The 72,089-nt window shown below is 40.1% G+C and overlaps 2 protein-coding genes across 4 annotated transcripts in view; one reads left to right on the top strand and one right to left on the bottom strand.

Annotated features, from left to right (window-relative positions):
- LOC128688384 (DNA-directed RNA polymerase II subunit RPB1) overlaps positions 1-769 on the top strand; it is a 12,029-nt gene extending 11,260 nt beyond the window's left edge. The window contains exon 3 of the mRNA XM_053776224.2: positions 1-769. This exon is cut by the window's left edge and continues 665 nt beyond it. Coding sequence (XP_053632199.2) covers positions 1-501 — 501 coding nt within the window. The 3' untranslated portion in view covers positions 502-769.
- A 23,722-nt stretch (positions 770-24,491) lies between these two features.
- Positions 24,492-68,055, bottom strand: LOC128688385 (branched-chain alpha-ketoacid dehydrogenase kinase-like; the record flags this gene model as incomplete). 3 transcript variants are annotated; one of them, XM_070086802.1, is given in 8 exon segments in its annotated part: positions 24,492-29,445; positions 33,361-33,546; positions 33,674-33,844; positions 46,985-47,123; positions 54,837-54,993; positions 55,334-55,486; positions 60,327-60,440; positions 67,945-68,055. In XM_070086802.1, coding segments are annotated over 7 exon segments (990 nt in total), but the record flags the coding sequence as incomplete, so codon positions are not given.
- Between the last annotated feature and the right edge of the window lie 4,034 nt (positions 68,056-72,089).

Raw genomic sequence — 72,089 nt, 5'->3', positions numbered from 1 at the left:
GTGTCTCCAGCATTAGATTCAGATTCAGATTCAGATATAGAAATCTATTCACCAAAAAATGCATCCCCACAATTTGTACTATCTTCCACCAGTAGTCTCTGCTCATCAGACTCTGAAGAATCATCCTTGACTTATACACCTCACCAGCCACATTATAGACCCACTTCACCTTTCATACAAATGTCACCAACTTATTCTCTAAATTCATCTTCCATACAAACTTATCATTCTTATGTTCCATCTGAATTATATTCCCCAGCAGGTATTGCTGATTCTCCTGTCACCAACCCCAACTTGACACCCTCTTACTCTCCAGGAAGCTCAATAGATGCTACCACATCTTTACCTTATTTTCCTACATGTGTGTCATATACACCCATTACTACAAGTAGCAATTCAAATTATGTTTCATCTGATTTTTCTTTACCTATTTCAATGTCACCATCCCAGTACTCTGTATCATCAGCATCTTATTCCCCATCATCTCCTGGTTATTCTTAGCTAATCTGCAGAGTAGCTTATTCCTTTAATCTTCCAAAATACTTTTTTTTTTTTTTAATTTTACATAACTGTGCTTAGCAGGTACAGTGTTTTCCAGCTTCAGGTCCTCCAGAATTAATCTGTTAAATATTCTTATGGCTCCAGATTGTACTTTCATTACTTATGTTATTGTTCAGAATAGAAGGAAAGTGCAGTGATTCTTTAATTAACTGTGTTTTAATAACACTGATTTTTTTATTTCTGTTATAAATATTCACAAAGGGAGCTAGACATTGTAGTCATTTTTTTTCCTATAATACAGTATCCATGAAAACTTAAGGTATAGTCTTGGTGTGTTTTCTGGTGAAGCATAATGTCTTGAAAAACTATGAAAAAGTTAAATTAATTTTCTTATTGAGGGATTCAATGTTGATGAAAACTAACTAAATATATGACTGAGCCAATGAGTCATAACATTTTAGTGTTTGAATAAGGTATATTTCAGGTCATTTTTATTACTCATATTTAAAAGTTTATTTTTCCATAATGAGTGCTTTATTTCTTGAATGAAAAGCATCATCACATTCTGTATGCTCAAGGAGGAATGTTTTATAAAATATGTTGAACTTTCCCCTGCCAATATAAGTTGTAAATCTTGCTGCCATGTAAATATATTTTTTCAATTTACAGGTTGACCATCACTAATCTGGCATCACCGGGACCTGTAGGGTGCCGGATTAGTGAGTTTTCCGGATTACAGTGGTTAGGTTAGAAGACATTTAACCCAGTGGCAATATTTACACATCAGTGATTTCGCCCTATTTTTGGCCCATTCCATTGTTCTAGTTGAATAAACTCGTAGCTATTTCGCTAATAATTCTTTTATTCTGTCGATTGAGTATAAGAAACCGCCTATTTACTCTTGAACATTCGGCAGAAATCGAAAATTTCAGCTACTTCGAGCTCAGTTTCAAGATACTTTCTGTCTTGAAACTCATCAAAATCATCTCTAATTCTGTAATATATTTTCCATTTTATGTAACGAGGCCAAAAAACTGAGAATACAACCATAAAAACTTTACGAAAATAAACTGCAAAGACGCTGTTTTACACCAGAAGCATTGTTGCAGTTTTTTCTCATGCACTGCATGCTGTAGGATTTTTTATATAGTGCACACAGACCTATTCACTCATATGTAGACCCAAATTTACTGGTCACAGCTTACCTGAGTGAGCTGAGCTCAGGCATCATACTAGGGGACCAACAGTGGCTTCAAAGCCACCTTATCCGTAATAGACAGTGTATGGTGTTTGTACTTTAAACAACGAAAAGCATTTCCTTTATTCATTGGAACCATGGCTAAGGCTAAAAGTGAGCAAGTTACAATAATAAATGGAAAACAATTGCAGCAAGTAGCACCACCAAACAGTAGCAGCAGGTTGATGCAGCGACCTCGGATATTTGAAATTAGCCAAAATTAGTGCTGGATTACTGATGGAACCGAATTAGTGATTGCTGGATTACTGATGGCCGACCTGTACCTTATTACTAACATCCACAAAGTAATTAAAAATATGATGTTTAAATGTAAATTTCTTCAGGAAATGGTTAGTACTGTTGTTTTCAAACCTGTAAAAAATTATCTAAAAGTATAGTTGATAATTAAAATATTTGAAAAAATATTTTATACATAATAGTCATTAAAATTGTATGACAGCAATATTTCATTACAGATTTATAATAGTTAATAATTGCAAAGGTAAAACTGGATGTTTACAAAATTCTAATGCCTTAAAAGTACAGTAGGACCCCGATATCTGCAGGGGTTACATTCCAAAGACCTTCCATAAATACTGAAACCACGGATAGTAGGAAACCCTTTACAGCCTCTCCTCACTTAACAACTGAATTCTGTTCCTTAGATCACGTCGATAAATGAATTCGTCTCTAAGTGAGGAGTACAATGGAGTGGGTTTGTGTCAACCATCTTATTGCTTCAATGTCACCCTTGCACCATTTATAACATTTCTGGTATATATTTAAATGTTTATACAGTAGTTTACTGTATATTGTAATAAACAGAATAGAGGAAATCAGCTCTAATATACATTATTTAGGTAAACGATTACATCACTGAGTGAGGAGAGGCTGTATATGTAAGTCCTTTACATACCTATTATAAGGTTTACTTGATAAATTATGCACAAAATGGATAATTATCACTTTTTCACTGATGGGAAGCACTTACAGCTTCTCTTAGGCTTTGAAGAACTGCCAGCTTCTGTACTTTTGCACTCTGAGGCCATTATTATGGAAAATTAAGAGGTATTTTTGGGCCAAAGTAAACCATGGATAACTGAAACTGCAGATACTGAATTAGTGGATATGGAGGTTCTACTGTATGACTTATTGCTACCCTAATGTCTTTATTATGCAAATACAGTGCATTATCTCTTATTTAAAATAATGCATAAGTGCATGCCAGAATTATTTTATGGAAAATAACAAACCCATTTAGATGCACCTCTTGGCTTTCTCTAGTACAGTGGACCCTCGACCAACGATATTAATCCGTTCCTGAGAGCTCATCGTTAATCAAAATTATCATTAGTAGAGTTAATTTTCCCCATAAGAAATAATGGAAATCAAATTAATCCGTGCAAGACACCCAAAAGTATTGAAAAAAAAAATTTTGCCACATGAAATATTAATTTTAATACACACAAACTGAAGAAGACATGTACAATTACATGACACTTACCTTTATTGAAGATCTGGTGATGATTGATGGGATGGGAGGAGGGAAGACTGGATGGTGATAGTGTTTAGAAGGAGAATCCCCTTCCATTAGGACTTGAGGTGTCAAGTCCTTTTCCGGGGTTATTTCCCTTCTTCTTTTAATGCCACTAGGACCAGGTTGAGAGTCACTGGACCTCTGTCGCACAACATATCTGTCCATAGAGGCCTGTACCTCCCGTTCCTTTATGACATTCCTAAAGTGTTTCACAACATTGTCAGTGTCACAATTAAACACTTGTTCAGGTTTCAATTCTTCACTGTATGTACTCCTTGAATTCCTGCACATATTTTTCTCTGAAGGAGGGGTGTTAATGTTGCAGTTTAAAAACTGTAGTGTAAAGCACCCTTCTGGCAAGACAGTGATGGAGTGAATGATGGTGAAAGTTTTTCTTTTTCGGGCCACCCTGCCTTGGTGGGAATTGGCCAGTGTGATAATAAAAATAAATAAAAAAAATTTTCAGCTGCTTTTTGGTCCAAACTGGCAGCCTCACCATGCCTTATCACACTATGTATGCCACTACGATTCTTAAATCTCTCAAACCAACCTTTGCTGGCCTTAAATTCACTCACATCACCACTAGTTGCAGGCATTTTTCTAATTAAATCCTCATGCAACTTCCTAGCCTTTTCACATATGATCGCTTGAGAGATGTTATTTCCTGCTATCTGTTTTTCGTTTATCGACACCAATAGCAGTCTCTCAACATCTTCTATCACTTGCGATCTCAGTTTCGAAAACATAGTTGCACCTTTGGCAAGAACAGCTTCCTTGATTGCCGTTTTCTTGGCCACAATAGTAGCGATGGTTGGTTGGGGTTTTCTGTACAACCTGGCCAGCTCGGAGACACACACTCCACTTTCATACTTAGCAATGATCTCTTTCTTCATATCCATAGTAATTCTCACCCTTTTTGCTGTAGGGTTGGCACTAGAAGCTTTCTTGGGGCCCATGGTGACTTATTTTGCAGGTGCAATCACTAAAAACGCTGTGATAATATGAAATGTTCCAATTGTATGTTTGGATGGGACCGTGGTGGCTGGCTGGCTTGTAAACACTGGCCACAAGGGGAAGTGTCTCAGACGGAATGAATCGTGTTGTTCGAGTTTTTTAGCGCTAGCCGAGGCAAAATTTTTGCGTTAAAATGTATCGCTAGTCGGATTTAACATTAGACGATGCCATCGTTGGTCGAGGGTTCACTGTATTATTAGTTGTCTTAGAGGAGGATTCCATACAGGTGCTGCATACTCAAGAATGGGTCACCCAAGTGAGTGCCTCATTTTTTTTATAATAGCCCATGCTGCTGATATTTTGTTTTTGTGCTTTAGGGAACAAAGTTGGGCTTATGGCTATTCCTAGGTCTTGTTCAGTTTATGAGTTAGTTATCCCATGACAGTACTATCTTCAGTAATTTTTTTTCGTCTCCTAGCTTTTTAATTGCGTTTATTGGTTTGATTTCCTGCAACAATTTGATTATTTATGAAGACTGTTAAGATTTTTGTCCTATTTTTTAGTATCTTCTTCCATTTATATTCTTAATGCATTGGCATTTACTGTTGACAGGGATATTATCTTTATTTTATTTTATTATCACACTGGCCGATTCCCACCAAGGCAGGGTGACCCGAAAAAGAAAAACTTTCACCATCATTCACTCCATCACTGTCTTGCCAGAAGGGTGCTTTACACTACAGTTTTTAAACTGCAACATTAACACCCCTCCTTCAGAGTGCAGGCACTGTACTTCCCATCTCCAGGACTCAAGTCCGGCCTGCCGGTTTCCCTGAACCCCTTCATAAATGTTACTTTGCTCACACTCCAACAGCACGTCAAGTATTAAAAACCATTCATCTCCATTCACTCCTATCAAACACGCTCACGCACGCCTGCTGGAAGTCCAAGCCCCTTGCACACAAAACCTCCTTTACCCCCTCCCTCCAACCTTTCCTAGGCCGACCCCTACCCCACCTTCCTTCCACTACAGACTGATACACTCTTGAAGTCATTCTGTTTCGCTCCATTCTCTCTACATGTCCGAATCACCTCAACAACCCTTCCTCAGCCCTCTGCACAACAGTTTTGGTAATCCCGCACCTCCTCCTAACTTCCAAACTACGAATAGAGGTAAATTAATCTGAATTGTGATGTCAGCACACTACTGGCAAGACAGTGATTGAATGAGTGATGGTGAATATGTTTCCTCTTCTAGATCACCCTGCCTTAAGAGATGGCTGTTGAGGTAAAACAGTTTTGTTTTCTTTTTACTTTAGCAGTTGTCTTTCACCATGGCAAGTAACACAAAGAAGAAACACTACCACTATTATGCATTCAATCACTGTTGCCAGAAGTGTTCTGACTTCACAATTCAAATTACCTTTCTTCTGCAACATCCTGCCCTTCCCACTCCCAGGACTCCAGTCTAGGTAACCAGTTTTCCTGAATCCCTTCATAAATATTACCTTGCTCACCCTCCAACAACACGTCCACTAAAAGCCACTTATCTCCGCATTTATCTAACACTCGCAAGTCCCCTACAATTCTGAGCCTCCTTTACTCCCTCCCTTCAACTGTTCATGAGACGATTTCAACCTCTCCTATTTTCCACCCCAGATTTATACATTCTCTTAATCATTGTATCCCTCTCCATCTACATGCCCAAACACCTCAGCAACTTCTGCTCAGTCCTCTGAATTGTACCCTTAGTGACCTCTCATTGCCTTTTCATTTCTATCCTCCAAATACTCTGCATGATATTCACACCACACAGTGTCATGATTAATGCAGGGTCAGCTTTCTTAAAAAGCTCCTCCATATAGTGTTTTTTTTTTTTTTTTTTTTTTGTAAATGAAATTGAAAAAGTACATCCAAAATTGAATAGCTCATAGAAAAGAATCCATAATACATTCTATTCAGTTGTGGATGAACTTCTTCAGTCACATTTACAAAAGAAACTGCACTATATATAGATAATCTTTATAGGAGTGGTTATTGCTCACTAAAAGCAATAAGGGGCTAAATACTGATTTTTTTTTTAACATCAGTTTTACAATCAAAGAGCTGTTACCTCAACTCATTTCAAAGCCAGCCCTTTCTAAGGTATACTGCCATTCCCTGGGATGCAACCTCCAACAGTTTACTTAACACCCGGGTACCTACTTAATGGTGGTTGAAGAGAGGCAGCAGTAGGTGAGGAAACATCCCCAAGGTTTCCACCCATGCTGGGGATTGAACCATGGACTGCCTCCCATATACAACTTGTTTTTTGTTTCAGCACTTCATTGTTTTACTAAGTAGCCTTCTGTAGCACCATATAAGTTATTTTTATCATTAACTTCAGATATACTGCCAATTTGATAAGACGCAAATGCAACACCTGGGTATCTTTATCGGTGAGATGTTTTACCTGCACATCAGGCTTGATCTATTTAAAGCAGAGGCATGAGGATGGAGACTTGAATAGTGGAACAAGAGGAGAGATGGAACAGTTGAAGATGGTGTCACAGGTGGGTGGGACCCACTAGTGGACCAGCAGTTGGCATTAGTTACAGAAGTCTTCTGTACCAAGAGTGTATGGTCTTGCTGTGTCAGACAAGTATCATTAAATTATGGTATGCACTACCAACAAGTTAATATCTTGTGTACAGTGCTCATTGTACTGGCAAAATGTCTTATCAGTTAAGATATCCAGGTGTTGCATATGTGTATTATTTATAAACTTGTTGATATTGATTATCATAATTTAATGATAGTTGTCTGACATGGCAGCACCATACAATCTTGGTATAGGACTAACACTTCAACTCTATTGCCAAATGCTGGCCCAACATATGGACCCCACCCACCTAAGATGCCATCTTCATCTGTTACACCTCTCCTCTGGCTATATGGTATATCCTTCCTCATGCCTCTGCTTAAGATGGATAAGGGCTAAAGGACTAAACACCTTAAAATAACCTCTCCATGTTTTCCACTGTCTCCAGAATAATAGGCACTTTTGTATTAAACAAAAAAATGCTACACAGGTGAAATGTCAGTATGTGTTGCACATACATTATTATTATTATTGAATGTCTTCTTTTTTGAATATTCGTACCACATTCGTCTCTTTCTCAGGCTGACTTTTTTTTTCAACAAGTTGGCCATCTCCCACCGAGGCAGAGTGACCCAAAAAGAAAGAAAATCCCCAAAAAGAAAATACTTTCATCATTCAACACTTTCACGTCACTCATATACAATCACTGTCTTTGCAGAGGTACTCAGATATGACAGTTTAGAAGTCCCTCCCTTTAAGTGCAGGCATTGTACTTCCCATTTCCAGGACTCGAGTCCAGCAAAATCTATAATAACCGGTTTCCCTGAATCCCTTCACTAAATATTACCCTGCTCACACTCCAACAGCTCATCAAGTCCCAAAAACCATTTGTCTCCATTTACTATCTAACACGCTCACACACGCTTACTGGAAGTCCAAGCCCCTTGCCCATTAAACCTCCTTTACCCCCTCCCTCCAACCTTTTTGAGGACGACCCCTACCCCCTCCTTCCTTCCCCTACAGATTTATATGCTCTCCAAGTCATTCTACTTTGATCCATTCTCTCTAAATGACCAAACCACCTCAACAACCCCTCTTCAGCCCACTGACTAATGCTTTTAGTAACTCCACACCTCCTCCTAATTTCCACACTCCGAATTCTCTGCATAATATTAACACCACACATTGCCCTTAGACAGGACATCTCCTTTGCCTCCAGCTGCCTCCTCGCTGCATGTTATCAGTCATTAATGATTTATTAAAGACAAAAACATCACAGTACAATAACTGGAGCAATTCACAAAGAACCTGCAATTAGAAGAGGAACATTATAACATTTTGGTCCGTCATGGATCATCGTCAAGACCCAAATGGGGTAAGAAAGGTAAAGAAGGCAGGGGAAGAAGGAAGTACATAGTAGGAATAGTAGTAGTGGCAGCGGGGGGTAGTATTGGAGGTAGAGGTAGTAGTGGTGGTGAACATAGAATTAGTAGCAGTAATGAGAAAGTAGTGGTAAAGTAATAGTGTGTGGTAGTAAAGGCAGCAGAAGTAGTAGTAGCAATGATGAAGTAGTAGTAGTAGTATTTACATTATTAGCACATCTGCCATCTCCGACCAAGGCAGGGTGGCCAAAAAAGAAAAACTCTCATCATTCGCTGCATCACTGTCTTGCCAGAGGCATGCTTATACTACAGTTATAAAACTGCAACATTAACACCCCTCCTTCAGAGTGCAGACACTGTACTTCCCATCTCCAGGACAAGTCCAGCCTGCTGGTTTCCCTGAATCCCTTCATAAATGCTACCTTGCTCACACTCCAACAGCATGTCAAGTCATAAAAACCATTTGACTCCATTCGCTCCTATCTAGCATGCTCACGCATGCTTGCTGGAAGTCCAAGCCCCTCACACACACACAACCCCTCCCTCCAACCTCTCCTAGGCCGATCCCTACCCCGCCTTCCCTCCACTACAGATTTATACACACTCAAAGTCATTCTATTTCTTTCCATCCTCTCTACATGTCTGAACCACCTCAACAACCCCTTCTCAGCCCTCTGGATAATAGTTTTGGTAATCCCGCACCTCCTCCTAATTTCTAAACTACAAATTCTCTGCATTATATTCACACCACACATTGCCCTCAGGCATGACATCTTCACTGCCTCCAGCCTTCTCCTTGTTGCAACATTCACCACCCATGTTTCACACCCATATAAGAGCATTGATATAATTATACTCTCATACATTCCCCTCTTTGCTTCCATGGACAAAGTTCTTTGTCTCCACTGACTCCTAAGTGCACCACCCACCTTCTTCCCCCTCAACAATTCTGTGATTCACCTCATCTTTCATGGACCCATCTGCTGATACATCCACTCCTAAATATCTGAACACATTCACCTCCTCCATACTTTCTCCCTCCAATCTGATATCCAATCTTTCGTCACCTAATTTTTTGTTATCCTCATCACCTTACTCTTTCCTATATTCACTTTTAATTTTCTTCTTTTACATACCCAAACTCATCCACCAACCTCTGCAACTTCTCTTCAGAATCTCCCAAAAGCACAGTGTCATCAGCAAAGAGCAACTGTGACAGTATCAAGAGCTAAGGAACGAAGCACTGTAGGATAGGAGATCCAATGGCCCACCTTGGGAAAGATTAGGGATGGGGTAATGAGAGAGTATTACATTTCAAGGAAGTGGAGATTGAAGTATCTTGACACTAGCAACTGTGCTCTTGGTGACAGGTGTTAATTTGTTGATATATTTTATCTCCATTGCTCTGAAATGTAATTCACTCTTTACCCTATCACCAGTCCTGCCTGCCGTGGGCCAGTTGATCTGCATTGTTCCTCTCATCTTTTGCTCTTTTCTTCTGCTACACTAATTATTTTACTGGCACTATTACTTTTGTCACTACTACTAAAGCTACTACTGCTACTTCATTACCACTAGGTGTGCTGCTGCCACCACCACCCTCTGCTGTATTGTCTTCAGCTCTTCTACACTTTTCTTGCTACATTTCTGACCTGACAAGTTTTTTTTTTTTTACACATCAATTTTACAGGTTAAGAGCTGTTATCCTACCTCATCTCATTTCAAAGACAAGCCCAATCTAAGATACTCTACCACCCCCCAGGATGTGACTCTCAACAGTCAGCTAACACCCAGGTACCTACTTACTGCTAGGTGAATGGGTTTCTCTCGTGACTGGGTTTGAACCATAATCAGAAGTCCTTGACACTGGGTCACCTTAACATGGTGGTGGGGTTTGTGCCTAGGAGGAGTGCCACACACTCCACAGGCTGCTTGCCTGACTATGAACTCAGCATCTTTCTTCAGAAACAGAGATATTTTCTCTTATGCTTATACTCCTGGCTGATGGCATGAAATGCTTTATGAACGTGGATTGTGGAATATGAAAATAGATTTATGTCGCCACAGTTGCAAGTTGGTACTGAAAGTGTCATTTTGTTATATACATAATGCTAGGATATGTTTATTAGTTTATTACGTTTTTTAGTTGATTCACTGATTAATATTTCCATATTGTTTCCACATTTTTTTTTTTTAGGTCACTGCCTTGGTGGAGATGGCTGGTGCGTTGAAAAAAAATTTGTGCATGTATAGAGAACTCACATTTATTTGGTAGAAATTGGGCAAGAACTATGTTTTTAATAATCACAATTTCCATAAAGCTCAGTAGTAAATAATGTGCAGGTATATATTTTTATGTTTTTAACTAGCTGCATTCATACTAAGTGTATGATTTTATTTATTTGTAGAAAGTTCATGTTTTTTAGTAGTGATTGATTAAGAACTGTAAATTGTGTTCAGGTGGCTACCATTACTGCTGCCCACATACTGGATATAAGCAGTGGGTGAGGTGAAGGGTAGCAGCTGACACAGACCGGGCCATGGGGGCGTTGACCCCCGGAACTCTCTCCAGGTATACACCCTCACGGTTATCCATGCCACTACTTTCCCTACATTATGTACTGTACCTAGGCACATTAATCCTCACCATAAGAATGAGTGGTGAGCACTTGTTAAGTCTTTGGGATAGACATGGTTTGAGAGGATAGGAGTGAGTAGGAGAGCAAGAAAGAGATGCATTCCAGCTGATGCTTAGCCATACAAAGCTGTCACTGTCCTTCTCACATGAACTACTCAACCACAGTACCTCTTCAAGGGGGGCTCCTTGGCATGGTGAAGAGGCTCTTGGTCTGAGGAATTAGCCCTGTCGGTCTTCTTCCTCAGACCGAACCTAATTACCCTCCATTCTCCCCTCCCCTTTTTCCTTTCCTCCTCCTCCTCCTCACCCCTCCCTTTTGCCCTTCCTCTTTTTGGCCTTTGGGATTTCTCCCACCGGCGCGCTAGTTCCTAGGTAGGGGAAAGGACACCGGGGTCCATCCCATTCCGTTGAGGTTCTTGGCGGTGGCGTAGTTTGCCGTGGAATCTGGATTGCCTGGGGATGTCCCGATCCCTCTCCGGTATCCCGGAGTAGCTTTGGGTGTCTTTCGGGCGACGGGTGTATCTCTGGAAGCCACCTTTCGGATTCCGGGGGTGGTGGCCGAAGGAGGTATGCTTTGTGGCGGATATCCGGCCGCCCTCTCTTTTGTCCACCAAGGTAGCTCGGCAGATGTGAGGTTGCTATCCCGGATTGCTGGTTTACTGGCATGAAGGGTAGGGTATGGCATGGGTTCCATGCTGCATCTACGCTACTTGCGGTGTTGAGGTCCTCTTGGGCGCGGAGGGAGATTTCCGGCCCTTTCATTCCTCCTGGGAACTATTCCTCCCTGCTCCCCCCTTTTTTTATTCTTTTTTTTTTTATTTTTATTTTCTTCTTTCTTTTTTTTTCTTAAAAACAAAAAGCAAAGGAGTAACCTAACCATGGCAGCCCTAGTCCATGAACCCACTACCCCCGGGCCCCTTCTTGATACCGCACCCCATTCTGACCCTGCCTTGTGTTTAGACCACTCTTCGGACACTCCTGATGCCCCTGTACCTCTTGCTGGTGCTGTTTCCTCACCCGCTTCAGGTACCGGGGCTTCGAATGACTCCTTCGATTTGTCTGAACTCCGCTCTCCTTTGACTATGCTTCCGGCTTCTCCCTCTACGGTACTGCAATTTTCGAATCGCCCGCCCATTTCACGCCGGACCAACTCTGGTCCTACTCCTAAACGCCAACGTCAATCTCCTGATGATGCTCCTTCGTTACCTTCCCATTCTACTCGGAAAAGACTGACACGTCAAGCACTCCCTCTCCACGCTCAGTTTCGGACCACACAATGGACTAAATTCTTTACTTTAAGACCGACTTCTTCTTCTGCCTACCTTTCTGACCATAGTACAGTGGACCCCCGCATAACGATGGCATCGCATAGCGATTTTTCCGCATAACGATTACTTTTATCGCAAAATTTTTGCCCCGCATACCGATTAAAAACCCGCATACCGATTTTCGTCCGAGACGCGTCCAATGTGCCCTCAGCCAGCCTCACATGTGCCGCTCCGTCCCATTGTTTACCAGCCAGCCTCCGCGGTAACATCCAAGCATACACTCGGAATATTTCGTATTATTACAGTATTTTCGGTGCTGTTTCTGGAAAATAAGTGACCATGGGCCCCAAGAAAGCTTCTAGTGCCAACCCTACACCTCAAAGGGTAAGAATTACTATAGAGATGAAGAAAGAGATAATTGATAAGTATGAAAGTGGAGTGCGTATAGCCGACCTAGTCAAGCTGTACAAGAAACCCCAATCAACCATCGCTACTATTGTGGGCACCAGAAAGACAATCAAGGAAGCTGTTCTTGCCAAAGGTTCAACTGTGTTTTCGAAACAAAGATCGCAATTGATGGAAGATGTTGAGAGACTCTTATTGGTGTGGATAAATGAAAAACAGATAGCAGGAGATAGCGTCTCTCAAGCGATCATATGTGAAAAGGCTAGGAAGTTGCATGACGATTTAATTAAAAAAATGCCTGCAACTAGTGATGATGTGAGTGAATTTAAGGCCAGCAAAGGTTGGTTTGAGAGATTTAAGAAGCGTAGTGGCATCCATAGTGTGATAAGGCATGGTGAGGCTGCCAGTTCGGACCACAAAGCGGCTGAAAAATATGTGCAGGAATTCAAGGAGTACATAGAAACTGAAGGACTGAAACCTGAACAAGTGTTTAATTGTGATGAAACAGGCCTGTTCTGGAAGAAAATGCCAAGCAGGACCTACATTACTCAGGAGGAAAAGGCACTCCCAGGACATAAGCCTATGAAAGACAGGCTTACTTTGTTGATGTGTGCCAATGCTACTGGTGATTGCAAAGTGAAGCCTTTATTAGTGTATCACTCTGAAACTCCCAGAGCGTTCAGGCAAAAGAATGTCCTCAAGGATAATTTGTGTGTGCTGTGGAGGGCAAACAGTAAGGCATGGGTCACTAGGGAATTTTTCTATAACTGGTTACACCATGCATTTGCCCCCAATGTGAAAAATTACCTAACTGAAAAGAAATTAGAACTTAAGTGCCTCCTGGTGTTAGACAATGCCCCAGGTCATCCTACAGACGTGGCAGAGCGACTTTATGGGGACATGAGCTTCATTAAGGTGAAGTTTTTGCCTCCTAATACCACTCCTCTCCTGCAGCCCATGGACCAGCAGGTTATTTCCAACTTCAAGAAACTGTACACAAAAGCTCTGTTTGAAAGGTGCTTTGTAATGACCTCAGAAACTCAACTGACTCTAAGAGAGTTTTGGAGAGATCACTTTAATATCCTCAATTGTGTAAACCTTATAGGTAAGGCTTGGGAGGAAGTGACAAAGAGGACCTTGAACTCTGCTTGGAAGAAACTGTGGCCAGAATGTGTAGACAAAAGGGATTTTGAAGGGTTTGAGGCTAACCCTGAGAATCCTGTGCCAGTTGAGGAATCCATTGTGGCATTGGGAAAGTCCTTGGGGTTGGAGGTTAGTGGGGAGGATGTGGAAGAGTTGGTGGAGGAGGACAATGAAGAACTAACCACTGATGAGCTGCTAGATCAACTTCAACAGCAAGAGGCCACACCTGAGGAAATTGCTTCGGAGGAGGGGAGAGAGAAATTGAAGAAGTTGCCTACTTCAAAGATTAAGGAAATCTGTGCAAAGTGGCTTGAAGTGCAAACCTTCATGGATGAAAATCACCCTCACACAGCTATTGCAAGCCGTGCTGGTGATTATTACACTGACAATGTTGTGAAACACTTTAGGCAAGTCATAAAGGAACGAGAGGTACAGGCCACTATGGACAGATATCTTGTGCGAAAGAAGTCCAGTGACTCTGAAGCTGGCCCTAGTGGCATTAAAAGAAGAAGGGAAGTAACCCCAGAAAAGGACTTACTACCTCAAGTCCTAATGGAAGGGGATTCCCCTTCTAAACAATAACACACACTCTCCCCTCCTCCCATCCCATCAATCATCACCAGATCTTCAATAAAAGTAAGTGTCATTTAATTGTGCATGCCTTTTTCAGTTTGTGTGTATTAAAATTAACATTTCATGTGGTAAAAAAATTTTTTTTTCATACTTTTGGGCGTCTTGCACGGATTAATTTTATTTCCATTATTTCTTATGGGGAAAATTCATTCGCATAACGATTATTTCGCATAACGATGAGCCCTCTTGCACGGATTAAAATCGTTAACCGGGGGTCCACTGTATTGGCAAAGCGCTCCTGCGTCATGTTGGTAGAGATATTTCATTTCATGCTCTCAAGAGCGGTATGCGCATCGTCACTGTCCAGAATGCTACCCAAGCTCATGATCTTTCTCTCCTTTCGAATATCGATACTACTCCTATCACTATTGAAAAACATCTTTCTCTCAATTCTTGTAGTGGTACTGTCATTCTGCCCCATTCCATAGTCCAACAGAATTTCCAGTCATGTGGCAATGACATTTTTGAACAGCTGGAACTCCAGGATCTCCCAATCCTCAAAGTAGACACTTATGTCCTTCCTGCCCGGGGGCGGAGACGTTACCCTTGCAATGTGGCTCGTTTAACTTTTGACAGCCGAGAACTCCCGTCCTCTGTATATGTCGCGGGACATCGGTTACAAGTTCGAAAGGTGATACCTACACCGCAACAATGTAGAAATTGCTGGCGTTTTGGTCACCCAGCGAAATATTGCAGATCTATGGCCGAATGCCCAGTCTGTGGTGCCGACGACCATTCTAATACATCTTGCAGTCAACCTCCATCTTGCCTTAATTGTAATGAAGCTCACCCTTCGTACTCCCGCCGTTGCCAGGTCTACTTAAATGAACGTGAAATCCGTTGCCTCAAAGAGGCAGAAGGTCTCCCTTATGCTATGGCAGTTACTCATCTCCGCCTCCAAGGGATACTAGCCCATGTTTCTTATTCTCGTGTTTCCAAACATCCCCCCACTTCTGGGGTACCATCTTCTGCAGCCTCCTCTGTTGTTACCCCTCCCATAGCCACTACGGCATCTAATCCTTTTGATGTAGTTGGCTCTGACGTCCCGACTACAACTCAGTCTGTTCTCACATCTTCGCATCCTTCCTCACAAGCCCCAGTATCGACAAGACCTCGTACGACACCTAATACCAATCGCCCCTCTACTCAGAAGTCCAAAAAATCCACATTGCTCAAATCTTCTTTGCCCCTTCCTTCCCTTCTTCCACCTCCACACTTTACCTTTCCAGTCTCTGTACCTAGTTCTTCCCCTCTCTCTGGCTCTATTACAAGTGTGGAGATTGACCCTCCTCCTCGTACTATGCCTTCCACCCCCGTCCCCTCCCAAGTTTCTCCCTCTTCTGCCACCTCCCAGGTTTCTGCCTCTTCTGTCCCCCCCCACACTTCATCTCCAGTCCCTTACACTCTTCCCTCCCCCTCTACTTTGGTACAGTCCATTACTGTCCCAATCTTTACTCACCCTCCTCCTTCTATCTCCAATATGGTCTCCCATACATCTTTGAATTCAGAAACACTTGAAGCCATTTCAGAATATATTGCAGAGACTAAACCTTCAATGGACACTGATTCACTTCCTGTTCCTTCTCTTCCCTCTCCTCCATCTTCACAACCCCATTCTTCGCAACGCTCCGTTCCTTCGCTACTTGAACGTCTTCCAGTGCCACCACACGTTGACTTTTCTAACCCCTCTAGTCCGTAGGTGCCTTTACCTACAGATTCCTGATATTTTCTTCATCGCCAATCATGGCCTATTTACAGTGGAATATCCGCGGCCTCAGGGGTAATCGGGGTGAGCTTCAGATGTTGCTTTCCAGGTTTTCCCCTGTTGGTGCTTGCTTACAAGAACCAAAATTACACTCGGCTGTTTTCCAACCTATCTCAGGCTATAATTTATTGTATTCTTCGGATCCTTTCTCAGATGGGACCTTTAATGAAAGTGCCCTTCTTCTACGCAATGATATTCCGTACTGTCGACTATTTGTCCATACCTCGCTGCATTACACTGCAGCCCGTATCCACTTGAATAAGTGGTTTACAATATGTTCTTTATATCTCTCTCCTTCTCGAGCATTTTCTATCCCAGACTTTGCCTTTCTTGTTTCATCCTTACCACCACCACTTCTGTTACTTGGTGATTTTAATGCCCACCATTTCCTCTGGGGGGGGTCTCATTGTGACTCACATGGCATTCAGTTGGAGGCTTTTCTCGCCTCTCACCCCCTCCATGTTTTAAATACGAGTACTCCCACCCATTTTGATCCTCGTACTCATACTCTCTCTTGCATCGATCTATCAGTCTGCTCTTCCTCCACTGCACTAGACTTCACCTGATCTGTTCTACCAGACTTACATGACAGCGATCATTTTCCGATCATTCTTACTTCTCCTTCCTATTCACCACCTTTCCGTAGCCCTCGCTGGCAATTTGATCGGGCAAATTGGGATCTTTACTCACACCTCACTGCTTTTAGTGAGGTTCCTTCTTCATCCTCCATTGATGAGCTCCTACACATCTTCTCGACGTCAGTTTATACCGCAGCTTCTCATTCTATACCCCAAACCTCAGGCAGGTATTCTCAGAAGTGAGTGCCTTGGTGGTCTCCTGCTTGTGCTCGTGCAGTACGTTTGAAACGTGCTGCATGGGGCAGGTACCGGTACAATAGAACCGCTGAGAGACTTCTTGATTTTAAGCAGAAGCGTGCGATCGCTTGCCGTGTCATCCGTGAAGCTAAACGCACTTGTTGGCAAGACTATGTTTCCACCATCACCTCTGCTTCTTCTATGAGTGCAGTCTGGAAAAAAGTGAGGAAATTGAGTGGTAAATACTCTCCTGACCCAGCTCCTGTTCTACGGGTCGCTGGTGTTGATGTAGCAAACCCTCTCGACGTTGCCATTGAACTTGGCACACATCTGGTCCGTATTTCCCGAGGGCTCCATCTATGCCCCTCATTTCTTTCCTCAAAGTCTGCCAGAGAGTTAGTACCCTTGGACTTTTCTTCTCTCAGAGAAGAACAGTATAATGTGCCTTTTATGCTTCAAGAACTGGAGGCAACGCTCTCAGCTTGCCGATCATCGGCAGCTGGGCCTGACGACATTCATATTCGTATGTTACAACATTTACATCGGTCAGCCCTTGTAGTCCTCTTACACCTCTTCAATCTTATTTGGGCACAAGGAGTTCTTCCCCAGCTGTGGAAATCTGCCATTGTTCTCCCTTTCCGCAAACCGGGTACTACAGGACATGATGCCTCCCACTATCGTCCCATCGCTCTTACTAGTTCAGTTTGCAAAGTGATGGAACGTCTCGTAAATTGACGTTTAATGTGGTATTTAGAGACACACAACAGTCTCTCCGCTAGTCAATATGGCTTTCGTAAGGGTCGTTCTACCATAGACCCCTTACTACGCTTGGATACGTATGTTCGTAATGCCTTTGCGAATAATCACTCAGTTATTGCCATATTTTTTGACCTTGAGAAGGCATATGACACAACTTGGAGGTATAATATTTTGGCCCAGGCCCATTCCTTAGGCCTCCGAGGCAATCTACCATCCTTCCTTAAGAACTTTTTAACTGACAGACATTTCCGTGTTCGAGTCAATAATGTTCTTTCCCCGGACTTTATCCAAGCTGAAGGTGTCCCTCAGGGATGTGTTCTAAGCACAACACTTTTTCTCCTTGCTATAAATGATTTGGCCTCTGTTCTTCCACCCAATATTTGGTCATCACTCTTATGTTGATGACTTTGCTATTGCTTGTGCAGGCGCTGACTGTCATCTTATTGCAGTTTCTCTCCAGCATGCGATCGACCGTGTTTCCACTTGGGCCACCACGCATGGGTTTAAATTTTCAAGTACCAAAACTCACCAAATTACTTCCACTAGACGCTCTGTTATCTCCAATCATCCTTTGCATCTCTATGGCTCCCGTATCCCCGAACGTGATACAGTCAGGTTTCTAGGCCTTCTCTTTGACCGTCGGTTATCCTGGAAACCTCACATAACCTCTCTGAAGGTAACTTGTCACAGCCGGCTAAACCTTCTTAAAACCCTTGCTCATCTTTCCTGGGGAGCTGATCGTCGAACTCTGCTTCGCCTACATTCAGCCCTCATTTTATCGAAACTCGATTATGGTGACCAGATTTATTCCGCGGCCTCTCCTGCTACTCTCTCTAGCCTTAACTCTATCCATCACCAAGGATTACGTTTGTGCCTTGGTGCCTTTCGCTCTTCCCCTGTTGAGAGCCTCTATACAGAAGCAAATGTTCCATCCTTGTCTGATCGCCGTGATGCCCATTGCCTTCGCTACTATGTACGCTCTCACGATCTACACAATCCTTCCATTTATAGAATGGTCACCGATATTAGTAGACTTTCTTTATTCGTTCGCCGCCCCTGTTTGCTCCGTCCCTTTTCTCTTCGCCTACATTCACTCTTGTCTTCCCTTCAGTTACCACCTTTATATGTTCATGTAGCATCTCACTTTTCCCTACCCCACTGGGAAGTTCCAGCTGTTCGGGTCTGTTCTTTCTCACTCCCTTGCTCGAAAGCTCAACTGCCTACGGTGGCTTCCCGCTCTCTTTTTCTTGATCACTTCCACTCCCATTCTCATGCCACCGCTGTGTACACAGATGGCTCTAAGTCTTCAGACGGCGTCGGATTCGCAGCAGTGTTTCCGGACAGCGTCGTGCGGGGACATTTACTATCTTCAGCTAGCATTTTTACTGCTGAACTGTATGCCATTCTTGCAGCACTTATTCGTATCGCATCTATGCCTGTATCATCATTTGTAGTAGTCTCAGACTCCCTTAGTGCTTTACAGGCTATACGAAAATTTGATACATCTCATCCCCTAGTTCTCCGTATCCAACTTTGGCTACGCCGTATCTCTACCAAACATAAAGATATTGTTTTTTGTTGGGTCCCTGGTCATGTCGACATACAGGGCAATGAACAGGCAGACACTGCTGCGCGGTCAGCAGTACATGACCTACCAATTTCCTATCGAGGTGTTCCATTTCTGGACTATTTTGCTGCAATAGCTACCCACCTTCGCACCCGTTGGCAACAACGTTGGTCAACTCTGCTCGGTAACAAACTTCATCCTATTAATCCGAACATAGGTTACTGGCCGTCTTCTTGTCATCAGTGCTGAGGTTGGGAGACCACTCTCTCCCGCCTTTGCATTGGTCACACTCGTCTTACTCATGGGTATCTCATTGAGAGGCACCCTGTTCCTCTCTGTGAGCAGTGTCAAGTTCCAGTATCGATTAGCCACATTCTGTTAGACTGCCCTCTCTATCAACGAGCACGCAGAATTTACCTCCAACGTCGTCTTTGTTCTACTACTCTCTCTTTACCTTCCCTTCTTGCTGATGGACCCTCCTTTAATCCTGACTCTCTCATTGACTTCTTGACAATGACTGATTTACTCCACAAACTCTGATGATACTTTTCGCACTCCCCTCAGCCCTTTCTAGTTCAGTCTCTTGCTGCTCTTTACCCTTTCACCATCCACTGCCCCACTGTTATCTGTAACCTATTACTCATCCATCTCCCTTTTGCCACCTGATGCCCTCGCTTCCTTCCTGCCCTGCAGCGCTGTATAGTCCTTGTGGCTTAGCGCTTCTTTTTTATTATAATAATAATCGACCACAGTTATGAGGATCCCTCAAGGGAGATTCCCTGATGCTGGTGAAAGTTTTTTAATCCATGAAATTAGACCTGCACTACTTTTCAACTGAACCTGTATGCATCCCATCTTCCCAGGTGCTGAGTGACTCCTGAATAGGCATAGTGCTCTGCCTGTGAATATTTTTTTTATAAGGACTAAACCCATAAGAGTAGTAATGCACCTGGGGAATGGGAAGCATTCAGGTTCAATCCAAGGAAAGACACAAGAAGTCCAGTTCCTTGGATCAGTTGCCTCCCACTGGTATCAAGGTGCCCCCTTGAAGGGTCTATGAATGTAACAGTGAGGAAGTAGTGAGCACATGTACACAATGAAAAGGATGGTAGGAGTGAATAAATTGGTGAGAATGAGAGAGAGGTTGATAGCCCTGCTGCTGCCTGCTCCTGTATACTGTATCTGTACCCTACTATGCTATACGTATTACAGCTCTGCTCAGTTTAAAAACACGTCCACAATAATTAATACTATCTGTATGTGAAAAGAAAAAGTAGTGAACGTAAAATATCAAGTAAAGATTCTTAGTTTCAAAAATACATGAAATTGGATATGAATTGTGTAGTAATGAATCTCAGATTATAACATGGGTGTTTTTATGAAAATAAGTTCTGAGTTTTGAACAGTTGACCAAGAAATAATTTTCAGAATGTAGTAACATCATAAAGGAAGGACTTACTGTATACTGACTTGCCCTTTGTTCATATAGAGTAATTTTCACAGGTAAGTGTGAGCTCTTTGCACTTGAACAAGTTGTACTTGCTGGGATTTTGGACATCATGGGGAACTGGCAGAGAGAACTCACTAAGAGTTGCCTCTGTATTTGCTTTGCCTGAAAATCTGTATACAGCACTGCACATTTTTATATTGCCTGGAAGTTAAGCCCAGCCTTGGAGCTATTGCCCATTGGCAAGTAACCAGTAACATTTCTTTTGGTAGTGGATGGCTATGAAAATGAAAGGTTTGTTGATAGTTCCTTTACATATGGGAGGCCATGCATTGTTAGTTACCCTGTGTGGGGAAAGGTTCAAAGAAAAAGAAAATGCTCTGACAAATCAACTTAAGTGTGTACTATGAGGCACTGCATAGGCCTACATTTCTTTCTAAGCATGAGGTGGTAGGCAACCCAAACATGAGCTGAAGCCTAAAATGGCAGTTTGCAGCATATCTATTTATATTATTATTTAATTGTAACCAAGTTATGTGCTAGATCTGCAAAGGTCATAAAGTTCTGCAGGGAGGGGTGTGCATAAATAGAAAGGGGCAAAAGGTAGGATTTAGTGAGGGAAGGGGGGGCAGGGGCTAGTGAAGGTAGGGGGGAGTGCAAGTGCAAAATGTAAATCAAAGTTGGTACAATAGGCTAATTTTGTTAAAAAGTCAGTGATTCTCTGTCAAAAGTGGGACTTTAAGTATGGACGTCAGTTTGATTGTGTTGTTGGTGGTGGAGTCAGTAGAAGTGAATCCTGCAATCCCACTGACAATAGGACAGTGTTAAGATATGGTTTACTGATGGTGCGACCTGAGTCTGTGATAAGCGACACTGCGCATTTCTCCATGTGGTATACTTGAGCGAGTTGTGCATCCAGTACGTAAGTGGAAGAGTATAAACTCTCAAACACGAGCAGTGGGAAGTGGACGGCCAAGAACCTGAAATTAGTTTGATATAAAATTTATTGTGGTTCAACTTGGATCGCTATTGCCAAAGGTTGTAGAGCTTTTGGGAGATTGCCTAAGAACTACTACAGTAAAACCTGTTATTAACCGATATTGGCAATTTTGGACAAAAAATTGGCTGGACAAATGCTCTGTTTATAAGACAAAATGGATAGAAGTCCATAATTCCACATTTTTGTCCATAGCACTAGTGTCTGGCTGTCTTCTGATGTATCAGGCCAAGTCTGCTCTTGTATCTCTGACCTTTGTACAGTCCAGGCTACAGCAGCCCCATCCAGATATGATTGATGTCACTAAGTACAATGACCTTTGACAAAAGTGAGGTGAAGTCCCATTATCCCCACTTACAAATTCTTAAGAGAATGTGTTGCAAGGAACCAGCATCAATGTGGTAAACAATTTAAGCTGGATACATTTTTACATCTGTTCCTCTTTCGACATCTCAACCATTTGCATCTTCACAGTCGTCTACATCCTCTGTCATCTACATCTCATCCCTCTACATCTCGGCCATCTACATTTCCTTGGCCATCTATGTCTTTTAGCTATCAATGTCTTCTTAGTCCTCTACATTATTTTCAGTAAAGCTTGACAGTTTTTCCTGGCTCAGAAGTTAACGCCTCACCTCTTCACCATGAAAAGGTAAGTAAAATAACTGTAAATTGCATAGAGTACTATAAAATTACTACAGGTTACAATATCTGTATTCTTAGTGTCTGGTTGTCTTCTACATCAGCAGGCTAAATCCACTACCTCAGAAGACAACCAGACAATTGTGAAATAATAATTTCATAGTACAGGAGTTATGGACAGTCAACATAATTGTACACCCCCTTCCCTCATTAGTCCATTAATGAGAGGTTTTACTGTAATTTGTATTTACTGGAAATGTGACATAACCCATGCTGTATATGAAGGATGAGGAGAGTTGATTTTCTGCAAAGCCTGTAACACACTTTTGGAGTCTAAGACAACTATGAATGGTGCAAACGTGGTCACAGTGCGTATGATAGCAGTATGAATTGCATGTTACTCTGCTGTTAAAATGCTAGCCAATTATAGTAAATGATCTTGGATTATTCTTCAGGAAAAACACCTGCATACTCAACACCATTGGGATATTTAGAGCAATCGGTATATTCTGCAATAGCATGAGAGTGAGATTGGAAGTACAGAAGGGCCCTGTTTGTACGGCTCTTAGGTTCCCGATTCCATACAGTAAGCGAAAATTGCCGGTGGGTGGAAAAAGTGGTTTTTCCATTGTCGAATGTCTAAAATGCCTGATAATGTTTTTACACTATCATAAATTAAGTGCTCAATACAGGTAGGCATAAAAAAGATAAAAAATAAAACCAAAATAAATTTACAGTACATACAATATTTACCTTAAAATATGGTGCCAGTCACCCTTCCCTTCCGCAGCTGTTGTACGAAAAAGCAGTAAAAGCACCAAATATAATGAACAATGGCTCGGTTGAAAACCAACAAAAATGTTGGTTTTTTCAACTTGTGTCATGGGGCTTAGGGCTTTTTAGTCATCGTCCCCTATTTGCTACGCCCCATTTTCCTCTATAGTCACACACTATTGGTTTCCCTTAATTTACCTTCCCTTTATGTCCATCCTGCATATCTCTCTTCTCTCCCTTCTTGGAAAGTCCTGACAATTCATGTTTCCTCTTTATTGATTACTTCCATTCTCACTCTTATGCTATTGCAGTGTACACTGATAGTTCTAAATCCTGTGCTGAGTATGCAGCAGTTTTCCTGATGTCATCCAAGGTCATTCACTGGACTCGGCCAGTGTTTTCAGAGCCAAGTTATGTGCAGTTCTTGTAGTTTTCATACACATTTTCTCAGTCTGCCTTGTCATTCATATTTATTTTTGACTCCCACAGAGCATTTACAGGCTATCCAGAAATTTGACTCCCCACATCCCATCCTTAGCAATGAACTTTGGCTATGCCACATTTCTAGTAAATGCAAAGATGTCGGTTTTTTGCTGGGTCCTTGGACATGTTGATATTCAGGGTAATGGCCCAACAAACTCTGATGTTCACAACCTTGCAATTTCCCATGGGCATTCCTTACTCAGACTATTTTTCAGCGCTCTCTCAACTCCACAACTGCTGGTAACAATGTTGGTCTGAATTGGTCCACAAGTTATTTTCTGTCAAAACACACTTAGGTTTTTGGCCATTTTCCACTACTGTCATTTGAGAGAATGCATTCTCCCACCAAAATATTGGTCAGCTGTGCCTCTCTCATGGACACTTCATAGAAAGATGCCTGGCACTGCACTACAAGGGCTGTCAGGTTGCACTGTCAGCTCATCACATCTTGATAGATTGTCTGGCCTATCATTGGGCACACACAATTCATTTCCATCTTCTCTGCTGCCCCAAAGCACTCACTCTACCTGACCTTGCTGAACGTCCTACCTTAGATGCAGACACTTAAGATTTTTCAAGAGAAACTAACTTATTGCACCAATTGTGATTTTAATTTACCTCTTGCACTCTCCCCTACCCCAACTAATCTTTACTCTTGCACACTCCTGCTTCCCAATCCCTTCAGATTTTTGCTGCATAAAAAATTTCTTCCATATTTTTTTTTTATTTTTGTGCAAACAAAATAGCCCAAAGAGGAAGTTTTTTTTTTTATTTTTGTCAAGGTAGGATAACACCTCCCTCTCCCCCCCCCCCCCCCACAAAATTATTACAATTATTTAGTCTGCTCTAACTGTTTTCTTCATAAGTTTTTAAATAATACCCCATATCTGGTTTGACAATTATTATTGTCAAAGAAAATATTAAACCAGTCTGCTTTGACAAGTATGGTTTAAAAACACTCAATTTAGAAATACATTTATCTTTAACTAAAGAAAAAAATACATTCTGCATATTGAAATTCATTTATCTTATACTTTGTCAAGAGAACATTAAAATACATTTATGTACTTAATAGAATAAATTATATAAGGAACAATCTGTATCACAGGCTATAAACTCTAACCATGCACAGCAAAATAAATAGTTGTGAAAATGAAGCAAAAATGTTAGTTATTTACAAATTATTTAAATTAACCAATAAATTAAACATTACAAGTAACAAAAGTAAAATACTGTAAATAAGACAGAGATTCTTATCCATGATATATTTGTGTGTGCTCACGTGCATGGTAGGCCATTGATTAAGACTATATGATAGTAAAAAAAAAAATGGCTGCATTTTTTCGATTATGACTGTGATGCTCATTTATGGCAGTTCAAATTTAAGGATCAAATGTGGAATGCCACAAGAGTGTTTCCCTCTCCTTTGTGGCCAGCCTATAGGTCAGACCATTCTCTGTGGGGGAGGTATAGTTGCACTTAATGTACACAACCACCCACATCTCAGATCTCCATACCTACTCATTCCCATACCATATTCAGCTCCGTGTTAGTAAATCATTATTTTATTTTCATCATTATATCTCACTTTTGGATAGGAACCACTGCACCCAAGAGGAATGTGAGTGATGTTGAAAGTGGCAAGAAGTTTCAAGTGTGAAAGTCTTGGTGTTTTGAAAAAATTGAGATCTTACATAAGCTTAACAGTGGTGCACACTAGAGGAGACAGCATGAGTCTATGGTCTCAATGAAGCATCAGTTTGTTCAATTAAAAGGAATGAGAAGATAAGGGTTTGTGCAACGAGTAACACTGGTTGTGACCTTTCAAGAATGACATAGGTCACAATACCTAAATAAGAGTGGATTCAGCAGACAACCAAGAAGGGAGCACCGCTTAATTTAATCTTAAGGGAAAAAGAGTTAGAGTACTATAAAAATGTGTGTGACAAGAAAGGCCTGAAGAGTACATGTTTAATACAGGATGGTTCCACACTTTCAAACTACACATTTGGTTGCATAGTTAAATTATCTGGTGAAATCCCTGCACCTGACACATGGCTGTAGAGAATTTCCCTGCTGAATTGTAGGAAATTATTTCTGAGGATGGTTATGAGCCACAGCAAGTGTTTTTGGTGACAAGACGAGTTTTATTGGAAGGTGCTGTCGAGAACTTACATCAGCTAGTAAGGAAAAAGTATACCAGGATTCAAGGTAGCAAAAGACTGCTTCAACTTGCTACTGCAGTAATGCATCAGGTGACTAAGCGTAAGCCCTAGTTACTTGCTAGTCCAAGACTCCCTGTGCTTTAAAAGGCATAGATAAAACCCCCTTACCAGTTATTTGGAGGTCAAACCAGTCTGCATGGATGACAAATTATTTATCAATTGGTTTAAGCATACCTCTTATTCCAGAAGTTGTGTTTTACTTGAGCAGAAAGAACCTTGTATGTAAGGTTCTTTGCACACACTATAATTCCCTTACTCATCCAGAACTCGAAGGATGTACATCCATGTGTAAAAAGTAGTTTTTATCAATGGATTGTAGAATTATTAGGACGTTTAAGTATACACACAAAAAGTGATATGGAAACTTGTTGCAGCCATGAACACCAGCTTAGACCTTGGAATACCAGACTTTTGGTATAAATTTAACATTTCACATGCCATCAGCTACATCAAAAGTGCATAGAATGTAGTGCCCCCAATCAGGCTGGAAAAAATTATGGCATGTTTTCCCCAGTTGAGACAGGTGCAGGAAATTGTTCAGCTTGCAAGGTGATTGCCAAGCGAGTTTTTTGAAGATGTGCATGAAGACGTAAATGAATTGTTAAAAGGTGAGGAAGATGTCCTGAGGAAATGGGCAGAACCCAGCCAAGATGAAAGGGAGGCAACTAACAGACAAGGACGAGAAGAACCTGCAGAGAAACAGTTAACACTGCAACGGTTAAGTGAGGAGTTCTATACTGGTAAACATGCAGACTTTTTCACTGAAGAGGACCTTGACAGTGCTAGAAACACTGAAAGTGTTTGAAGCAGCTGATAATCCTTATTGTCAGCTCTGTAAAGCACTGCATGGTAAAACACACTCAGAGATGCATTACAGAATTCCTTAGTGCTCCAGTACAGACAGCAACATCTATGGAAGAACGTCAGCCAACACTCCACAACCTTTCACCTCAGCCTAGTAGGACCACATCATACTTCTCCACTCCATTCAAAATCATCATATGCTATCAACCAGAATTTAAGGTAAGAAATATTACTTGTGTAACCAGTGCTGTATGACCCTGGTAGGTTTAGCACTGTTTTGATTATAATATAATATACTTTATATCCATGACTATTGTATTAAATATGACATCACTACATCCAACTACAGTTACATTATTTTTTCTTCTACTGTTTCAACTTTTAAAAAATTTGTTTGTCATTTTTGGGGAGTATTTCAGTTGATTGTAGAGGAATTTTTTTTGATTATATGCCATTCTCAAAGATGTAACAAGTCTTAACTGACAGTCAGCTGTATATGTATATGGGGTCCACTTCTTATGTAAATTGTTGGGGACCAATAACCTTATGAGAAGTAGATAAAAATACTGCAAAGAAAAAGTAATTAGATTTGCGAGGCCATTTGATTATTCCACTTTTACCATCCCATCTTTTATAAATGCATAAATAGGTATGTTTAGTATATGGTACACAAACTGAAAGAGAGGGAAGTTGGTGTGTATGTGCGTGCTTGCGTGCACACGCACAAACAAAATGCTTAATTTATAGTAATCTTACAAAGTATTATATTCCTAAGTACTGACACTTCATCTATCATTTTTTTAATTACCTTAATTTGCTTTTAAATTTACTTTAAATTTCAGAATGTTCACATAATAAATTTTATATCAGGATTTGGACCTTCATTTTAGAGGTCATTTATCTAAATATTGCTCTATCATTAATATCAAAACTCACAGTAAGAGATCTTTGGGAAATCGAATGACAACATTTTGAAAGAAATCCTTTGGCTAGTTTTCAATCAAGGTAACATGTCAAATCAAAACAAAAGGGAGAGTGCAAAATAACTAATAATTAAATCTATTCACAAGATTTGTTGGATAATCAAAGTAAGTGAATTTAGAAGGCTGTGAATTCAAGGTTTGATTACAGACAATAATTCTTTGGTAATCTTTGCTCATTAATTCTTATTAGTTTAGAGCCTTTTGGGGGAATATAATAAATCTTGAAATTATGGAGAGCATGATAAACAAATTTTGACTAAAATACATGACACACAAAAATAAGATTAGTATAGATAAATATATTAAATTTAAGTAAATGGTACACTGAATGACCCACACAGGTCTGATGCGCTACTGTGAAAGAAAGTATTTCAGCATTGAAGTCAAGGTATGATTTATATGGTGTGGGGAAACAATGCTACACTTTTGATGTACAGTTTAATAACATACATAGTACATCCTATTAAATGAGCCACTTCCTCATGAATTTAGTATTAGAATGACTCGTACTCTAAAAAAAATATAAAAATATGATGAGTAAGACAGGTTGCTGATGTGTTATTGTTGGTAGAATTACCAACAATATGTTGAGTAAAAGGACACAAGTGCAACTAATGCGACATTTTATGTGGCAACGTTTTGCTCTCCAGGAGCTTTGTTAAGCTATTACAAACAATACATAGACACAGAGGGTATATATAGGCTTAGAGTGAGGTGTAGCAGTTGTAATACTAGTGGTAGTAGTAATAGTAATACATGTGGTAGAAAAAGTTGACTTGTACATGAGTAAAAAGGTTATAAATGCTACTGTGTAGCATAAAAATAGGCTGGACAAATATTTCTGTTAGTGGTTGGGTTTGATAAAGCTCCTGGAGAACAAAATGTTGCCACAAAAAAATGTCACATTAGTTGCACTTGTGTCCTTTTACCTGACAGGTTGCTGATGATATAGGATTATAAAGAAAATGGAGGGGGTCAGTTGCTAAACATTCATTTAGGGGTCTTACAGTGCATGATTGATGCAATCAGGTTCAATCCAAGAGAAGGCTAGATCCAATTCCTTGGATCGAGAGCCCCTCACTAATGCTGAGGCTCCTCCTTAAGGAGATACCAGTATCCAGTACGAAGTCATCCTGAATATTACGTGTCTATATTCCACCCTCTTCAAGAGTGGTTTCTGAACATTAGTGAAGGGCTTATGATAAAGGGAAACTAAGCAACCTTCCACTTCCTTTGATCAAATCAAATTACCTCCCATTTCCCGGGTGCTGTTACTTGTCAAAGGCTCTTTCTGATAGATGCTTGGCCTGTTTTGTACGAGAGCCATCTGTCAAAGCACTAGGACCCCTACAGGTTTGGTGCTTTCAAATGTTATTTTATTTATATTTCATGGGGAAGCAATAAATTTGTCATACAGTGCCTCGGGAAATGGGAGGGGTAGTTTTCCATATAGTATGATTTGTGTGTTTGTACATAGAGTTTACTTTAATCCATATTTAAGGGATTAAAATATACCTGACTGTTGGTTGTACAGGTGAGAAGTAACTTTTGTAACTCGTGCAGAAGATAGGCTTTAAATCTAATATATCAACCACCCTTCAAAGAAAGTTCCTTGATACTGGCAATCCAAGGAATTGGCCTCATTACTGCCTCCCATTTTTCCAAGCACTGTATGACCCCCTATGGTTGAGCACTTTCCCCTAAATATAATACCTGATAATGGCAATGAGTTTTTGCTCCAAGCAAATTTAGATGTTTTTTCCTCTTGGAACACACATGAATGCCTCCCATTTCTTGAGGCACTGTATGATCCATATGGGTTTAGCTCTCCCCAATGACTGAAGTTCCTTCAAGAGGGTGTCAATGTTCATGGGCTCTTGATCCAAAGTATCTGAGCTACCCTTCCTATGGATATAATTAATATATTCTGTAGTAAATGTTGTATGATATTACAGTACTATAAGTTTAAGAAATATTGTATCTAAGTATTTCAATATTTTATTTAATAAAATCTTGATTTTTAAAATCAGTGTAAAGAATGATGCTGTATACAGTAATACTTCAAAGAAAGTAGGGACTGGAGTTTTTTTTTTATAACTTGCTCACATTTACATTTACTTTATTATGCCTATAAGAGCACTGAATGGTCCACACTGCTTTAGCACATCTCTTTTAATGGGATAATAATGTCTATAAGACCTGTGTATGTGGTAAGGTCTCAAGTTCACGTGCATGCGCAAAAATATTAAATTAAAATTTTTTTTATAATCACTTTTTGTGATTAATGTTATCAAGATGAGCACTAAACCCAACGGGAAATACAGTAGTTACAAAAAGTGCAAACTCTGCATGCCAAAAAAAAAAAAAAAATCAGATTTCATAAAGTATTCACTTCTAAGGGTTTTCAGTGGTGCTGTATGGCCCTTGTGGTTTAGCACTTCATTTTTTGATAATAATAATAATAAGATTTTTCAGTTTTATGTTATAAAAAATGTGAGAATGACACTTTTCTTTTAGAGCTACCATATAAAACACCACATTTGATGCATCCTAATTTAAGTAGTTTCTGTAGAAAATTTTTTTTATGGTACGTTACCATACGTGAATTCTACCTGTAATTCTTCACCATTCTTACTGATCAAAATATATTAAATGTTATTTCTTATATAATACAACTTTTACATGTATGAGGCATCATTATGTTAATGGTAAACAATGCTGGCAAGATGAACAAGCCATGTGCAACACTTTGGTAGACTTCAGTCAAATAAAAGTGATTAAAACTGGATTTGGCAGCAGTGGAGAGGTAAAGATGATGTGATCAGTCCATCAGCCTTTAAGTAGTAGTGTTGAGGTGATCATTGCCTTAGCCTTAAGTAGTATACAGCTCCATCTTCCATGGATCTGGATGCTTCTCAAGGATAATGGATTGACCACCCCAAAACTACTTTCAGGCTGAAGGAACAATTGCATCATCTTCATCTCTCCACTGCTGACGATGTCTTTAATTTTAGTTACCTTTGCATTCAACTGAAGCTTAATGTATAGGCAAAAGATTTTGGAAATAGATACCAAAGTGTTGCACATGTTTTATTCATCATGTATGACTTATTTGAAATTATATTACCGTGTAGTTTTTTCCCAACACGTCAGCAGTCTCCCACCGAGGCAGGGTGACCCAAAAAAACTTTCACCATCATTCATGCATAATCATTTTCTTTGCAGAGGTGCCCAGACATGACAGTTTAGATGTCACTCCAAACAGCAAGTATCCTAAACCCCCTCCTTTAAAGTGCAGGCACTGTACTTCCCACCTCCGGTTTCCCTGAATCCCTTCACAAAATATTACCCTGCTCACACTCCAACAGCTTCAGGTCCCAAAAACCATTTGTCTCCATTCACTCCTAGCACCCTTGCACACAAAACCTTTTACTCCTTCCATCCTTTCCTAGGACAACCCCTACCCATCCTCCCCTTCAGAACAGATTTACACACCCTTCAAGTCATCCTCAGCGCTGTATAGCCCTTGTGGCTTAGCGCTTCTTTTTGATTATAATAATAATAATAATTCAAGTCATCCTATTTTGCTCCATCCTCTCTTAATGACCAAACCACCTCAACAATCCCTCTTCAGCCCTCTGAATAATACCTTTAGTAATTCAACACCTAATTTCCACACTACGAATTCTCTGCGTAATATTTGCACCACACATTGCCCTTAGACACGCCTCCTCCTCACTGCAGCATTTACAAGCCATGCTTCACACCCATATAAGTGTGTTGGTATAACTATGCTCTCAGACATTACCCTCTGCTTCCATGGATAATGTCTCCACAGACTCCTCAGTGCACCCCTCACCTTTTTCTCCTCATCAATTCCGTGATTCACCTCATCCTTTATAGACCCATCTGCTGACATGTCCACTCCCAAATATCTGAATACATTCACCTCCTCCATACTCCTTCCCTCCAATCTGATATCCAATCTTTCATTACCTAAATTTTTGTTTCCTTGTCACCTTACTCTTTCTTATATTCACTTTTAATTTCCTTCTTTTACACACCCTACCAAACTCGTCCACCAACCTCTGCAACTTCTCTTCAGAATCTCCCAAAAGCATAGTGTCATTAGCAAAGAGTAACTGTGACAACTCCTATTTTGTGTTAGGTTATCTTTTAACCCCATGCCTCTTGCCAACACCTGAGCATTCACTTCTCTTACAACCCCATCTATAAATATATTAAACAACCATGGTGACATCACACATCCTTGTCTAAGGCCTACTTTTACTGGGAAATAATCTCCCTCTCTCCTACATACTCTAACCTGAGCCTCACTATCCTCATAAAAACTCTTCACTGCTTTCAGTAACATTTGCAACACCTGCCCCACTATCCACCCTATCATATGCCTTTTCCAAATCTAAAATGCCATAAAAACCTCATTTCCTTTATCTTAACACTGTTCATCTATATTTTTCATTGTAAACACTTGGTCTACACATCCCTACCCTTCCTAAAGCCTCCTTGTTCATCTGCTATCTTGCTCTCCGTCTTACTCTTCTTTCAAAATTACTACACACTTTACCAGGTATACTCACAGGCTTATTCTCCTATAATTTTTACACTCTCTTTTGTCCCCTTTGTCTTTATACAAAGGAACTATGCATGCTCTTTGCCAATCCCTAGGAACCTTACCCTCTTCCATACATTTATTGAATAAAAGAACAAACCAGTTCAAAACTATATCCTCCCCTGCTTTTAACATTTGTCTTTATCCCATCAAACCCAGCTGCTTTACCCCAGTTCATTCTACCCACTACCTCACATACTTCCCCCCCACTCACAACTGGCTCTTCCTCATTCCTACAAGATGTTATTCCTCCCTGCCCCATACATGAAATTACAGCTTCCCTATCCTCAGCAACATTTAACAATTTCTCAAAATATTCCATCTTCCCAATACCTCTAACTCTCCTCTCCTATTTTTAACTGTCAAATCCATTTGTTCTTTAGGCTTTCTGAACTTCACTCTAAAACTATTCCATACACTTAATTTAATCAATATTTTGGGTCGTGGAGAAAATGCAAACCTGTAGAAGTCGTACTGCACCTGGGAAATGGGAGGTATACACGCTCAATTCAAGGAATTGGAGCACAGATGTAATTCCTTAGATCAAGAGACCCTCACCAGCATCAAGGAACTTCCCTTGAGGGAAATAATCTTTGGAAGGGGAGTCACTTTAGATGACACCCTTTTTATTTCTTGTCATTAACTAGCATTCTGATCCAAAAGCAAAGTGCTCAAAACAGTACCAATTCTGTATGCATACTTTACCAGTATCATCCTATGTATTTAAAAACATTATCTGATCATTATGCAAGTGAAAGCAATCACTCATTAAGAAAACTGAGGGGGAAGGGTCCTAATGTTTTTATTTTGGACACTATTCAAAATTTTTATGTGAACAGTCGTTAGGCAGGTGGCTACTGCATTTCTTTAAACCTTCATGAGCTGTATATCATAGTGTATGACAAGTGAATAGGAAATGTATCTGATCAGCACATGTACGTGCTGTGATAGTTATTGTATACAAATACAATCTTTTACAAGTCGGGTAAGTGTTAGACAATATGAAATCGAATTACAATACAAGACATTAATTAAATTCAGTTGGCATACTATTTACATAATGTCCTATAAATCAGAGCTACCAAATCTACATGGAAGTTCAATGGAATAATTGGGAGATAAAATATTTCATCTACAATAATCATGACATTAAGACAATTTACTTTTGAATTCAGATATTTAGATACCTTTCTTCCTATGTGGTTAAATTTTTTATTGATGAGCTTATCTAAATTCTAAATGATGCTCCTGAACTGTTGATATGTTTCATTCGGAGATAAACATCTGTTCCAATTCCCTGCATGGTCTGAATTTCTAGACTACCACCCATGTACTCTGCATATGCTCTTGAAGTTGGCAGTCCAAATCCAAATCTGTATAAGATAACCATAAGCATTCAGTCATAAATACAGATGGGCATGAAGGAAGTATGAACTTAAATATTTACTCGAGCAAGAATATTATTCACACAAAAAATATACTAACACTTAAGTTACTAACCCATACATAGGCCCTCCAGCAGGGTTGGGGTTAACAGCTTCCATCATGTTGGAAAAAACGCCTTCTTGTTGCTCTGCCCCAAAATCACTGCTGTGGTTAGCTGTAGTGAAATTGTAATCTGAAGCTCTAACTTTGAGGTGATGAGGGATGCCACCACCACGATCACTGATCCTGTATAACCATATTTTATTACCATCTGATACAAAACATAGCATAAAAATTGTATGAAAAGTTTATAAGAACTCTGCATATATACATCAGTCTACTACTGTACACAGACACCTCGTGAAAAAATGCGAAGAACTGCTGTGAGAGGACTGTCAGGTTACAATGTCAGTTCCCCATATCTTAGCCAATTAACTGTGGCATACCCAGAAAAAAAAAATTGTGTGGGGGACAGGAAAGATTTTGAAAAAAAAAAAAAAATTTATAGAATGAAAGGGTACATTTTTTTGTATAAATTCCTGACATTGTCAGCACTTTACTGTTGGGCTTCCCAAAATTAAAATATGTTATATATCCTTTAGAGATACAGCAGGGCCCCACTTATTCGGCAGGTTAGGTTCCAGGCTATTGCCGGAAAGCAGACATCGCCAAAAAGCAGAACGCCATTTTTTCTACTTATAAATGCATATAAATGCCAGGTAACAAGTTTACACGAACATATATTATGTTAGCAATAGAATTAGGCATTAAAAACAATAAAAAGTAAAATACACAGCACACCCATTACTTACCTTAAAATATTTGTAGTCTTAATGTAGGGTGAGAGGTGAGTTAATTTGTTGGAAGTCAGGTTTGGGAAGTATGGAATCCAGCCAGGGAAGCTCTCCCTACCCCACCCACACGTAATGTACTACGATATTTAATTAAGGCTCCCCAGAGCGATACAATAATGTACTACGATATTTAATTAAAGCTCCCCAGAGTGATAATATATATGTACAGTACATTCATTAACTTAAAATATTTGTAGTCTTAACCCCTTCAGGGTCCAAGGCCCAAATCTGAAGTGGTGCCCCAGTGTCCAAGAATTTTCAGAAAAAAAATTGATTTTTTCTTATGAAATGGTAGAGAATCTTTTTGTGAAGCTAATAAAACAAAAAGTACGAAATTTGATGGAAAATTGACGAAATTATGCTCTCGCGAATTTTGATGTGTCAGTGATATTTACGAATCGGCGATTTTGCCGACTTTGACTCCCATTTTAGGCCAACTACATTATTCCAGTCAACCAAATTCTTAGCTATTTCACTAGTATTACTTCTATTCTATCGATTGAGCACAAGAAATCGCCAAGTCAACTCTTTCAACTACAAATTAAAGTGATCGGAAATTGTTAATTTGGCCAATTTAACACAAAATTCAAAATATTCCAATTTCAAAATAGGGTCCAGAATAAACACTGTAGGTATTCCTGGAACTAAACTAACATTTCCTCTGTTCATTAGTTATGTTTTGAGGCTTTACAAATAAATTCCATTTTGATTTTTTATTCACACCAAAAAATAGAAGATTTACTGTTAAGCAATACTGTAATAACTGTATAAATATCATCACCATATTTGTGAATGCATATTAGACCCACCAGCTGGCATGTATTATGTGTGAGGTCGTTTGTTTACTCTTGAATATCGGCAAAAATGTAACATTTCTGCTACTTTGAGCTCAGTTTCAAGCCATTTCCAGTGCTAAAACCAATCAAAATCATCTCTATTTCTGTAATATGTCTTCCATTCTATCAAATGAGACCAAGAAATCGCAAATACAACTATAAAAAACATACGAAAAAACACTGCAAAGTCGCTGTTTTAATAAAAAAATCATTTCAGTTTTTTTTTCTCATTATACACAGTGTGCTGCAGGATCTGTTTTATGTGGTGCACACATATCACATAGATGTATTCTCTCATATCTAGGCCCAAATGTACCACTCACAGTGTATCAGAGTGAGCTGAGCTCATGACGTAGATCTACGGTTTGGACCCTGAACGTAAAGCCGTAGATCTACGGGACGGACCCTGAAAGGGTTAATGTAGGGTGAGAGGCGAGTTTTATTTGTAGGAAGTCAGGTCTGGGAAGTATGGAATCCAGCCAGGGCAGCCCTCTCCACCCCACCCACATGTAATGTAAACAAACCAGACGAAGGCGTCTGGTTTTCGTCACTTTACATTGTGTATAAGTTGTCTCCACGTTGATAAAGTAGAATAAGTAAAGAGAAACACTCGAATTCTCATGTAACATTATTTTTAGAAGAAATGACTCCTTGAGTGAAGGCATACTTAGGTACAGGTACACATACATATAATTATGTTATAATAATAATGTAGGTATGTAGTTCGCCTGGGCTACATACCTATACCTACCTACATAGCTACACGATATTTAATGGGGCCCAGAGCCATATTATTACCAATGACATACCACGTTCACTGAGTTTAATCGTTTCTAACAACTACCTTTAGATGCCATCATAAACACATGAAGTAATAAATAATTCAAGCAGAGAATTGTAAACAATTAAGGGGAGTGATGTAATGTTTTCCCTCTGCCTGGCTACTACACCTCCATAGTATATAAACATAAAATGTTTATATGCTATGTAATGTGTTTCTTATATAATTTTGAAGAAAATATCATAGATGAATTAATGAAAATGTCTATATTGACGTAAAATAAGACATTTAATGTGCCCAAGGGTGATTATTAGTATTATGTAATGTTTTTCTTCCACCCAGCAACAACCCCTCCATAGCATATAAACAGCATGTTTATATGCTATGTAACATGTTTCTTATATAATTTTGAAGAAAATATCATAGATGGATTAATGAAAATGTCTATATTAATGTAAAATATGATATTTAATGTGCCCAAGGGTGAGTGTTAGTATTATTAGTATACATAATACTAATAATACTAACACTCACCCTTGGGCACATTAACCCTTTCAGGGTCCGTCCCGTAGATCTACGGCTTTACGTTCAGGGTCCAAACCGTAGATCTACGTCATGAGCTCAGCTCACTCTGATAAACTGTGAGTGGTACATTTGGGCCTAGATATGAGAGAATACATCTATGTGGTATGTGTGCACCACATAAAACAAATCCTGCAGCACACTGTGTATAATGAGAGAAAAAACTGAGACCATGATTTTCAATTAAAACAGCGACTTTGCATTGTTTTTTCATATGTTTTTTATAGTTGTATTTGTGATTTCTTGGTCTCATTTGATAGAATGGAAGACATATTACAGAAATAGAGATAATTTTGATTGGTTTTAGCACTGGAAATGGCTTGAAACTGAGCTCAAAGTGGCGGAAATGTTAAATTTTTGCCGATGTTCAAGAGTAAACAAACGACCTCACACATCTAATACACGCCAGCTGGTGGGTCTAATATACATTCACAAATGTGGTGATGATATTTATACAATTATTACAATATTGCATAACAGTAAATCTTCTATTTTTTGGTGTGAATAAAAATTCATTATGTGAATAAAAAATCAAAATGGAATTTATTTGCAAAGCCTCAAAACATAACTAATGAACAGAGGAAATGTTAGTTTAGTGCCAGGAATACCTACATTGTTTATTCTGGACCCTATTTTGAAATTGGAATATTTTGAATTTTGTGTTAAATTGGCCAAATTACCAATTTCCAATCACTTTATTTTGTAGTTGAAACAGTTGACTTGGCGATTTCTTGTGCTCAATCGATAGAATAGAAGTAATACTAGTGAAATAGCTAAGAATTTGGTCGACTGGAATAATGTAATTGGCCTAAAATGGGAGTCAAAGTCGGCAAAATCACCGATTTGTAAATATCGCTGACACATCAAAATTCACAAGAGCATAATTTCGTCAATTTTCCATCAAATTTCGTACTTTTTGTTTTATTACATTCAAAAAAAGATTCTCTACCATTTCATAAGAAAAAATTTTTTTTTTTTTTTTTTTTTTTTTTTAATTCTTGGACACTGGGGCACCACTTCAGATTTTGGCCTTGGATCCTGAAAGGGTTAAATGTCTTATTTTATGTCAATATAGACATCTTCATTAATCCATCTATATTTTCTTCAAAATTATATAAGAAACATGTTACATAGCATATAAACATGCTGTTTATATGCTATGGAGGTGTGGTTGCCGAGCGGAGGGAAAACATTACATAAATGTTTTCCCTCCACTCAGCAACCACACCTCCCTAGCATATAAATAGCATGTTTATATGCTATGTAACGCGTTTTTTATATAGTTTTGAAGAAAATATCAGCGCTGCATAGCCCTTGTGGCTTAGCACTTCTTTTTTTTTATTATAATAATAATAATAATAATAGTAATAATGAAGAAAATATCATAGATGAATTAATGAAAATGTCTATACTGACATAAGCTGTATAGCCCTTGTGGCTTAGCGCTTCTTTTTGATTATAATAATAATAATAATATACTGACATAAAATTAGACATTTAATATGCCCAAGAGTGATTATTACATAATAGAGATATGTGCTCATGAAGAATGTAAACAAAGTGGGTGGAGCATGCTGTATTTGAAAGATCGCTTGCTGTATAGAAAGTTTTGGTCATAATTTGAGATCGCCGTATTAGCGGAATGCCGTAAGGTGAAACACTGAAAAGTGAAGTCCTACTGTAGTCATACCAATAAATTCATAAGAAGATATGCTCCCAGAGGTCCCATGGCAGTGAAAAACAACACGAAGTTCAATGGTGATAAGATCAAGCTGCTTAGGTATCGAAAGAATGAAGAATTCAAAAGGGACACCTCTTCAAGGGGGGCTCCTTGGCGTGGTGAAGAGGCTCTTGGTCTGAGGAATTAGACCTGTCGGTCTTCTTCCTCAGACCGAACCTAATTACCCCCCATTCTCCCCTCCCCTATCCCATCCTCCCCTTTTTCCATTCCTCCTCCTCCTCCTCCTCCCCACCCCTCCCTTTTGCCATTCCTCTTTTTGGGATTTCTCCCACAGGCGCGCTAGTTCCTAGGTAGGGGAAAGGACACCGGGGTCCATCCCATTCCGTTGAGGTTCTTGGCGGTGGCGTAGTTTGCCGTGGAATCTGGATCGCCTGGGGATGTCCCGATCCCTCTCCGGTATCCCGGAGTAGCTTTGGGTGTCTTTTGGGCGACGGGTGTATCTCTGGAAGCCACCTTTCGGATTCCGGGGGTGGTGGCCGAAGGAGGTATGCTTTGTGGCGGATATCCGGCCGCCCTCTCTTTTGTCCACCGAGGTAGCTCAGCAGATGTGAGGTTGCTATCCCGGATTGCTGATTTACTGGCATGAAGGGTAGGGTATGGCACGGGTTCCATGCTGCATCTGCGCTACTAGCGGTGCTGAGGTCCTCTTGGGCGCGGAGGGAGATTTCCGGCCCTTTCATTCCTCCTGGGAACTATTCCTCCCCACTCCCCCCTTTTTTTATTCTTTCTTTTATTTTTATTTTCTTTTCTTCTTTCTTTTTTTTCTTAAAAACAAAAAGCAAAGGAGTAACCTAACCATGGAGAACCCAATCCATGAACCAACAACCCCCGGGCCCCTTCTTGATACCGCACCCCATTCTGACCCTGCCTTGTGTTTAGACCACTCTTCGGACACTCCTGATGCCCCTGTACCTCTTGCTGGTGCTGTTTCCTCACCCGCTTCAGGTACCGGGGCTTCGACTGACTCCTTCGATTTGTCTGAACTCCGCTCTCCTTTGACTATGCTTCCGGCTTCTCCCTCTATGGTACGGCAATTTTCGAATTGCCCGCCCATTTCACGCCGGACCAATTCCGGTCCTACTCCTAAACGCCAACGTCAATCTCCTGATGATGCTCCTTCGTTACCTTCCCATTCTACTCGGAAAAGACCGACACGTCAAGCACTCCCTCTCCACGCTCAGTTTCGGACCACACAAAGGACTAAATTCTTTACTTTAAGACCGACTTCTTCTTCTGCCTACCTTTCTGACCATAGTATTGGCAAAGCACTCCTGCGTCATGATGGTCGAGATATTTCATTTCATGCTCTCAAGAGCGGTACGCTCATTGTCACTGTCCAGAATGCTACCCAAGCTCATGATCTTTCTCTCCTTTCGAATATCGATACTAATCCTATCACTATTGAAAAACATCTTTCTCTCAATTCTTGTAGTGGTACTGTCATTCTGTCCCATACCATAGTCCAACAGAATTTCCAGTCATGTGGCAATGACATTTTTGAACAGCTGGAACTCCAGGATCTCCCAATCCTCAAAGTAGACACTTATGTCCTTCCTGCCCAGGGTTGGAGACGTTACCCTTGCAATGTGGCTCGTTTAACTTTTAACAGCCGAGAACAACCGTCCTCTGTATATGTCGCGGGACATCGGTTACAAGTTCGAAAGGCGATACCTACACCGTAACAATGTAGAAATTGCTGGCGTTTTGGTCACCCAGCGAAATATTGCAGATCTATGGCTGAATGCCCAGTCTGTGGTGCCGACGACCATTCTAATACATCTTGCAGTCAACCTCCATCTTGCCTTAATTGTAATGAAGCTCACCCTTCGTACTCCCGCCATTGCCAGGTCTACTTAAATGAACGTGAAATCCGTTGCCTCAAAGAGGCAGGAGGTCTCCCTTATGCTATGGCAGTTACTCATCTCCGCCTCCAAGGGAGACTACCCCGTGTTTCTTATTCTCGTGTTTCCAAACATCCCCCCACTTTTGGGGTCCCATCTTATGCAGCCTCCTCTGTTGTTACCGCTCCCATAGCCACTCCGGCATCTAATCCTTTTGCTGTCCTTGGCTCTGACGTCCCGACTACAACTCAGTCTGTTCTCACATGTTCGCGCCCTTCCTCACAAGCCCCAGTATCAACAAGACCTCGTACGACACCTAATACCAATCGCCCCTCTACTTCTCAGAAGTCCAAAAAATCCACATTGCTCAAATCTTCTTTGCCCCTTCCTTCCCTTCTTCCACCTCCACACTTTACCTTTCCAGTCTCTGTACCTAGTTCTTATCCTCTCTCTGGCTCCATTACAAGTGTGGAGATTCACCCTCCTCCTCGTACTATGCCTTCCACCCCCGTCCTCTCCCAAGTTTCTCCCTTTTCTGCCACCTCCCAGGTTTCTGCCTCTTCTGTCCCCCCCCACACTTCATCTCCAGTCCCTTACACTCTTCCCTCCCCCTCTACTTTGGTACAGTCCATTACTGTCCCAATCTTTACTCACCCTCCTCCTTCTATCTCCAATATGGTCTCCCATACATCTTTGAATTCAGAAACACTTGAAGCCATTTCAGAATATATTGCAGAGACTAAACCTTCAATGGACACTGATTCACTTCCTGTTCCTTCTCTTCCCTCTCCTCCATCTTCACAACCCCATTCTTCGCAACGCTCCGTTCCTTCGCTGCTTGAACGTCTTCCAATGCCACCACACGTTGACTTTTCTAACCCCTCTAGTCCGTAGGTGCCTTTACCTACAGATTCCTGGTATTTTCTTCATCGCCAATCATGGCCTATTTACAGTGGAATATCCGCGGCCTCAGGGGTAATCGGGGTGAGCTTCAGATGTTGCTTTCCAAGTTTTCCCCTGTTGCTGCTTGCTTACAAGAACCAAAATTACACTCGGCTGTTTTCCAACCTATCTCAGGCTATAATTTATTGTATTCTTCGGATCCTTTCTCAGATGGGACCTTTAATGAAAGTGCCCTTCTTCTACGCAATGATATTCCGTACTGTCGACTATTTGTCCATACCTCGCTGCATTACACTGCAGCCCGTATCCACTTGAATAAGTGGTTTACAATATGTTCTTTATATCTCTCTCCTTCTCGAGCATTTTCTATCCCAGACTTTGCCTTTCTTGTTTCATCCTTACCACCACCACTTCTGTTACTTGGTGATTTTAATGACCACCATTTCCTCTGGGGGGGGTCTCATTGTGACTCACGTGGCATCCAGTTGGAGGCTTTTCTCGCCTATCACCCCCTCCATGTTTTAAATACGGGTACTCCCACCCATTTTGATCCTCGTACTCATACTCTCTCTTGCATCGATCTATCAGTCTGCTCTTCCTCCACTGCACTAGACTTCACCTGGTCTGTTCTACCGGACTTACATGACAGCGATCATTTTCCAATCATTCTTACTTCTCCTTCCTATTCACCACCTTTCCGTAGCCCTCGCTGGCAATTTGATCGGGCAAATTGGAACCTTTACTCACACCTCACTGCTTTTAGTGAGGTTCCTTCTTCATCCTCCATTGATGAGCTCCTACACCTCTTCTCGATGTCAGTTTATACTGCAGCTTCTCATTCTATACCCCAAATCTCAGGCAGGCATTCTCAGAAGTGCATGCCTTGGTGGTCTCCTGCTTGTGCTTGTGCAGTACGTTTGAAACGCGCTGCATGGGGTAGGTACCGGTACAATAGAACCGCTGAGAGACTTCTTGATTTTAAGCAGAAGCGTGCAATCGCTCGCCGTGTCATCCGTGAAGCTAAACGCACTTGTTGGCAAGACTATGTTTCCACCATCACCTCTGCTTCTTCTATGAGTGCAGTCTGGAAAAAAGTGAGGAAATTGAGTGGTAAATACTCTCCTGACCCGGCTCCTGTTCTACGGGTCGCTGGTGTTGATGTAGCAAACCCTCTCGACGTTGCCATTGAACTTGGCACACATCTGGTCCGTATTTCCCAAGGGCTCCATCTATGCCCCTCGTTTCTTTCCTCAAAGTCTGCCAGAGAGTTAGTACCCTTGGACTTTTATTCTCTCAGAGAAGAACAGTATAATGTGCCTTTTACACTTCAAGAACTAGAGGCAACGCTCTCAGCTTGCCGATCATCGGCAGCTGGGCCTGACGACATTCATATTCGTATGTTACAACATTTACATCGGTCAGCCCTTGTAGTCCTCTTACACCTCTTCAATCTTATTTGGGCACAAGGAGTTCTTCCCCAGTTGTGGAAATCTGCCATTGTTCTCCCTTTCCGCAAACTGGGTACTACAGGACATGATGCCTCCCACTATCGTCCCATCGCTCTTACTAGTGCAGTTTGCAAAGTGATGGAACGTCTCGTAAATCGACATTTAATGTGGTATTTAGAGAGACACAACAGTCTCTCCGCTAGTCAATATGGCTTTCGTAAGGGTCGTTCTACCATAGACCCCTTACTACGCTTGGACACGTATGTTCGTAATGCCTTTGCGAATAATCACTCAGTTATTGCCATATTTTTTGACCTTGAGAAGGCATATGACACAACTTGGAGGTATAATATTTTGGCCCAGGCCCATTCCTTAGGCCTCCAAGGCAATCTACCATCCTTCCTTAAGAACCTTTTAACTGACAGACATTTCCGTGTTCGAGTCAATAATGTTCTTTCCCCGGACTTCGTCCAAGCTGAAGGTGTCCCTCAGGGATGTGTTCTAAGCACAACACTTTTTCTCCTTGCTATAAATGATTTGGCCTCTGTTCTTCCACCCAATATTTGGTCATCACTCTATGTTGATGACTTCGCTATTGCTTGTGCAGGCGCTGACTGTCATCTTATTGCAGTTTCTCTCCAGCATGCGGTCGACCGTGTTTCCACTTGGGCCACCACGCATGGGTTTAAATTTTCAAGTACCAAAACTCACCAAATTACTTTCACTAGACGCTCTGTTATCTCCGATCATCCTTTGTATCTCTATGGCTCCCGTATCCCCAAACGTGATAGTCAGGTTTCTAGGCCTTCTCTTTGACCGTAGGTTATCCTGGAAACCTCACATTACCTCTCTGAAGGCAACTTGTCACAGCCGGCTAAACGTTCTTAAAACCCTTGCTCATCTTTCCTGGGGAGCTGATCATCGAACTCTGCTTCGCTTACATTCAGCCCTCGTTTTATCGAAACTTGATTATGGTGACCAGATTTATTCCGCGGCCTCTCCTGCTACTCTCTCTAGCCTTAACTCTATCCATCACCAAGGATTACGTTTGTGCCTTGGTGCTTTTCGCTCTTCCCCTGTTGAGAGCCTCTATGCAGAAGCGAATGTTCCATCCTTGTCTGATCGCCGTGATGCCCATTGCCTTTGCTACTATGTACGCTCTCACGATCTCCACAATCCTTCCATTTATAGAATGGTCACCGATATTAGTAGACATTCTTTATTCGTTCGCCGCCCCTGTTTGCTTCGCCTACATTCACTCTTGTCTTCCCTTCAGTTACCACCTTTATATGTTCATGTAGCATCTCACTTTTCCCTACCCCACTGGGAAGTTCCAGCTGTTCGGGTCTGTTCTTTCTCACTCCCTTGCTCGAAAGCTCAACTGCCTACGGCGGCTTCCCGCTCTCTTTTTCTTGATCACTTCCACTCTCATTCTCATGCCACCACTGTGTACACAGATGGCTCTAAGTCTTCAGACGGCGTCGGATTCGCAGCAGTGTTTCCGGACAGCGTCGTGCGGGGACATTTACTATCTTCGGCTAGCATTTTTACTGCTGAACTGTATGCCATTCTTGCAGCACTTATTCGTATCGCATCTATGCCTGGGTCATCATTTGTGGTAGTCTCAGACCCCCTTAGTGCTCTACAGGCTATACGAAAATTTGATACATCTCACCCCATAGTTCTCCGTATCCAACTTTGGCTACGCCGTATCTCTACGAAGCATAAAGATATTATTTTTTGTTGGGTCCCTGGTCATGTCAACGTACAGGGCAATGAACAGGCAGACACTACTGCGTGGTCAGCAGTACATGACCTACCAATTTCCTATAGAGGTGTTCCATTTCTGGACTATTTTGCTACAATAGCTGCCCACCTTCCTGCCCGTTGGCAACAACGTTGGTCAACTCTGCTTGGTAACAAACTTCATTCTATTAAACCGAGCATAGGTTACTGGCCGTCTTCTTGTCATCAGTGCCGTGGTTGGGAGACCACTCTCTCCCGTCTTCGCATTGGCCACACTCGTCTTACTCACGGGTATCTCATGGAGAGGCACCCTGTACCTCTCTGAGCAGTGTCAAGTTCCAGTATCGATTAGCCACATTCTGTTAGACTGCCCTCTCTATCAACGAGCACGCAGAATTTACCTCCAACGCCGTCTTCGTTCGACTACTTTCTCTTTACCTTCCCTTCTTGCTGATGGACCCTCCTTTAATCCTGACTCTCTCATTGACTTCTTGACAACGACTGATTTATTCCACAAACTCTGATGATGATACCTTACGCACTCCCCTCAGCCCTTTCTAGCTCAGTCTCTAGCTGCCCTTTACCCTTTCACCATCCACTGCTCCACTGTTATCCGTAACCTATTACTCATCCACCTCCCTTTTTCCACCTGATGCCCTCGCTTCCTTCCTGCCCTGCAGCGCTGTATAGTCCTTGTGGCTTAGCGCTTCTTTTTGATTATAATAATAATAATCAAAAGGGACACTATACAAAACTTGCTGTATAGCCCTTGTGGCTTAGCGCTTCTTTTTGATTATAATAATAATAATAATATATGAAACTTGAGAGGATCCTCAAATAGAATGAAAGGAACACACAAAAGACTCGGGAGTAATTACATCAGCTGACCTTTCTTGAAAAGAAAGAACTCAATGAGATCAAAGTCATGACAGCCAGAAAGATGACAAGGTGGATTATGGTGCAAGTGGTGACCCTTTTCAAATTGCTCGTATCTCATTTGGAATATTACTTAGTGTTGACAGCCCCATTCAGAGCAGGAGAAATATCAGAGCTGGAACAGATGCAAAGATTGTTTATGACCCACTTAGAGCCAATAAAACATTTAAATAACTGGGAATGCCTTAAAGTCCTAAATATGTACTTGCTGGAATGGAAGAGATACTTGATATATATCTGAAAAGTACTTGAGGGCCTTGTCCCAAATCTGCATACTGCCATAACATACTGGAGTGAGAGATATGTAAGTGTAAAATAACACCAGGGATGCAGTAGGCACAATTAGGGAATGCTGTATCAATGTCAATGGCCCCAGACTATTCAACATTTTACCAAAAGAGATCAGAAACACTGGGATAAGTGTAGAAATCAAGAGGAAACTGGACAAGTATCTTAAACCAGGTGCCAGATCAACCAGGCTGTGATGGATATGTAGGTGACCAGCAGCAACTGTCACGTGGGTTCAACGACGTGGATGGGGTAAAAACACTCACGTAGGCTGGTTAGTACGTATAATTATAACGGAAAGTATGGGAAGCACCATCAGCCGCCCTGCCTCTCTCTGCTCTCTATCTCAGACTGACCCACCAGTGCCTAGAGGGTGAGCAGTGTTCAAAAACATGCTATGGTCAGCAGCAACGTGAATAACAGTCAGTGATTCACACAGACGGTTGGTAGTGAGTCATCTACTGGTAATACTGAGACAACAGCCTGGTTGACCAGGCTGTTACTGCTGGTGGGGTCCCCACCCTGTACTGTACTCTCAAGAGCTGTGCTATGCTGTACTTTTAACCCATTTTCTTTTCAGGTACATTTACAGATATTGTATTATACTCCAGTTTGTTCTTAGTATGTCTGGTACTCCATCAACATAGTGGACTAAGAATGTTTTATTGAGTGTTTGTCCACGTCTGGTATCGATCAATTAGGTGAACTACACCTGCTTAATTGAAACTTTCTATACTACAGAATTTTCGTTAAATTTAACCCCCCCCCCCTGTCCTCCCTCCCTATTAATCCATTTTATCCAACATTTACTCTACCACTAAAATGGTTATTAGTGACAGTCGTAAGAAAAAAATGCCAGGAATATAGACAGAATTAGTCAAAGAATGACTGAGCACATTTTGAGTGAAATCCTATATGGCTAATTTTCAAGTTAAGGGTCATTCACCAAACATAAAAGATATGGGTAATTTGAGAAAGTCAACAGATAATCAAATCTATTCATGGGATGCTGTATAGCCCTTGTGGCTTAGTGCTTCTTTTTTATTATAATAATAATAATATTCATGGGATGCCCATCAGTAAAAATACTGGATAATCAAATACTGCAAATAAGAAACCCTAGATATTCTAAATTAGCAGCAAATACTGATAATGAATCAAACGATACAAAATTCCATTTAAAAGCTTGTGGGATGAATTGTGTGCATATTCTCACTTCAAGGGAGGGGGGAATTGGGTCTTGTTGCTGAAGAGCTCTTGATCAAAGGAATTAGAGCTATCCCTTTCCTTGTATCAAACTTAATTGCCTCACAGATGATGTATGACCCTTAAGGGTTTACTGCATCAAAAATGTAATAATAATCCAGATATAAAAAGTTAATCATCTTTATTTTTAACAATAGGTAAATATAGCTCATAGTTCAACTCACCTAATAATGAAGTCTATGTCATTGGAAGCAATAGTGATGTGTATGGGTGGGAGCTGTATCACCTCATATTCTGAGTGATTCTCTATTGTTGCTCGTACTGCATTCTTCAATATCTCCGGTAGGATATAATCCAGTGGCACTAAATAAAAATAAAAGTACAGTGCATGAAAATAAAGTAGCTAATGTCTTACAAACACTATGGTTAATGTTGTACTGTAAATCAGCCATTAACCTTTTGAACTGTAGGTTGTATGGGCTATCTTGTTGACCATATAATGGTGGATTTTTCAATACTAACAAGAAAAAATTTATCTCAAATAAGAACTATTGGATTGCTGGTTTCTTTTTCTGTCTCATAAACACGCTAGATAACAGGGATATCTTGCTACTCCTACTCACAATTTGGTCACACTTCACAGAGACGCACATGCATATATATATACATACATCTAGGTTTTTCTCCTTTTTCTAAATAGCTCTTGTTCTTCTTTATTTCTTCTATTGTCCATGGGGAAGTGGAAAAGAATCTTTCCTCCGTAAGCCATGTGTGTCGTATCAGGCGACTAAAATGCCAGGAGCAATGGGCTAGTAACCCCTTCTCCTGTAGACATTTAATAAAAGAGAGAAGAAGAAAAACTTTATAAAACTGGGATGCTTGAATGTGTGTGGATGTAGTGCGGATGACAAGAAACAGATGATTGCTGATGTTATGAATGAAAAGAAGTTGGATGTCCTGGCCCTAAGCGAAACAAAGCTGAAGGGGGTAGGGGAGTTTTGGTGGGGGGAAATAAATGGGATTAAATCTGGAGTATCTGAGAGAGTTAGAGCAAAGGAAGGGATAGCAGTAATGTCGAAGGATCAGTTATGGAAGGACAAAAGAGAATATGAATGTGTAAATTCAAGAATTATGTGGATTAAAGTAAAGGTTGGATGCGAATAGTGGGTCATAATAAGCGTGTATGCACCTGAAGAGAGGAATGTAGAGGAGAGAGAGATTTTGGGAGATGTTAAGTGAATGTATAGGAGCCTTTGAACCAAGTGAGAGAGTAATTGTGGTAGGGGACCTGAATGCTAAAGTAGGAGAAACTTTTAGAGAGGGTGTGGTAGGTAAGTTTGGGGTGCCAGGTGTAAATGATAATGGGAGCCCTTTGATTGAACTTTGTATAGAAAGGGGTTTAGTTATAGGTAATACATATTTTAAGAAAAAGAGGATAAATAAGTATACAAGATATGATGTAGGGCGAAATGACAGTAGTTTGTTGGATTATGTATTGGTAGATAAAAGACTGTTGAGTAGACTTCAGGATGTACATGTTTATAGAGGGGGCCACAGATATATCAGATCACTTTCTAGTTGTAGCTACACTGAGAGTAAAAGGTAGATGGGATACAAGGAGAATAGAAGCATCAGGGAAGAGAGAGGTGAAGGTTTATAAACTAAAAGAGGAGGCAGTTAGGGTAAGATATAAACAGCTATTGGAGGATAGATGGGCTAATGAGAGCATAGGCAATGGGGTCGAAGAGGTATGGGGTAGGTTTAAAAATGTAGTGTCAGAGTGTTCAGCAGAAGTTTGTGGTTACAGGAAAGTGGGTGCGGGAGGGAAGAGGAGCGATTGGTGGAATGATGTAAAGAGAGTAGTAAGGGAGAAAAAGTTAGCATATGAGAAGTTTTTACAAAGTAGAAGTGATGCAAGGAGGGAAGAGTATATGGAGAAAAAGAGAGAGGTTAAGAGAGTGGTGAAGCAATGTAAAAAGAGAGCAAATGAAAGAGTGGGTGAGATGTTATCAACAAATTTTGTTGAAAATAGGAAAAAGTTTTGGAGTGAGATTAACAAGTTAAGGAAGCCTAGAGAACAAATGGATTTGTCAGTTAAAAATAGGAGAGGAGAGTTATTAAATGGAGAGTTAGAGGTATTGGGAAGATGGAGGGAATATTTGGAGGAATTGTTAAATGTTGATGAAGATAGGGAAGCTGTGATTTCGTGTACAGGGCAAGGAGGAATAACATCTTGTAGGAGTGAGGAGGAGCCAGTTGTGAGTGTGGGGGAAGTTCGTGAGGCAGTAGGTAAAATGAAAGGGGGTAAGGCAGCCGGGATTGATGGGATAAAGATAGAAATGTTAAAAGCAGGTGGGGATATAGTTTTGGAGTGGTTGGTGCAATTATTTAATAAATGTATGGAAAAGGGTAAGGTACCTAGGGATTGGCAGAGAGCATGCATAGTTCCTTTGTATAAAGGCAAAGGGGACAAAAGAGTGTCCAAAAATTATAGGGGGATAAGTCTGTTGAGTATACCTGGTAAAGTGTATGGTAGAGTTATTATTGAAAGAATTAAGAGTAAGACGGAGAATAGGATAGCAGATGAACAAGGAGGCTTTAGGAAAGGTAGGGGGTGTGTGGACCAGGTGTTTACAGTGCAACATATAAGTGAACAGTATTTAGATAAGGCTAAAGAGGTCTTTGTGGCATTTATGGATTTGGAAAAGGCGTATGACAGGGTGGATAGGGGGGATTCAATGTGGCAGATGTTGCAGGTGTATGGTGTAGGAGGTAGGTTACTGAAAGCAGTGAAGAGTTTTTACGAGGATAGTGAGGCTCAAGTTAGAGTATGTAGGAAGGAGGGAAATTATTTCCCAAAACTGTTGTCCAGAGGGCTGAGGAAGGGTTGTTGAGGTGGTTCGGACATGTAGAGAGAATGGAGCGAAACAGAATGACTTCAAGAGTGTATCAGTCTGTAGTGGAAGGAAGGCGGGGTAGGGGTCGGCCTAGGAAGGGTTGGAGGGAGGGGGTAAAGGAGGTTTTGTGTGCGAGGGGCTTGGACTTCCAGCAGGCATGCGTGAGCGTGTTTGATAGGAGTGAATGGAGACAAATGGTTTTTAATACTTGACGTGCTGTTGGAGTGTGAGCAAAGTAACATTTATGAAGGGATTCAGGGAAACCGGCAGGCCGGACTTGAGTCCTGGAGATGGGAAGTACAGTGCCTGCACTCTGAAGGAGGGGTGTTAATGTTGCAGTTTAAAAACTGTAGTGTAAAGCACCCTTCTGGCAAGACAGTGATGGAGTGAATGATGGTGAAAGTTTTTCTTTTTCGGGCCACCCTGCCTTGGTGGGAATCGGCCGGTGTGATAATAAAAAAAAAAAAAAAAAAAAAAAAAAAAAAAGTCTGTTGAGTATACCTGGTAAAGGGTATGGTAGAGTTATTATTGAAAGAATTAAGAGTAAGACGGAGAATAGGATAGCAGATGTAAAAGTAGGCCTTAGACAAGGATGTGTGATGTCACCGTGGTTGTTTAATATATTTATAGATGGGGTTGCAAGAGAAGTAAATGCGAGGGTCTTGGCAAGAGGCGTGGAGTTAAAAGATAAAGAATCACACATAAAGTGGGAGTTGTCACAGTTGCTCTTTGCTGATGACACTGTGCTCTTGGGAGATTCTGAAGAGAAGTTGCAGAGATTGGTGGATGAATTTGGTAGGGCATGCAAAAGAAGAAAATTAAAAGTGAATACAGGAAAGAGTAAGGTTATGAGGATAACAAAAAGATTATGTGATGAAAGATTGGATATCAGATTGGAGGGAGAGAGTATGGAGGAGGCGAATGTATTCAGATATTTGGGAGTGGACGTGTCAGCGGATGGGTCTATGAAAGATGAGGTGAATCATAGAATTGATGAGGGTAAAAGGGTGAGTGGTGCACTTAGGAGTCTGTGGAGACAAAGAACTTTGTCTTTGGAGGCAAAGAGGGGAATGTATGAGAGTATAGTTTTACCAACGCTCTTATATGGGTGTGAAGCATGGGTGATGAATGTTGCAGCGAGGAGAAGGCTGGAGGCAGTGGAGATGTCATGTCTGAGAGCAATGTGTGGTGTGAATATAATACAGAGAATTCGTAGTTTGGAAGTTAGGAGGAGGTGCGGGATTACCAAAACTGTTGTCCAGAGGGCTGAGGAAGGGTTGTTGAGGTGGTTCAGACATGTAGAGAGAATGGAGCGAAACAGAGTGACTTCAAGAGTGTATCAGTCTGTAGTGGAAGGAAGGCGGGGTAGGGGTCGGCCTAGGAAAGGTTGGAGGGAGGGGGTAAAGGAGGTTTTGTGTGCGAGGGGATTGGACTTGCAGCAGGCATGCGTGAGCATGTTTGATAGGAGTGAATGGAGACAAATGGTTTTTAATACTTGACGTGCTGTTGGAGTGTGTGCAAAGTAACATTTATGAAGGGGTTCAGGGAAACCGGCAGGCCGTACTTGAGTCCTGGAGATGGGAAGTACAGTGCCTGCACTCTGAAGGAGGGGTGTTAATGTTGCAGTTTAAAAACTGTAGTGTAAAGCACCCTTCTGGCAAGACAGTGATGGAGTGAATGATGGTGAAAGTTTTTCTTTCTCGGGCCACCCTGCCTTGGTGGGAATCGGCCAGTGTGATAATAAAAAAAATAATATAAAAAAAGAAGAACTATGTTAAAGGCAGAATGTAGTTACTGGTTACCCACTTTTTTTTTTTATTAATAATTTCCTTCAGACAGAGAACCCTGATGCTGCTCAGTGAAAGGCTCATAATACAAGGAGAGGAGTAGCCCCAATTCCTTCGGTGTATCAAACCTGATTGCTTCCAATTTCCCTAGCACTGAATAACCCTTACATATTTAGTACTACAAGAATATAATGATTGATAATAATGGGAGCCTTTGACCAAACTTTGTATAGAAAGAGGTAATACATATTTTAAGAAAGAGAATAAATAAATCTACAAGACATAATATAGGGCATAATGATAAATAGTTTGCTGGACTATGTATTAGTGGATAAAAGGCTGATGGACAGACTTCTGGATATACATGTTTATAGAGGGACAACAGATGCCTTTGATGAGTTTCAAGAGTCTTACTACTCTCAGAGCCCAGTCATGGGTCAGGCTAAGATCATCATTTAGTTGTAGCTACAGTGAAAGTAAGGGGTAGATGGGGTATAAGGAAATTGACATCAATGAGTAAGAGAGGTGAAAGTGTATAAACTAAAGGAGGTAGTTAGAGTAAGATATAAGTAAGACATAATGAGAAGGTTAAGTGGTACTATGAGGTAGATTTAAGAATGCAGTGTTAGAATGTGCAGCATTCTAGCACTCATCATTCCACCAATCACTGAGGAGTGATTGGTAGAATGATGAGGTAAAGAGAGTTGTAAGGTAGAAAAGGTTAGCATATGAAAGGTCTTTACAAAACACAAGTGATATAAGGAGGGTGGGTGAGGTTCTGTCAATTTTGCTGACAAGAAAAAGTTTAGAGTGAGATTAACAGGTTCAGAAAGCCTAGGGAAAGAATAGATTTGACAGTTAAAAACAAAAAAAGGGGAGTTATTAGATGGGGCATTGGAGGTAATGGGAAGATGGTAGGAATATTCTGAGGAGCTGTTAAATATTGAAAAATATAGGAAGACAGTGATTTCATGCATTGGCAGGGGAATTATAACATCCTTCAGGAGTAAGGAAGAGCCAGATGTGAGAGTAGAAGAGGAATGTGAGGCAGTTATTAAAATGAAACGGGGTAAAGTGGCTGGGATTGATGAATCAAGACAGAAAGGTTAAAAGCAGGTGGGAATATAACTTTGGAGTGGTTGGCACTTTTGTTCAATATATGTATGAAAGAGGGGAAGGTACCAAGGGACTGGCAGAGAGAATGCATAGTTCCTTTGTATAAAAGAAAAGGGTACAAAAGTGTGTAAAAATTATAGGGGAATAAGCTGTTGAGCATACTAGGTAAAAAAGAATTAAGGGTATGACGAAGAGCAGGACTGCAGATGAACAGGGAGGCTTTAGAAAGAGTAGGGAATGCATAGACCAAGTGAATAATGTTGAAAAAAAGCATATGATTGGGTGGATAGTGGAGCGATGTGGCAGATGTTGCAAGTGTATAGAATAGGTAGTAGGTTACTGAATGCTGTTAAAGAGTTTTAATGATAATAGTAAGGCTCAGGTTAGGGTATGTAGGAGATAGGGAGATTATTTTCTTGTAAAAGTAGGCCTTAGACAGGGATGCTTGATGTTACCATGGTTGTTTAACATATTTATAGATGGGGTTGTAAAAGAAGTAAATGCTAAGGCACTGGGGAGGTGCATACTAGGAAAATAGTTAAGAATTTGGTCGAACTGAGCAATGGAATTGGCTGAAGATAGGACTCAAATTCAGGGAGAATCACTTATGTGTAAATTGCACCCAGATGGCTAACTTCGCACCTGTGTAAATCTAAGATTTCCATCAAATTTTGCAGTTTTTGTGTCATTACCCCTCAAGGAAGGTTCCTTGATGATGGTGAGGGGCTCTTGATTTAGGGAATTGGATCTGTGCTCCAGTTCCCCGAATTAAGCCTGAATACCTTCCACATCCCCCTCCCCCCCAGGTGCTGTATAATCCTACGGGTTTAGCGCTTCCCCTTGATTATAATAATAATAATAATTTGTGTCATTAACTTCAGAAAAAGATTCTGTACCATTTAAAAAAATTTTTTTTTTTTAACATAGACACTGAGCACTTCCAATTTTGGGGATCTGGACAGTGAAAGGGTTAAGACAGTATTTCTGATCAGAGAATTAAACAAAGAAAATGGTAAGAGTGGAGGAATTCTGAAAAAACTATCACTACTATAATACTACATGAGAATACCAATGTTTTCATTAAACCTATTCAAACCTTCCAAAATATATTTTGTTTTATTTATTGGAAATAAATGATCCAAGCAGCAGCTCCTTGATGAATATATTGCTTTTTATATTTTTTGCCTCCCCCAATCACTGGACAAGAGCATTTATACAATATTAGCTGGATTGAAATAATGGTTAAAATCACTCCGGTTGAACTACAGTGGACCCCCTGCTTACGATATTATTTCATTCAAGAAGTATGTTCAGGTGCAATTACTGAACGAGTTTGTTCCCATAAGGAATATTGTGAATTAGATTAGTCCATTTCAGACCCCCAAACATACATGTACAAACGCACTTACATAAATACACTTATATAACTGGTCGCATTGGGAGCTGATCGTAAAGCAGGGGTCCACTGTATTTTTATCCTATTATAGAATATGCAGTTTAAAATATCATGAGATAGTTTTAGCATGATACGAGGCCGTTTTTCCTAATGTCTTAAATGTCTGAAACTCTTTTATGGCGCATTTTATCAAATCTTTTCTAACAGTTTCACCATGTCCATTTTTGGACGAATTTTCAAAATTGCCTCAAATCACACCAGTGGTACTTTTTTAAGCTGTTTATGAATATTCACTTAAAAACAAAAAGACAAAGTTTTAGTATGATACAAGGCTGTTTTTTCCCTCTGATTTCTTCATTGTCTGAAGTGCCTTAACAGGTCGCTTATGTTATCAAAACTTATAACCTGCCATGAAAGCAATACATATAGGATTCTTTCATGTTTGTGGGGAGTAATTGATCCAGGATTTTTTCATGTTATAGGGAGTAACTGATCCAACAAACAGTGTCATTATGACCATTGTCAATTTTTAGAGAAAAAGTTTTTCCGCCTAAAAAATTACTGGACAGTATTTTCAGCCATTGTCAGGCGAATTTTCAAAATTACTTAAAATCACACCAGGGGTACTATTTTTTATGTTGAATAAGTATATACAGTGGACCCTCGAATTTCATCATCCCTTTTCTGAATGTAAAACTATAGTTATTCTCTATAAAATCAGGTTATTTTAGCATGATAGGAAGCCCTGTTTTTCAATGAAGCCTTAATAGCAACATATCTGTAATTATTATATTTATATTTTTTGATGCTCTCATTGCTATAATTAAGCCAGTATAAATAAAGCCAAACATTATCTAATCAACAATAATACAATACTTACATTCAATATATGGAAAGACAGCATTGACATGGCCAGACAGCTTTAACTGAGGGACTCTGCCATACTTGTGTGAGGCAATTCGAGTTACAAACTGGCAACTTCGTTCTATTACTTCTTTAAGTTTCATCGCCACATTGATTATCCCAACATAATTTGGCTGAAAAAAATGAAGGCTTTTAGTCAAAGTGTTACAGCCAGGGTATTGTGACTGTTCTTTCTTTAAGCTATACAACAATTACTTATACAATATTTCAAATTATAAATATTTTATTTTCATTGCTCAAATTAGTCTCAGTCAGATGAAATTACATCCAGTGATGACAATATATATAAAATATAAAAGGCACATGTTATAAAATTATTACTTAAATAACAGAAATAATCTTTGAATTACAGTACATTCAAACTTTTTAGAATACAGTATATAAAGGAGGGTATTGTATGAAGCAGAAAAATATTCTTCAGAATACAAACTTAATACAATTAATATCAAATACCTTATTTTCCCTGAGTGCAAGGTGGTGCTGGGCAAGCATGCGGATGCCAAGACGAGAAGTGAGAGTTTTATCCAAGAATCTAGCCACCAATTCTTCATTCTCAATGTGCCGGCGGCACTCTCTAAATCCTGCAGCTAGTTGAGTCACAACATCCTGATAATTTCAACAATACATGTATGCATTCTTTAAACAATATTTGACGTTAATTGATTGAACAAATTTAAAGCTTAATGTCTGAAATAATATCTGAGGGAGAGGCACAGCCATTGTACATTTAGTAAACCTTTTGTCTTATGCCTTGTATTCTTTAGCTCTAATTCTGTACATAATAAAACTCTAGTTTTAAATGTGTGATGTCAAGTGAAAATGTCAATGGAAAATTAATTCATTTACTGTTCAAAAAATTACATGTACAGTATTCATTATTACATTAAAAGGGGAAAGTGATACACCCATTACATGTACAGTAGTCCCTCAGTTTTTACACTGAAGTGTAGTACTATATAACCATTCATATACAATAAAATAGTATGAAAAATCATAGTGTAAATGAATGAAAGACTGGAGTTTCCATCTTGTGTCAATGCAAACAATTTGGATGAATTAATAAATGTCAATTTTAATGTTTTCATCTTATATCAATGTAAAAACTCACAGTAGGTCACTTTCCTATTTTTTTTTAAGGAATTTTTCATCATTGCTTATTTCCTTACATGTTGATTTCTTCAGACTACTTCTGTGAACTAGCCTTTTAACACTGTAGCTTGAGGATACCAGCTTTCTTTAGAGTTTTCCTTAGTTGATTTCCTCTCCGTTGCTGTTAATTGTTTTTGAACTATATATGGGTGAAATTAAACTAATACAGTAGTTTGAATTTGTCTCCTTATAATGATTATAAAACCACATACTTTTTATAATTAGTATACATCTTAGAGGAAGTCATGTGTATAAATTAATGTCCTTGCATAAATGTTTCTCTAGGCCAATTGTACCCTATACAATCAATGGTTCGAGAAGTGACTTTCTTTAACTTTGAAGCTCAAAATATATATATTTTGATTTATGGTACTTCCTGTTAAGTTACCCTCATTCTGAGTTTTAATTAAGCATGATGACATCTTTCAGTTGCTGCATTACTGTACATCACTGTATACTTATGAATATGAGCAATGATCCAGAGTGTAATCTCCTCTCTGATTTTTACAATAATCAATTCATTGCAGACCAAGACTGCAAATAGTATTATATTGCAAACCATGCCAAAACAACAACAAAAATCTCAGTATTTAATTAACCAGATCCCTAAGAAAACACTGATGATATCTCTACACTTCTGGAATCACTATAGGCAAATCTAACCTTCATTATTCTCAATGAAACCTAGCTAAACCACAAAGCTACAAGCACCTACAACTCACTGGGGTACACATCCATCCATACATGACTGTTGACCTGATCAAAGGGGTTAGAAACAGCAATCTTCTACACTAATGAGATATGTATCATTCAACTTGCACCAGATATAAGCACAGAGAATACACAGTTGCACAGTTCACAACCAAGAACTTGAAGACCTCTCATACAACAGAAGCTGTCTACAGATCACCTACCTACATAACCAATTTCGGAGAATATTTCAAGGACCTAATTATTATCAGAAAGCAATAAATATCACCTAATGCTTACTAAGGACTTCAACATCAACCTCATTCAATCTGAAGACCCATAAGTAGCAGGTTTCCTGAATAATATGTACAACTGCTTACTAATAACCTCCATAACCAAGCTGATAACAACAACAAACTACTCATCACTTGATCACATACGGACAAACATTCCAGCTACTCAAACAGCAGGCATTATCACAGACAAGACTGATCAATACCCTACCTACATAGTCACCAATTTATCAAAATTACCCCATGAAACTTGTAAATTTTTGTTTAGTTTGCCACTATAAAATACTTATAGTCAGCAACACTGACTGGCAGAGAGAATTGCACAATTACCAAGACATTAACTCTTATGTTCCCATACTTCTTCACTTGATACAAAACATCAACAGACTTCTTCTTTCTTCTTTCAACGTACCAGCCGTATCTCACCAAGGCGGGGTGGCCCAAAAGGAAAAACGAAAGTTTCTCCTTTCAAATTTAGTAATATATACAGAAGAAGGTGTTACTAGTCCCTTGCTCCCGGCATTTTAGTCGCCTCTTACGACACGCATGGCTTACGGAGGAAGAATTCTGTTCCACTTCCCCATGGAGATCTACAACAGACATTACCCATTAAAAACCAAACAAGTGACAACAAAGAAATTAAATAGCCCATGGCTAACTGATGGCATCCTCAGGTCCTGATAAAAAGCATAGCTATGAGAAGCAGTACAGGTTAGGATTAATACCTAATGAATGAGCCTAGAGACATACTATTAAACTCACAAAGCTCAAGGAAATCAAAATATTATGCCAACAGATATGATCTAGGTAAAAGAAGATATAAAATAAAATGACCAAGAAAATACTTTCTATTATTATTACTATTTTTTTTTTTCAACAAGTCGGCCATCTCCCATGGTTATTAATTATAAGTGGGATGAGCTTATCCAGAGCTGAGCAGTCTCAGACTCTCACGTCACGATGTAAAGAAGCATGTCACTCTGGGGCATTATTTATGCTATTACTGACAATTTTATTATTTAAGGCATCATGTTTTTCAGAATTGTATAAGAAACATGCTACATATCATAAAAACCTAATACAAACAGCCATAAAAGAGGAAACTGACATGAAGGGAGATGGGTGCTTGGACTGTCTAGCAGTGAGGCTCAGGAGGCTATGTTCATACACTTCTAATACCTAACCTTGGGCTATGTTAATAAGTATGCAGTCACTCAGTGCCATATCTCAGCCATAAATCTCTGGCCACACCAACTGCTCATTCAATCTCATCCCGGTAACACACTTGCTGTACACCCAGCAACAACCCCAACCTGCCCACAACCCCCCACCCATACCACATGCCCCTATAAATCCCCCATGGCCACATGCCTTCACCCATACCATTCCAACCAGCAACCTCCAACCAACAACCTCCACCCACACAACTCCCCCACAGCCACATGCCTTCACCCACACCATCCCAACCAACAACCTACCCCCACAATCCCCCCCACACAATTCCCACCAAGGCCACATGCTTACATCTATACCACTCCCCCACAACCATCATTCCCTCATGGTCGCATTTCCCCTATGACCTCACCCCCTCACACCTTACCTGACCTTTCACCCTAACATACCTTTCATCCCACACTACTCCCCTACAGCTTCTAGCCTTCACAGCCCCACACCCACACATTACCCATGTTTTCACAGCCCACACACGCCATCTATACTCCTAGTCACATAGCCTAATTACTGCCCACACCAACTGAACACTCACCTGCTCAGTCACCCATCATCCACACTACCACCCACACTGGCCATCAACACTGCCACCACATGGTCACCATCATACCACCTCATTGTTTCTAGCCTCCATCCATACACCCTTCCAACACCCAACATCATAGGTATGTATATAAACAAAAAACAACTTATACATGTATATAAGGTTTGCTACTATTCGTGGTTTTGAGTATCCACAGTAGGTCTTGAAATCTATCCCCCGCAGACACGGGGCTCCTACTGTATGTGACTTCATGACCAAACAATATCCTTAACTTGTGTCAGTTTGGCATCAGGCCAGGACAAAGTATGTATACTACTAATAAAAATGCCCAACTCAATCTACTCCTCTCTTGAAAATAATGAATATCAAATGGGACTCTTTACTGACCTAAAAAAAAAGAAAAAGACTTCAATAAAGTGGACCACAACATTCTAAATCTCAATTAAAACACTCTGGAATGAAGATAAGATTTCTTCAGATTTTTAACCCTGGAGGGTTAACCACATGGGATAACCCAAGAAAGTCAGTGTGTTATCGAGGACTGTCTGTCTTATTTCCATTGGGGTCCTCAATCTTGTCCCCCAGGATGCGACCCACACCAGTCGACTAACTTGCTGCTAGGTGAACAAAACAACATGGAAATGTTTCTACCCCGCCGGGAATCGAACCCGGGACTACACTTTGAAGGACGGGTGGGGTTACTGCAGTTTATAGGAGCATCTGAACTGTAGTATTGGTATGCCTCAAGCAAGACAGTGATGGAGTGAATGATGGTGAAACTGTTTCTTCTTTTTTTGGGGTCACCTACCTCAGTTAGAAACTGCCAGTGTCAAAAAAATACAACTGAAAATGTCTACAGTTTGGTATATACTAATGTTGCCTCTTTCCATGACAACCTAATCATAAACAATAAATAATCATCATCTAATAATTGCTGGAGACTTCAACAATAATCTTATCCAATTAGAAGACCCACGAATAACTTGCTGCCTAAACAATGGTACACTTGCTTATCAATACTATCAATAACTAAACCATAAAATCTCAAATAACTGCATCCTCACTGGACCAACATTATAGCTCTTCTTAAAACAGGCATAATCACTGACAATACTACCAATTACCACCCTACCCTTCTCATAACCAACACAAGAAAACTGCCACTCAAAACTAGTAAAATCTCATTCTACTCCATCATGAGACTCAGTTAATAATTTTAACACAGCAGTGAGTGGCACTGACTTGCAGAGAGTTTAGTGACAGTCATGACACTGGCATGTGTATGAGCTTTCCTACAGTGAATTCAAAGCTTTTACAATAAGCAATGGCATACAAAAACAAAGCAGGTCACAATAAAAAGACTAAATAGCCCATGGCTAACAAACAATATCCTAAGAGCCACTGACAAAAAATCTCACTATGAGGGGCTCTACAGACTGGGATTAAAACCCAGTCAAAAAATTATAAATCACTACTCACCAAACTAATAATTACCTTTATAAAAAATACAACACAATGGAGGAAGGCAAGTGTTATATACCTTATGATCATCAAGCAGCTCTCCCAGCTTCCTGCTGTAGTTAATCTCATCTTGCCGAGATGTTATGGGTGCAAAATTGTTCAAGATGTTAAAGGCTCTGATGTATAACTCGTGCTGTAACAAAAGGACAATTAATAATATACAGTAATTATTATTTTATCCAGTGTCATGACTCCCAACATATCCATCCACCCATTTTATGTATTATCATCCCCACAAGTTCAAGGAAGTTACATTCTTAGAGGGTCTGCAAAAAATGTCTGCATAAAAAATCATTTGGGTTCACTTTGTCTCAGAGATAATATCTGTATAATATACAACTTGACCTCGTAAATACTGAGAGTCATAAGAAAGAATGCCCAGAATAGAGAAACCTCAAAATGGAAAAAACATTCAGGACAATTTGAACAAAATTTTATGGTCTGTTTATTATTTATGGGATGAGTTCCAAGCCCAAACAATGGGTACAACCAGCAAACCGCTGAATAATAAAGTGGATAACTGAAACCTGCAAATAACACAAGGAAGCCCACAAATTTGAAAGCATGACCATATAGTTATAAAAATTAGTCGTTGAATTTGTGGATTATAATTTTGTCTTACCTACATGTATAACTGATCATGTCAACCAAAAATCTCTAGGAATATAATAATATTTTTAGAATGAAAAAAATATACTATAGAACTGTACTTAAATTTTCTCAGCTAAACCCCTTGACTGTCGCAACCCCCGATTGTAATGACACCAAAAAAACGAAATTTGATGGAAAACTGGTGGAATTACGCCCTCGCGATATTTTGTAAATATCGACCTCGGCGATATTTACAAATTGGTGATTTTGCCCACTTTGAGCCCAATTTTCGGCTGATTCCATTGTTCCAGTTGACCAAACTCATAGCTATTTCTCTAGAACTCCACTTTTTCTATCAATTGAGTACAAGAAACTGCCCATTTACTGATTTCAACTACCCAATAACGTGGTCAGAAATTTGCAATTTCGCCAATTTCATGAAAATTAAAAAATATGACAATTTCAAAATAGGGTCCAGAATGAACAATGCAGACATTCCTGGCTTTAAAATAACATTTTCCTTGTTCATCAGTCACATCTCCAGGTCCCTCTGATATTACTCTTGCTTTGTATTTTGAATTTTTATTCAAACAAAAAATAGAAGATTTACTGTTATGCAGACTACTGCAATACTGTAATAATTGTATAAATAACATCAACCCATTAATGACTGCATATTAGAATGGCTCGTTGGACATTTATTGGACAATGACATCATTTGTTCACTTTTGAACATCGGCAAAAATCAAACATTTCCCCTATAAGCTCCATTTCCAGGTTCTTTTAATAGTAAAATCAATCAAAATCACCTCTATTTCTATAATATGTTTTCCATTCTATCAAATGAGACCAAGAAAACGAGAATACAACCATAAATACTATACAAAAATAGACCACAAAGTCGGCATTTTAATTAAAAAAACGTCGAAGATTTTTTTTTTTCTCATTATGCACTGCGTGCTCCAGGATTTTTTTTATATGGTGCACACTGACCATACAGACCCATTCTCTCACATGTGGGCCTACCAGTTTTCTCCTGCTTGATTTGAAGCCGCTAGAATTTATGAGCATATATACGTCAAACACAGTACCCCGTAAAACGTATACAGTGGACCCCCGCATAACGATATTAATCCGTTCCTGAGAGCTCATTGTTATGCGAAATTATCGTTATGCGAATGAATTTTCCCCATAAGAAATAATGGAAATCAAATTAATCCGTGCAAGACACCCAAAAGTATGAAAAAAAAAAAATTTTACCACATGAAATATACATTTTCCTACACACAAAGAGAAGGATGCATGCACAACAGTAGAGTAGTACATGCACAATATATATTGTGCATGTACTACTCTACTAAATGAGGAATAAATGACACTTACCTTTATTGAAGATGCAGCAATGACTGATGAGACAGTGTGTCCTGGGAGTGCCTTTTCCTCCTGAGTACTGTAGGTCCTGTTTGGCATTTTCTTCCAGAACAGGCCTTATCACACTGTGTATGCCACTACGATTCTTAAATCTCTCAAACCAACCTTTGCCGGCTTTAAATTCACCAATATGAGCACTAGATCCAGGCGTTTTTCCCTGTTCACCTGGGTGTTAGTCGACTGGTGTGGGTTGCATCCTGGGAGACAAGATTAAGGACCCCAATGGAAATAAGTTAGACAGTCTTCGATGACACTGACCTTTTTGGGTTATCCTGGGTGGCTAACCCTCTGGGGGTTAATTGTTTCTTGGTATTCTCAATAAGCCACACCAACAACGGTGCTACAGCAGCAGCTGACAGTGCTACAGCAGCAGCAGACGATGCTACAGCAGCAGCAGACGGTACTACAGCAGCAGCAGCAGCAGACGATACTACAGCAACAGCAGCAGCAGCAGCAGCAGCAGACGGTACTACAGCAGCAGCAGCAGCTGACGGTGGTACAGCAGCAGCAGCAGCAGCTGACAGTGCTACAGCAGCAGCAGCAGCAGCTGACAGTGCTACAGCAGCAGCTGACAGTGCTACAGCAGCAGCTGACAGTGCTACAGCAGCAGCAGACGATGCTACAGCAGCAGCAGACGGTACTACAGCAGCAGCAGCAGCAGACAGTACTACAGCAGCAGCAGCAGCTGACGGTGGTACAGCAGCAGCAGCAGCTGATGGTGGTACAGCAGCAGCTGACGGTGCTACAGCAGCAGCAGCAGCTGACAGTGCTACAGCAGCAGCAGCATCAGCAGTTGACCATGGTACCACAGTATTTCGATAATATTTCTCACCCTTTTTACCACAGGGTTGGCACTAGAAGCTTTCTTGGGGCCCATGGTCACTTATTTTGCAGATAAAATCACCAAAAACGCTGTAATAATACAAAATGTTACGATTGTATGCTTGGATGTTACCGCGGAGGCTGGCTTGTAAACAATGCCACCAGTGGAACATGTGAGGCTGGCTCAGGCCGCACATTAGACGCATCTTGGACGAATAGTGTTGAACGGGTTTTTTAGGGGTATGCGAGGCAAAATCTTAGCGATAAAATGTATTGGTATGCGGATTTAACGTTATGTGATGCCAACAGTATGTGGGGGTCCACTGTATATACAACCGAAACAGTCAAAGGGTTAATGTCTTGCTTTCTCTTATGTTACCCTTGGATAATGTGCTGAGCACTCTTTCAAACCCAGCTTATGCCAAAAGTAAAATATGTCAATCCTCTCCTCTTAAGAATATGGCTACAAAATAAAAATATACTGTACGTGGCAATTTAAAAAAAGTTAAGAGTAATTAAAGACTTGGGTTATAATCATGAGCCTGAAGAATATTTATTTACAAATATAATTCACTGATTTATTTAACAATAGATACCATGGCTGGAGGGCTCAGCAGCTACTCATTCATTATGTATTAATTATAACTACATGTACTGTAATTTTAAATTTACAGTTGAATACCAAAATCTATGTGTTATGTTCTTAGAAGTCCCATAAATTTTGTATTCACAAATAATTTAAAAATATGTCCACATAATGGAAACAAATGGTTTTTAGGACTTGACGTGCTGTCGGAGCATAAGCAAGGCAACATTTATGAAGGGATTCAGGGAAACCAGCAGGCCGGACTTGATTCCTGGAGATGGGAAGTACAGTGCCGGCACTCTGAAAGAGGGGTGTTAATGTTGCAGTTTGTAACTGTATTGTAAGCATGCCTCTGGCAAGACAGTAATGGAGTGAATGATGATGAAAGTTTTTCTTTTTCGGGCCACTCTACCTTAGAGAAAGTCAGATTTGGGCTCATTTTGTAGATCATATATTTTTTAACATTGTTCTACTGTGGTTAATACTGACAAGTCATAAAAAATAATATCCAGCAACAAAGATCTGGGCAACTGAAAGCCACTGAACATATTTCAAATAAAATCCAATGGTTAGCTCTCAATAAATTGTGCACCAGCACTTCTCCCCCCCCCCAAAAAAAAAGAGCAATGCCCCCTTTTTTTTGGGGGGGGGGGGAGATGCCCTCAGATAAAAAATGGTTTGTAATTGAATCTCACAAATTACAAAAGCTTGAGAATTTGTGTGAGTTAAACTGTACATTTGGGCATCCTCACCAAGAAATCCTTGTAAATGGACTGTTAATAACAAGTCAATTACATATTAACCCTTTGACTGTTTTGGTCGTATATATACGTCTTACCAGCCACTGTTTTTGACGTATATACAGGTCCACCATCACAAATCCGGCAATCAGTTATTCGGTTCCTTCAGTTATTCGGCACTAATTTTGGCGAGCATAATTTCAAATTTCCAGGGTCGCCACACCAACCTGCTGGTACTGTTTGGTGGCGCTACTTGCTGCATAAGTCATTCCAATTTCTTTTTCTCCATTTACTGTTTTAACCTGCTTACTTTTAGCCCTAGCCATGGTTCCAATGAATAAAAGAAATGCTTCTCATTATGTAAAGCACCTACACAGTACATTATCCATTAAAGATAAGGTGGCTTTGAAGCCACTGTCGGTTGCCATGAACTCAGTCTCATGAAGCAGGAGAATATGCTTTATTATTACGCTAATATCAACACTACAGCTTATTTGCCTATCACAATTGATCTAATATGACATAATAAACAATATAAATAACATAAAACATGTTAAATACTCCAGAATAAATAATATTTGGCATAACACCGAGCAGTTCGACGGAGGTATGAAGAGGATATGGTATACAAATACCATTCTCCTATCCCTGTCTTGGTGGCTTATATTAGAGAAAACGGAGTATAACACAGGGCTAACTGTTATATACACTCGTACTGCACCATAAACCTGAACCAAAAGTTATTTTCTCTATATAGATTATCACACATAGCAGCATATGTGTAGAGAACCTAGGATAACCCAAAAAAGTCAATGTGGCTTATTTTTAGTACCTGGCTTGGGTTAGCCATATATGATTTTTGGTAAATATTCGATTACCAGCCAGGGTAGAAACATTAGGCGTGTTTCTTTACACCTGTTGTCTATGTTTACCCATCAGTAAATGGGTACCTGGGTGTTAGCCGACTAGTGTGGGTGTTATCCTGGGACACTGACCTAATTTTCTTGAAATATTCAGCATAACAAGCGGCTTTCTATACAGCAGTATGTCACTGATGTCAGCTAGGCCTGTATACCTTGTACATGTACGTGTAGTAAATAAAGATATTATTATTATTATTATTATTATTATTATTATTATTATTATTATTATTATTATTATATTACAGTATTATTATTTTCTCAGTTGTTTGTTGGGTTATCTTATTCAAACTTGGGTAATGTATGATGGTAAGATACTTCTTACCCTAGACCAAAAATGAAAGAAATGACACCATAAATAGTGGAGTTCACTTCTCAGCCATTAGCGGCCGCTTAGCGGGATATTTTTGTATGTTTTTATGGTTATATTCTCATTTTTTCTGTCTCATTTGATAGAATGAAAGATATATTACAGAAATAGATATGATTTTGATTGCTTTCATGACGAAAAGTACCTTGAAATTGCGCTCACAGTAGCGAAAATGTTCTATTCTTTAGCAAATCTCAAGAGTAAACAAATGACGTCACCGTCCAATACCTGTCTGCCTGCCAGTCAAGAATGGGTTGACATTATTTATACAATTATTACAATAATGCAGTAGTCTGCATAACAGTAAATCTTCTATTTTATTGTGAATAAAAATTCCAAATGGTAAGCACAAGTAATATAAGAGGGGCCTGTAGCCGTGACTAATGAACAGAGAAAATGTTATTTTAGCGCCAGGAATGTCTGCACTGTTTATTCTGGACCCTATTTTGAAATTGGCATCTGTTGAAATTTGTGTGAAATCGGCCAAACTGCCAATTTCTGACCACTTTATTGGGTAGTTGAAATAAGTGAATGGGCGGTTTCTTGAACTCGGTTGACAGACTAGAAGTAAATAAGTTTATTCAGGTATACACAAATACAGTTACATAGATTATCATACATAGCAAGCGTATGTATAGAGAACCTAGGATAACCCAGAAAAGTCAGACAAAGTGACTTATTTCCAGTACCTCACTTGGGCTTGCCATATATGATTTTTGGTAAATATTTTTTTTTTCTCGGTTGTTTGTTGGGCTATCTCATTGAAGCTTGGGCAATGCATGATGGAAAGATGCTTCTTAACGTACAACAAAAATAAAAAAGACGGACGATAAATAAGGGAGTTCACTTCTCAGCCATTAGCCGCCTCTTTGCAGTATATTTTCGTATGTTTTTTATGGTTGTATTCTCATTTTTTTGGACTCATTTGATAGAATGGAAGATATATTACAGAAATAGACATGATTTTGATTGCTTTCATGATGAAAAGTACCTTGAAATTGAGCTCAAAGTAGCAGAAATGTTCGTTTTGCTGATGTTCAATGAACTTTGTATAAGTCAAGCTGGTTAATTTTATTAAGTGTATTTTAACCTAACCACTCTGTAATCCGGCAAACTCAGTAATCCAGCACACTACAGGTCCCAATGATGCCGGATTTGTGATGGAGGACCTGTATACTCATAAATTCTAGCGGCTTCAAATCAAGCAGGAGAAAGCTGGTAGGCCCAATGTGAGGTCTGTGTGGTCAGTGTGCACCATACAAAAAAAATCCTGCAGCATGCAGTGCATAATGAGAAAAAAAAACTCACTGTTTTTTAATTAAAATGCCAACTTTGTGGTCTATTTTTGTATAGTATTTATGGTTGTATTCTCGTTTTCTTGGTCTCATTTGATAGAATGGAAAACATATTATAGAAATAGATGTGATGTTGATTGGATTTACTATGAAAAGAGCCTTAAAATGGAGCTCAAAGTAGGAGAAATGTTTGATTTTTGCCGATGTTCAAAAGGAAACAAATGATGTCATTTTCCAATAAGTGTCCAAGTAGCCATTCTAATATGCAGTCACGAATGGGTTGACGTTATTTATACAATTATTACAATATTGCAGTAGTCTGCATAACAGTAAATCTCCTATTTTTTGTTTGAATAAAAATTCAAAATAGAAAGCAAGAGTAATATCAGAGGGGCTTGGAGACATGACTGATGAACAAAGAAAATGTTATTTTAGAGCCAGGAATGTCTGCATTGTTCATTCTGGACCCTATTTTGAAATTCTCATTGTTTAATTTTTGTGAAATTGGCCAAATTGCAAATTTCTGACCACGTTATTGGGTAGTTGAAATTGGTAAATGGGCAGTTACTTGTACTCAATCGATAGAAAAAATGGAGTCCTAAATAAATAGCTATGAGTTTGGTTGACTGGAACAATGGAATTAGCCAAAAATAGGGCTCAAAGTGGGCGAACTTGCCAATTCGTAAATATCGCCGAGGTCGCTACCTTCATGAGAGCATAATTCCATCAGTTTTCCATCATTACAATCGGGAAAAGATTCTCTATCATTTCATAAGAAATTTTTTTTTTTTTTTTTTAATTTTGCGACACCAGGAGACACCTCAGGATTTGGGGTTGCGATAGTCAAGGGGTTAATGAATAACAAATTCCACAGCAACATACCACTCCTAGTATGATGGGATTACAGCCAACAATGAAAGGTAGGCTGCGAAATGCCACCACTCTCTTGGCAATTCTAACGGGTAATTCCTTCTGCAAGTACTGTGCACTTTTCTGCAAAGTTAACAATGTAAAAAATTATAAATCAGGAATTTATCCTCGTCTTCAATATACTAGATACAAATTTTAACCAAGACATGAGAGAACCTTTCACTATCCTCCTAATCACTGCCTAATTTACTTATCAACATTACACATTTCATTTAGGAGGAATAAACTTTTAACAAAGCAGCTATCCTTAAATCCTGAGAAAAATCAATATAAACAGTGTTATTCATAATGTTACTGGAGTTCTTATCTATGAATATACTGTACAGGTCGGCCATCGCTAATCCAGCAATCAATTATCCGGTTCCATCAGTAATCCGGCACTAATTTCAGCTAGCATAACTTCAAATTTCATCATCATACTGACTCAAATTATTATATTGATGCAAATTTCATCATTATACTGACTCAGGAATTGTGTAGATGGTTGTAAATCCACAGCAGCAAGCCAGTGGAGGAGAAAGCAGTAATGAAAATGAGGAAGATATAGCAAAAAGTCTCTCTACTGATAGGTTAATTAAAGTGTATTCTAACCTAACCATTCTGTAATCCGGCAAACTCACTAATCCGGCACACTACAGGTCCCAATGATGCCGGATTAGTGATGGCCAACCTGTCCTGTATTCAATACATATCTTGCTACATTTACATACTGTACAGTATAATCGTATTCTAAACTTATTCCTATTACCTTTATGCACTGTACTTTCTTCTAAATATTTATTTCAAGGATAGCCATATCTCTTACTTATCCTGTAATGATCATATACACAAAAAACCTGCATACAGGAGACTGAAACTTATGACAACGTTTCAGTCCGACTTTGACTATTAACTAGTCACACAGAGAAGTGCGAAGGGAATGAAGCCTGAATACACAGTATATGACAGGGAAAGGGGAGATGGGAATGACAGAAGGGAAGGAGTTAATAGTGGTAGCAGTGGTGGCAGCAGCAGCAGCAATGCAACAGTCATAGAGGTGGCAATAAATGTTGGTAGTGAAAATAGGGGCAGAGAATGAAGTACTGGTGAAGAAATAGTAGTAATAGTGGAGGCAGACTATAGGAACAATGTCAATGCTATGTTATGTTCTAATGTAATTAAGAGATTGTTACCAGGGTCACATCTTAGGAACATGATGGTCGAGAATGAATTGGAAAGATCATGTGCAAAACACTGTGCATGCCGCCTGAGGGCGATACCTGAGGCAATCAGGATGTAGACACTAAGCCCACAGGATTACGAGTGGTGGACATCACACCATCTATTTAACCCTTAAACTGTTCAAACATAGATCTACGGTTATAACCGCTAGCGCTCCAAACATAGATCTATGTTTTATTTTTCATTCCTTCAAAATTGGCGTGATACGCCTGAGTCGCCTAACACGAGAATGGGTCTGCACACTCAGTGTGAGCAGTATGAAAAAAATCGGGGATGCCGGGGTACCATGTGGTAGCACCAGTTAGTTTCAGCTCCATCTTGGGTCAACATTATGGGAAACCCCCGTGATTCACTCAAGCCTCATCGTATTAACACTACTATTCTCAGAAAGTGATACAGAACATGAGTTTAATGGTTTTGACACCGATATGGCCACTAATGATCAAGGAATTAGTGAAACTATTGACGACAACCCAGATGACCCTCAGCCCATCACCTCTGGGGCGGCGAGTGTGGCTAATGTGGCTAGTGTGGCCACAACAGACCCTCAGCCCAGCACCTCTGGGGGTTGCTAGTGTTACTACCCAAAGGCAACTCCGCAAGAGGACATTATCATTTTCCATGTGTTATGGTGATGACGATATTGAAGGTGATATGCATTATTTCCCAGTGAAACGCACATTTAGGCGTCATTGTCTATGTTCAGGCAGTGTGCCATATGCAGTCAATGAGGGTCGTGGCAGGTCACAATCCAAAACCCCAGCCACCGATAGTGATACTGATCATGAAGAATATGCTGGGATGGAGGAAGAGGAGGTGGGTGGCTTGGTGCCTGGACCTCGTGGTGCGGTGGGTGGGCAGACAAAGGACCGCCAGGCACCTTCTCAATCATGTGCTGCCTCTACTCCTGTCCCTCCTGCATCCCCACACCCCATGCCACAGGTCCACCCTGCACCATCTGACCGCGAATGGAACCGGACAGAAAGTACACCATTCGTGCCACATCACTTCAATTTTGATGCCAATGGAAGTTGCATCAGGCCTGAATATCCCATCACAAATGAGTCTACAGAGTTAGACTATTTCCAACTATTCTTTGATGAGCCTATCATGACCCTGATTGTTACCCAGACCAACATGTACTACTGGGATACAATGGACAACACAGATGTTGCAGAATCGCCACAGTTGTGCAGGTGGAAGGATACAACTGTGGCTGAAATGTATTTGTTCCTTGGCACTGTCATGCTTATGCCACATACATACATGTATGAGAACAATATAGCACACTACTGGTCCACAGACTACTTCATCAGCACTCCAGTCTTCCATGACCTCCTTCCCTGCAACCGATTCACTCTGTTGCTCGAATGTTGCACTTCTCGGACAGGAATACTCCCAACAGAAATTACCTCCTATACAAAATCTGCAAATTGTTTACATATCTGAAGCAAAAATTCAGTGCCTACTTTCATCCATTCAAGAACATTGTTGTTGACAAGTCCTTGATTCCGTTCAAGGTACGACTGTCATTCAAACAATATATAAAAAGCAAACGTAATCGCTTCGGTATAAAACTCCGTTGTGTGTGACTGTGAGACTGGTATTATGTTGGATGTCATTATCTACACAGGTTAAAATACACTCGACGATATCAGGTGCATGTTGGGCATTTCTGGGGATGTTGTTCACAAGATGATGGAGCCATACCTTGGCAAGGGTCATACACTGTTCAGACAACTGGTATACAAGCCCTATGCTCGCTGTTCAGACAACTGGTATACAAGCCCTATGCTCACTGACTTCCTCCGTGTGAACAATACTAATATATGTGGAATAGTCAGAAGAAATATAAAACACATGCCAAAGTTCACTGGCAGTATTGCTGATGGTGCAGTGCAAGCGTTTCATGCCAATGACAACATGGCACTGACGTGGCATGACAAAAAGAACGTGACATTGCTGTCATGCATCCACAGAAACAAGATGGTACAGACAAAGTGAACAGGGACACCAATGAATGTATTGTTAAGCCAGCTGCTGTCATGGACTATACAAACAATATGCAACTAGCCGACAAGTGTGACATACAAATAAAGTTTGTTGACTGTGTGCGTAGGAGTCACAAGTGGTATATGAAAGTGTTTTTCCACCTTGTAGACATTGCAATGCTCAATGCCTTCAACGCGTACGAAATAAAGACTGAGAAGCGACAACGATATGCAGAATTCACCCTCAATGTCATCAAGCAGATAGTGAAAAAGTACGGTACCACACCTGTACCTGCCCCTCCACAGCGACCTGTCACCCCACAACAGTGACATGTCACCCCACAACAAGCAAAGGAGAAAGTGACCAACCAAATAATCCCTAACTGTCACTGCCTGATACCGATACCATCTACCCCAAAGAAGAAGTATTCTCAGAAAGTGTGTTGTGTGTGTTTACAGTATGAGGCAACCAAGTGCGAAAAGACACATGATTCATACGTCAGCAATGTGGGGTGGCACTCTGTATGAATCCATGCTTCATGGAGTATCATACAATGGTGGACTTCTAGAAACATAAATGGGACCTGTAAATACCTTGTATATATATGTAAACAATAGTATGTGATTGAACCAGGTGTACAAATTCATCTATCAGTGTGAACATGTGTGTTTGTGACAAAACATTAACAACAAAAAATAGAAAAGAACTGGAAAAAAAAAAAAGATAAATCTTTATTATTTCTGCAAGCAGCAGTGCTCCATGTTGCCGACACCTAATCATTTAGTGCCAACTTTGCGGGCTTATATCACAGTAAGTACTGACTCTAAAATTTTTTTTTATCCTATAACATTTATAAACATGCAATCATTTAAAATTTTTTTTTT

The sequence above is a fragment of the Cherax quadricarinatus genome, chromosome 19 (genome assembly GCF_038502225.1).
Source record: "Cherax quadricarinatus isolate ZL_2023a chromosome 19, ASM3850222v1, whole genome shotgun sequence".
Taxonomy (NCBI): domain Eukaryota; kingdom Metazoa; phylum Arthropoda; class Malacostraca; order Decapoda; family Parastacidae; genus Cherax; species Cherax quadricarinatus.
The sequence above is the reverse complement of the archived record's forward strand: the minus strand, read 5'-3'. Positions and strand labels throughout refer to the sequence as shown.